The sequence below is a fragment of the Oncorhynchus tshawytscha genome, linkage group LG16 (genome assembly GCF_018296145.1).
Source record: "Oncorhynchus tshawytscha isolate Ot180627B linkage group LG16, Otsh_v2.0, whole genome shotgun sequence".
Taxonomy (NCBI): domain Eukaryota; kingdom Metazoa; phylum Chordata; class Actinopteri; order Salmoniformes; family Salmonidae; genus Oncorhynchus; species Oncorhynchus tshawytscha.
This window is the reverse complement of record NC_056444.1, coordinates 53,768,128-53,827,331: the sequence shown is the minus strand read 5'-3', so window position 1 is coordinate 53,827,331 and position 59,204 is coordinate 53,768,128. Positions and strand designations below refer to the sequence as shown.

Below are 59,204 nucleotides of genomic sequence, written 5' to 3'. Positions count from 1 at the left end.
TTTATGCAAGAATGGGCTGCCATCAGTCAGGATGTGGCCCAGAAGTTAATTGACAGCATGCCAGTGCGGATTGCAGAGGTCTTGAAAAAAGAAGGGTCAACTCTGCAAATATTGACTCGTTGCATCAACTTCATGTAATCGTCAATAAAAGCCTTTGACACTTATGAAATGCTTGTAATCATACTTCAGTATTCCATAGTAACATCTGACAAAAATATCTAAAGACACCGAAGCAGCGAACTTTGTGGAAATTAAAATTTGTTTCATTCTCAAAACTTTTGGCCACGACTGTACTTTAACAACGTCTACTTTGACATTCTGTTCCTTTGGACTTTCTTGTGTGATTTTATTTTGTTTGTCGTCTTTTTTTAACTCTCTCACGAATTCCTTGTTCAGATCTTCAGTGTCCCTTTTTCTTTTGGACATTTAAAATGTTTCATGCATCTCCCTCACCCTTTCCTGAAGGCTCTCTTCTCTCGTTCTCTGCTTCCTCTCCATTTTCCTCTTCTCTCTCCCTCCCCCAAAGGCTCTCCTCTTGCATCCTCTGCTCATTTTCAATTGTTTCTCTATTTTTCTCCTGTCTCCACCTCTCTTCCTCTCCCGAAGGCTCTTTCATTTAGTAATTTTCAATGGTGTTGCCTTTGTTCTCCATTTTCCTCCTCTCCTCTCCGTCTTAGTTTTTATTTTCCTTCTGAACTTCCTATTTTCTCAAGATTATTTCCTCTTCATTTCTCTCACCCATCACTTCCTTCTCTTTTTTTTTCATAACTTCACAGTCACTTGACAAGTCTGTCTCCTCCATTTTATTGCTCTCGCTTTTCTATCCCATCTCTTCCTTGTGCCTTTCCAGATCTTCCATGACACTTTTCATGTCTTTTCCGGCCATGTGGTTTTTGGTCTTCCCTTTTCGTTTAGACATTTAGATCTCCCACTCCTGCAAGCTCTCCTTAGTCATCCTCTATGCATTCTTCATTTTCCTACTTTTTATCTTATTTTCCTTCTGAACATCCTTTTCTTTTTCCAAAATTATCTCCCGAATCTCAGAAAATGTCTCTTTCTCCCATTATCACTGATTATTATCCCTTCTGTTTGAGTTTTTTTGCTTTTCTGCACCGTTTCTCACAATCAGTTCTCTTCCTCCCCCCCATTCCTTTTGTAATCTATTGATTATTTTATCCAGTTCACTCATTACAAGAACCTGGAGGTTATCAATTCGCTTGTCAACCCAAATCCTCTCCTGGAAAAACATGACCTCCATTGCCTCCCTATCCAAATGCCTTCTCATTATGAATGTATTCCATGACTGAAAGATAAATATTAATCGACGTCAATGATTTTTAAAGTCACTTGTCACTCATACTAGCATACTAGGCCTTTATTATCGATGATAGAGGGAAGCTCTAGTGATGTGCGGGTTAACTCATGACCCCGCAGGTCAAGTGGGTTAAGGTCAGAAAATATCATATTTAAGATCGGGTAGATGGCCAGTAAAATCTTAGGTTAAAGGAAAGCAAATATATAGCCTATTCAATAAATCAAATGTTATTTGTCACATGCGTCGAATACAACAGGTGTGACCTTAACTAACTAACAACAAGCCCTTTAACTAGCAATGCAGAGTTGTTTTAAAGTAATGAAAATATTTACTGAAAGAAGTTACAAATAATACACAAGTTTTTTTTTTAAGTAACACAATAAAATAATGAGGCTAAAAACAGGGGGTACCGAGTCAATATGGGTAAGTAATGTCGAGATAATTGAGGTACAGAAACATGAAGTGTAGTAGGTAGGGGTAACGTGACTATTCATTGATAATAAACAGCGAGTAGCAGCAGCGTAAAAAAGGGGGTCAATGCAAATAGTCCAGGTAGCCATCTGATTAACTGTTTAGCAGTCTTACGGCTTGGGGGTAGAAGCTGTTAAGGAGCCTTTCGGACCTAAACTTCGTGTTCCGGTACCGCTTGCCGTGCGGTAGCAGAGAGAATAGTATGACTTGGGTGGCTGGAGTCTTTGATCATTTTTAGAGCCTTCCTCTGACCCCGCCTGGTATAGAGCTAATGGGTGGCAGGAAGCTTGGCCACAGTGATGTACTGGGCCGTAGGCACTACCCTCTGTAGCTCCTTTCGATCGGATGCCCAGCAGTTGCCATACCAAGCGGTGATGCAACCAGTCAGGATGCTCTCGATGGCGCAGCTGTAGGACATTTTGAGGATCTAAGGACCCATGCCAAATCTTTTCAGTCTCTTGAGGGGGAATAGGCATTGTCGAGCCCTCTTCACGACTATCTTGGTGTGTTTGGACCATGATAGTTTGTTAGTGATGTGGACACCAAGGCACTTGAAGCTCTCGACCCACTCCACTACAGCCGTGTCGATGTGAATGGGGGCATGCTCGGCCCTCCTTTTCCTGTAGTCCACGATCAGCTCCTTTGTCTTGCTCATATTGAGGGAGAGGTTATTTTCCTGGCCCCACACTGCCAGGTCTCTGACTTCATCGCTATAGGCTGTCTCATCGTTGTTGGTGATCAGGCCTACCACCGTTGTGTCGTCGGCAAACTTAATGATGGTGTTGGAGACTTGTGTGGCCACACAGTTGTGGGTGAACAGGGAGTACAGGAGGGGATCATGGAGCAAAGAAGCTCTGGTGTGGCAGATGTCTTGTTTCCTACCCTTACCACCTGGGGGCGGCCTATCAGGTAGTCCAGGATCCAGTTGCAGAGGGAGGTGTAAGCTTAGCTTAGTGATGCGCTTTGAGGGCATTATGGTGTTGAACACTGAGCTGTAGTCAACAAACAGCATTCTTGCGTAGATGTTCCTTTTGTCCAGATGGGAAAGGGCTGTCAATTACCCATTGGATATTTTGACAGTATGAAGATCGCAACATTAAGTTGATTGTCTTTAGAAGTCTATCAAAGAGGGAAAAAAGTCAAACATGAACAGCTATGAGAACTTACCAGTTTGTGAGTGTCCTCTGCCAGGTCTAATGGTCTGAATCAGCATCTGGTATCCAAACCACCCGTGGAATGTTTGATGTCATAGATCAACAAAGCTCTACAATGCACCCATATTTGTAATGTCATAGACAAAGATCCCCAATTAAATGTCATCCTTTTATGACATAATGCCACCTCCATCTGTCCCTCTGTCATTATTTTCCACCCCTTTCCTCTGTTTATTTCAAAAATGTTTTTTTACTGTTCTTTCATTTCCTCTGTATATACAGTGCCTTCAGAAATGATTCACACCCCTTGACTTTTTCCATATTATTTTGTGTTACAGCCTGATTTTAAAATGGATTCAATTGAGATTTTGTGCCAATGATCTACACACAATACCCGACCATGTCAAAGTAGGATTACATTTTTAGAAATGTTTACAAATAATTTAAAAAAAATGTACCTGGAAATGTATTGAGTCAATTCAAACCCTAAACACGTTCAGGAGTAAACATGTGCTTAACAAGTCACAAGTTGCAATAATAGTGGTTAACGTGGGTTTTGAATGATTACCCTATCTCTGTACCCCACACATACAATGACCTTACACAGCCTGAAGGTGTGTTTTGGGTCATTGTCCTGTTGAAAAACAAAGGATAGTCCCACTAAGCGCAAACCAGATGGTATGGTGTACCACTGCAGAATGCTGTGGTAGCCATGCTGGTTAAGTGTGCTTTGAATTCTAAATAAATTACAGACAGTGTCACCAGCAAAGCACCCCAACACCATCACACCACCTCCTTCATGCTTCACGGTGGGAACCACATATGCGGAGATCATCCGTTCACCTACACTGCATCTCACAAAGACACTGCGGTTGGAACGAAAAATCTCACATTTGGATTCATCAGACCAAAGGACAAATTTCCCGAAGCAAGTCTCTTCTTCTTATTGGTGTCCTTTAGTAGTGGTTTCTTTGCAGCAATTTGACAATCTGTACTGTTGATGTTGTAGGTTATTTGAACACTGTGAAGCCTTTATTTGGGCTGCAAGCTGAGGTACAGTTAACTCTAATGAACTTATCCTCTGCAGCAGAGGTACCTCTAATGAACTTATCCTCTGTAGCAGATGTAACTCTGGGTCTTCCTTTCCTGTGACGGTCCTCATGAGAGCCAGTTTCATCATTGCGTTTGATGGTTTTTGTGACTACACTTGTAGAAACTTTCAAAGTTCTTAATTTTCCCGATTGACTGACCTTCATATCTTAAACTAATGATGGACTGTCATTTCTCCTTGCTTATTTGAGCTGTTCTTGCCATAATATGGACTTGGTTTTTACCAAATAGGGCTATCTTCTGTATACCACCCCTACCTTCCACATTCCACAAATTAACAAGACACACCTGTCAATCGAAATGGATTCCAGGTGACTACCTCATGAAGCTGGTTGTGGGAATGCCAAGAGTGTGCAAAGCTGTCATCAAGGCAAAGGGTGGCTACTTTGAAGTATCTCAAATATGAAAGATATTTTGATTTGTTTAACACTTTTTTGGCTACGACATGATTCTTGATTCTTTCTGGTAAGAAGAAGGCCTTATGATTAACGAGACGTGGTGTGATCATAACAACACAGGAACTCAAGTCCTTCTGTTCACCTGACTTAGAATTCTCACAATCAAATGCCGACCGCATTATCTACCTAGAGAATTATCTTCGATTAGAATCACAGCCGCATATATCCCCCCCTCCCAAGCAGACACATCGATGGCCCTGAACAAACTTAATTTGACTCTATGTAAACTGGAAAGCACATATCCTGAGGATGCATTTATTGTAGCTGGGGATTTTAACAAGGCTAATCTGAAAACAAGGCTCCCTAAATTCTATCAGCACATCGATTGTGCAACCAGTGCTGGCAAAACCCTAGATCATTGTTATTCTAACTTCCGCAACGTATATAAGGCCTTCCCCCGCCCTCCTTTCAGAAAAGCTGACCACGACCCCATTTTGTTGCTCCCAGCCTATAGACAGAAACTAAAGCAGGAAGCTCCCGCACTCAGGTCTGTTCACCGCTGGTCCGACCAATCGGGTTCCACCCTTCAAGATTGCTTCGATCACGTAGACTGGGATATGGTCTTCATTGCGGCGAACAACAACATTGATGTATACGCTGATTCGGTGAGCGGGTTTATTAGCAAGTGCATCGGCGACGTCGTACCCACAGCGTCTATTAAAACATTCCCAAACCAGAAACCGTGGATTGATGGCAGCATTCGTGCAAAACTGAGAGCGCAAACCACTGCTTTTAATCAGGGCAAGGTGACTGGAAACATGACTGAATACAAACAGTGTAGCTATTCCCTCCGCAAGGCAATCAAACAAGCTAAGCATTAGTATAGACATAGAGTCGCAATTCAACGGCTCAGACACGAGAGGTAGGTGGCAGGGTCTACAGTCAATCACGGACTATAAAAGGAAAACCAGCCCCGTCGCGGACCAGTATGTCTTGCTCCCAGACAAACGAAACAACTTCTTTGCTCGCTTTGAGGACACTACAGTGCCACTGACATGGCCCGCTACCAAAACCTGCGGGCTCTCCTTCACTGCAGCCGACGTGAGCAAAACATTTAAAGGTGTCAACCCTCGCAAGGCTGCAGGCCCAGACGGGATCCCCAGCCGCGTCCTCAGAGCATGCGCAGACCAGCTGGCTGGTGTGTTTACGGATATATTCAATCAATCCTTATCCCAGTCTGCTGTCCCTACATGCTTCAAGAGGGCCACCATTGTTCCTGTTCCCAAGAAAGCTAAGGTAACTGAGCTAAATATCTACCACCCCGTAGCCCTCACTTCCGTCATCATGAAGTGCTTTGAGAGACTAATCAAGGACCATATCACCTCCACCCTACCTTACACCCTATACCCATTCCAATTTGCTTACCGTCCCAACAGGTCCACAGACGACGCTATCGCAATGACACTGCACACTGCCCTAACCCACAAGAAGAATACCTATGTGAGAATGCTGTTCATCGACTATAGCTCAGCATTTAACACCATAGTACCCTCCAAGCTCGTCATCAAGCTCGAGCTCGACCCCGCCCTGTGCAACTGGGTCCTGGACTTCCTGACGGGGCGCCCCCAGGTGGTGAGGGTAGGTAACAACATCTCCACCCCGCTGATGCTCAACACTGGGGCCCCACAAGGGTGCGTTCGCAGACCTCTCCTGTACTCCCTGTTCACCCACGACTGCGTGGCCAAGCACGCCTCAAACTCAATCCTCAAGTTTGCAGACAACACTACAGACGACACTACAGTAGTAGTAGTAGCATACTAGGCTTGATTACCAACAACGACGAGACTGCCTACAGGGAGGAGGTGAGGGCCCTCGGAGTGTGGTGTCAGGAAAATAACCTCACACTCAATGTCAACAAAACAAAGGAGATGATTGTGGACTTCAGGAAACAGCAGAGGGAGCACCCCCCTATCCACATCGACGAGACAGTAGTGGAGAGGGTAGAAAGTTTTAAGTTCCTTGGCGTACACATCACGGACAAACTGAAATGGTCCACCCACACAGACCGTGTGGTGAAGAAGGCACAGCTGCGTCTCTTCAACCTCAGGAGGCTGAAGAAATTTGGCTTGTCACCAACAACACTCACAAACTTTCACAGATGCACAATCGAGAGCATCCTGTCGGGCTCTATCACCGCCTGGTACGGCAACTGCTCCGCCCAGAACCGCAAGGCTCTCCAGAAGGTAGTGAGGTCTGCACAACGCATCACCAGGGGCAAACTACCTGCCCTCCAGGACACCTACACCACCCGATGTCACAGGAAGGCCAAAAAGATCATCAAGGACAACAACCACCCGAGCCACTGCCTGTTCACCCCACTATCATCCAGAAGGCGAGGTCAGTACAGGTGCATCATCGAGAGACTGAAAAACAGCTTCTGTCTCAAGGCCATCAGACTGTTAAACAGCCAGCAATAACATTGGGTGGCTGCTGCCAACATACTGACTCAACTCCAGCCACTTTAATAATGGAAAAATTGATGTAATAAATGTAACACTAGCCACTTTAAACAATGCCACTTCATATAATGTTTACATACCCTACATTACTCATCTCATATGTATATACTGTACTCTATACCATCTACTGCATCTTGCCATCTTGATATAATTTATCACTAGCCCCTTTAAACAATGCCACTTTTATATGTTTACATACCCTACATTACTCATCTCATATGTACAGTGCCTTGCGAAAGTATTCGGCCCCCTTGAACTTTGCGACCTTTTGCCACATTTCAGGCTTCAAACATAAAGATATAAAACTGTATTTTTTTGTGAAGAATCAACAACAAGTGGAACACAATCATGAAGTGGAACGACATTTATTGGATATTTCAAACTTTTTTAACAAATCAAAAACTGAAAAATTGGGCGTGCAAAATTATTCAGCCCTTTTACTTTCAGTGCAGCAAACTCTCTCCAGAAGTTCAGTGAGGATCTCTGAGTGATCCAATGTTGACCTAAATGACTAATGATGATAAATACAATCCACCTGTGTGTAATCAAGTCTCCGTATAAATGCACCTGCACTGTGATAGTCTCAGAGGTCCGTTAAAAGCGCAGAGAGCATCAGGAAGAACAAGGAACACACCAGGCAGGTCCGAGATACTGTTGTGAAGAAGTTTAAAGCCGGATTTGGATACAAAAAGATTTCCCAAGCTTTAAACATCCCAAGGAGCACTGTGCAAGCGATAATATTGAAATGGAAGGAGTATCAGACCACTGCAAATCTACCAAGACCTGGCCGTCCCTCTAAACTTTCAGCTCATACAAGGAGAAGACTGATCAGAGATGCAGCCAAGAGGCCCATGATCACTCTGGATGAACTGCAGAGATCTACAGCTGAGGTGGGAGACTCTGTCCATAGGACAACAATCAGTCATATATTGCACAAATCTGGCCTTTATGGAAGAGTGGCAAGAAAAAAGCCATTTCTTAAAGATATCCATAAAAAGTGTCTTTTAAAGTTTGCTACAAGCCACCTGGGAGACACACCAAACATGTGGAAGAAGGTGCTCTGGTCAGTTGAAACCAAAATTGAACTTTTTGGCAACAATGCAAAACGTTATGTTTGGCGTAAAAGCAACACAGCTCATCACCCTGAACACACCATCCCCACTGTCAAACATGTTGGTGGCAGCATCATGGTTTGGGCCTGCTTTTCTTCAGCAGGGACAGGGAAGATCGTTAAAATTGATGGGACAATGGATGGAGCCAAATACAGGACCATTCTGGAAGAAAACCTGATGGAGTCTGCAAAAGACCTGAGACTGGGACGGAGATTTTTCTTCCAACAAGACAATGATCCAAAACATAAAGCAAAATCTACAATGGAATGGTTCAAAAATAAACATATCCAGGTGTTAGAATGGCCAAGTCAAAGTCCAGACCTGAATCCAATCGAGAATCTGTGGAAAGAACTGAAAACTGCTGTTCACAAATGCTCTCCATCCAACCTCACTGAGCTCGAGCTGTTTTGCAAGGAGGAATGGGAAAAGATTTCAGTCTCTCGATGTGCAAAACTGATAGAGACATACCCCAAGCGACTTACAGCTGTAATCGCAGCAAAAGGTGGCGCTACAAAGTATTAACTTAAGGGGGCTGAATAATTTTGCACGCCCAATTTTTCAGTTTTTGATTTGTTAAAAAAGTTTGAAATATCCAAGAAATGTCGTTCCACTTCATGATTGTGTCCAACTTGTTGTTGATTCTTCACAAAAAAATACAGTTTTATATCTTTATGTTTGAAGCCTGAAATGTGGCAAAAGGTCGCAAAGTTCAAGGGGGCCGAATACTTTCGCAAGGCACTGTATATACTGTACTCTATACCATCCACTGCATCTTGCCTATGCCGTTCTATACCATCACTCATTCATATATTTTTTTTATGTACATATTCTTATTCATTCCTTTACACTTGTGTGTATAAGGTAGTTGTTGTGAAATTGTTAGGTTAAATTACTCGTTGGATATTACTGCATTGTCGGAACTAGAAGCACAAGCATTTCGCTACACTCGCATTAACATCTGCTAGCTATGTGTATGTGACAAATAAAATTTGATTTGAAAATATCAAAACAAACTCTGAACCAATGACATTAATTTGGGGACAGGTCGAAAAGCATAAAACATGTATGGCAATTTAGCTAGTTAGCTTTCACTTGCTAGCTAATTTGTCCTATTTAGCTAGCTTGCTGTTGCTAGCTAATTTGTCCTGGGATATCAACATTGAGTTGTTGTTTTATCTGAAATGCACAAGGTCCTCTACTTCGACAATTAATCCACACATAAAACGGCCAACCGAATCGTTTCTAGTCATCTCTCCTCCTTCCAGGCTTTTTCATCTTTGCAGCCACCACCTGCTTGAAAATATGACATGGTAACCTTACTTACATGCTGACCAGACTGGACACGTGGAGTGCGCGAGCTTCGCAAAATAAATTATATGGTGATCGGTATCTAAACTTTCATAGTATTACCAAGACTTCCGGCAAAACAGTTTGTCTTTCAATCACCCACGTGGGGTATAACCAATGAGGAGATGGCACGTGGGTACCTGCTTCTATAAACCAATGAGGAGATGGGAGAGGCAGGACTTTCAGCACGATCTGCGTCAGAAATAGAAAGGTAGTTCTGTCTCGGTGGCGCGTGAGAGCAGTGTGTGTGCAATATTGAATAACATGGATTTCTAAATTTATTTTGCGAAGCTCGCGCACTCCACGTGTCCAGTCTGGTCAGCATGTAAGTAAGGTTACCAGTCATATTTTCAAGCAGGTGGTGGCTGCATCATGTTATGGACTGCTCGTCATGTCATCAGCAAGAGAGTATTTTGGGGGGAATAAAAATTTACGGAATAAGCCTAAACACTGGCAAAATCCTAGAGCAAATCCTGTTTCAGTCTGCTTTCCAACATATATTGGGAGGAAAATGTACATTTCAGCAGGACAATAAGCTAAAACTCAAGGCCAAATATACACTGGAGTTGCATCTCAAGATGACATTGTATGTTCCTGAGTGGCCTGGTTAGTTTCGACTTAAATCGGCTTTAAAATCTATGGCAAGACATGAAAATGGTTGTCTAGCAATGTTCTACAACCAACTTGACAGAGCTTGAAAAATACAAAAAAGTGCCAATATTGTACAATCCAGGTGTCCAAAGCTCTTAGTGACTTGCCCCTACAGGCTCGCCGCTGTAAGGGCTGCCAAAGATGATTCTTAACATGTATTATTGACTCGGGGTTGAATACTTATCTCATCAAGATAGTGTTTTATTTTTACAGAATATTTTGAGTAGATATTTTTGCTTAGCCTATTTCTTTTATTTTCATATTTGCCTGTGCCTGGTCGGCGGAGGTCTCACTTTAAAGACTAATGGTGCAGTAAAAATCGTGCACTTGATGCAGCTGTTCTGGCCTACCGGGTCAACAAAAAACCTAATCAAGCTTCTCCAAAGTGGGCTTATTTTACTGGGTTGGGCGGGTTTTTGTGTCTGATTGGTCTACTAAGTGTCAATCAAATCTGGAAACACTTTAAGTACACAACTGTTTGACTAAAATCATATGGTATCGCCAAGGAAGTGTTAGGCTGAGGATTGGTGAAGATTTAACCCGAAAATGAGAGCTTTTTCCTTATTAATATTGGCCTGGATGTCCTTGCTTGTGGTTTTACCAGTGATACGTTGTAAAGAACAGCGAGAACTATCCGAAGGTAGGACAGCTCAAATAGCAACTCAACTTGCATTCCAACGTTTTAAATGTTGCTGAGTATTTTGCAATCTCGCTAGATATAAAGATGGAGTCATGGAAGTCGCTATTCAAACGTTATTACATTGTAATTTGCATGTAACTCTCTCGGACTGATAAAAAGCAATTGCATTGCAGATACAAAGTTCCACCGGGTGTTCTCGAGAGTTCCATGCCGCTGACGTGGACTGGATCGTGTCTGATTTAATTCAGACTTGTGCCTAATGTTCTATTGAAAACAAATACATGTCAAGAAAGATGCAATATAGGCCTACAATGCTTGATAGCATATTATGGATTTCATCAGGGGTTGAAGTATGTTATGCGCAAGTGGCAGAGATCAGTTAACATTAGGTTACTTACTTTAGCCTAGTTTAATATATTTTTTTATTGTAGGAATTTTCTAGCTACTGTACACATACTAATGTTTTTTTCTACTTCAGTTTAGCATAATGTTTACTGAGCTATAAATCAACATTGCATTGTGTGCTGGAAATATTTTCTTTATTGATAGATTGATGGAAAGTATCACTTCACAGTTTTAAGAAAACACTCATTAAACATACACTAATGACATACAGTATGCTATCATAAGAGAGAAGGGGAACATTTCAATGGTCAAGTAGACACATCTATACATTCTCAGAGACCACCTCTGGATATATTATCCAATTGAGCATGGTTGGTACAGACTGTTTACTTAAAGTTTTATGTGATTTTACATTGCACACACACTACACGGGCCAATTCTCACATCAATAACATACTTCCATTGTTTTAAATTTCTTTCAGGCAACCTTTTAGTTGTGACTGTTGCGACCAAAGAAACAGATGGCTTCAGGCGTTTCATGAGGTCTGCCCGACACTTTAACTACACTATCAAGGTATGGAAAGTTCTGACAAGATAAAACTGATCCAACATTTGTGTCCAGACAATGACTGGCAACCATTCACTCTCTCCCTCTGGAAAATATCAATACCTTTGTGAGGAAACAAGCCTTTTTGAAGAAGGTATATATATTTTTGTTGTGGAGAATGTGTTTTGCAGTTGTTCTCTTTGGGTTTGAAGGTGCTTGGCAGAGGGGAGCCATGGAAAGGTGGGGACTATATGACCGAGCCAGGAGGGGGTCAGAAAGTGCGCCTTCTTAAAGCTGGTTTGCAGGAGATGGAGGAAGACAAGGTTGTCCTCTTCATTGACAGGTAGCCTTCAATCTGCCTTCACTCTTACCAGCATTATTGAATATATTATTGAATATATTCACACACAAAATTCAGTGTACATCAAAATTCAGCTTGCCCAACGACTGGTTCAGCACCGGTCTTACCCCACCAGACATGCCACCAGGAGTCTTTTCGCAGTCCCAAGGTCCAAAACAAATTCAAGAAAATGTACAGTATTATACAGAGCCATGATTGCATGGAACTTCCTTCCATCTCATATAGGGGAAGTGAACAGCAAACTTGGTTTCAAAAAACAAATAAAGCAACACCACATAGCCTCTTCCCCATGTGACCTACTTGTGTGTATGTACTGACATGTATGTGGAACTGATAGATGCACACACACACACACACTAAATGTTAATGTTTTTAAATGTATGTCAATTGTAAAGTATTTAGTCTGTAATGTCTTTTTCGTTATGTGTCAGACCCCAGGAAGACTAGCTGTCGCCATTGGCGTCGGCTAATGGGGATCCTAATAAATCCCCCCCTGAACAATGAGGCTCATAAAGGTTCTCTTTTCTCTCACTCTGACCAGCTATGATGTTGTCTTCGCCTCCGGTCCCAAAGAGCTGCTGAAGAAGTTCCAGCAGACAAGACACAAGGTGGTCTTCTCTGCAGAGACCCTCATCTGGCCCGACAGACACTTGGAGGACAAGCACCCCCACTTCCGAGAGGGGAAGAGGTTTTTGGGCTCAGGGGGTATGTAAACACACTCCTCTTGATCACCAGGCAATGGAAGGCAGCCATTTTGTTAACTGTCAACAGCAAGTTGTTGTCAGTTAAACACTAATACTAACAAACACAGCTTTGCTTTTTAAACGTTGACATGTAACAGTCCAGTTAGAAGTTGTCTCAGTCATTTTTATAGAAAGGAGGACATTGGGCCTAAGACATATGAACTGGGCATGAATTCACCTGGCAGTTTATCCACTAAGGTTTGAGATTGTGAATGGCAGTTTTATAATCTTAATGTTTAAGTCAGCTGCTGAAAACCAGAGCGACCGAAGTCCAAACACGAATATGAAATCACATGAATTGGACCTCTATTACATTGACCATTTGTTTTTGAAATTCCGGTTCTACTGTTCAAACTGCTTTGTCTTTGTCATATCAAATCAACTTTTATTTGTCACATGTGCCGAATACAACAGGTGTAGAACGCACAAGCCCTTAACTAACAATGCAGTTTTAAGAAAATTAAGTGTTGAGTAAAAAATGTAAATAACAAATAATTAAAAAGCAGCAGTAAAATAACATTAGCGAGGCTATATATAGGGGGAACCGGTACAGAGTCAATGTGCGGGGGCACCGGTTAGTTGAGGTAATATGTACATGTAGGCAGAGTTAAAGTGACTATGCATTGATAATAAACAGAGAGTAGCAACAGTGTAAAAGAGAGGGGGGAGGACAATGCAAATAGTCTGGGTAGCCATTTGATTAGCTGTTCAGGAGTCTTATGGCTTGGGGTTAGAACCCGTATCGTTCACACTTTCTATCTTTGTCCCTAGGATTCATTGGCTATGTTCCTAACCTCAAAGAGATGGTTGCTGACTGGACAGGGGAGGACAGTGACAGTGATCAACTTTTCTTCACCAAGATTTATATCAACCCAGAGAAAAGAGTAGGAATCTACCTCTATACTGATCTTGTTATGGTTCTTTAAGTGGTCTCTCTCAGAACTACCTTAGCACTTTACCATCTATGCATTTCTTCTTGGTATGAGTACTGTATGTGTATTATACTGTAACATTATATCTATGCAGTATGTTTCCTCATGCTGTTTTTCTTTTCATAATAAGTGATATGTTTTTTCTCTCCAGAAATCCATCAATATAACACTGGACAACAGATGCCGAATGTTTCATAATCTTCATGGATCCCTTGGTGAGTTTTTAACAAATTACACATCACTTTATCTCTTAGAGCATGTCTCGCCATTGTCTCCCACTTCACCTCTAACCAACAAGTATACACATGTACTTCAACATTTTCGAATGAAAAGGCCACTGCACCACTGAAACCTACTGACATCAGCTTTTAAATGGTTGATCCTCCCCCCTCCTGGGACATCAAAACGGCTGTTTCAGTTTACACTTTTTCCCGTTCTGTAAAGAAATGCTTGGAGAAGAAAAGAGGAAAGTGCGACCTCCCTCTGGTTTCACTTCCTGACTGTGTTAGTCGTGATTGGCTGATTGAGACTTTGATGAAGGTGTATGAGTGTGATGCAGGTTGTCATATCCTTAGGCTTTCTGGTTCAGCCGACAGACTGCTTTGAGCCTTTCTTCCCTCTCTTTTACTCTCTTTCTCTCCTCCTCTTCCCCGCCCTCTCTTTTTCCTGTATGCCGCTGGCTGAGGCTGAGCCTGCGTTAGGAATTTATGAGTTTGCTGTGAGAGAGGGATGTGTCTGAGCTCACGTAGACCAGAGAGGGAAGGGGGAGGGTTCGGGCACAGCTCCTCCATGCTTTTTCCAGATGCTCCCAAAGCACAGGGCTGGATGTGTATAAACTTTTTAAGCAGCTGCAGTTAGGTGGGCGTGCGGAGTAAACGCTACATCCTACCAACTCAACAGCAATGGCTTCCTGTTAATAGCTATAGACTTCCCTATAATAGTCAGCTTCTTGAGAGGGACAGCAAGATCATGCTTGTTTGTGTTCATGTCTTGAAACCTACTTGAGGTGAAAAGGAGAGAGCTGAAATTGTCACAGCATCGTTGTAGAATCCAACCTCCCAGAGAGAGACATGCAATCATTCGCAAAATGTAGTTAGTGGTGACGTCTCTGGTGGTTTGCCGGTTTCAACTGCAACGCCCCACAGTTGCTACATGTTTTTTTGGTGCAGGTCAGCTTTGGAAAATTGTTTTATTTCTAACCTTAATTTACACAGGTAAATTACATTGAGACCTAGGCATTGTTTATAAGTGAGCCCTGAACACATTAAATACAGAGTTTGTTAGTTTTGTAACAAAATCTGTTGAATTACTGTGTAATGAAATCCATCTCCAATACATGATGTCCTGAGTGTATTGTATGTTTCAGTACTGTGGATTGATTAGCCACTGAGTGGCATGCTTCAAGTCTCTCTTGGAAGACACGTTGCCGGCCAACAATTGGCAGGCTTTACTGACTTTATTGTCCCCATGGGGAAAATTTGTTGCAGTGGTATGTACACGTTTATTTTTTAAAATTTCACCTTTATTTAACCAGGTAGGCCAGTTGAACAAGTGAGAACAACTGCGACCTGGCCAAGATACAGCAAAGCAGTGCGACAAAAACAACAACACAGAGTTACACATGGGATGAACAAACGTACAGTCAATAACATAATAGAAAAATCTATGTACAGTGTGTGCAAATGTAGTAAGATTAGGGAGGGAAGGTAATAAATAGGCCATAGTGGCAAAGTAATTACAATTTAGCATTAACACTGGAGTGATAGATGTGCAGATGATGATGTGCAAGTAGAGTTACTGGGGTGCAAAAGAGCAAAATAAAAAATAACAATATGGGGATGAGGTAGTTGGGTGGGCTATTTACAGATGGGCTATGTACAGGTACAGTGATCGGTAAGCTGCTCTGACAGCTGATGCATAAAGTTAGAGAGGGAGATATAAGTCTCCAGCGTCAGTGATTTTTGCAATTCGTTCCAGTCATTTTGTCGCAGGACTGGTACTGATGTTACGGTTTGTGTGTTTGCGCCTAGATGAGGTGGTGTTGAAGTTTGAGGACGGGCAAGTGCGGGCCAGAAATGTGTTGTATGATACATTACCTGTCGTTATTCATGGCAACGGGCCCACCAAGGTAACCTTCCAACTTTTGACCCTTTGACCCCTGTTGACCGTTGTAATTCTATTGAAATTCAGACACAATAAATAGAATGTAAATGTAAGACCAAAATAATCATCCAAATATTTGGAAAAAGGTAGATAAACAGTATCAGGAAGTGGTAAAAATAAAATAAATGTTTCTTGTTTAAGCTCCAGATCAACTACTTAAGCAACTACATCCCCACAGTGTGGACGTTTGAGACGGGATGCAGTGTGTGTCTTGAGGACCTGCGGCCACTCTCAGGACTCAAGGTGGGTTGCCTATCTGTTTATGTGAAGTATTCTGGTAATATACTCTTAGGGCGTATTCTCATTGAAGAGAGTTGTAGTAGAGGTATCGTGATGAAATTTCAATTGACCTAATATGTACATAAACTTTTCAATTGACATGAGCAACGGAATTTCACATGCCTAGAGAAGGTTCGGGGGATTGGCAATGGACATTCTTGCTTCGCGGCTTAAATTTACCGTAAATATCCCAGTATAGCCACCAGCCAGTAAGCATCCTTTTAACAAACTATTCAACTATGCAAGCAACTTCATCTTAACCAACTTTTCATCTTAAGCATATTACACTATCTTGTATAATGCAACAATTCACAACCGTGTGCAGAGTATTAAAGGGTTTATTTTCTTATCCGTACACTCATTATATTTCAGGTTAAAAAAAAGTCTTAAATATAAGGAACACATTTCAGCTGTTTCAAAAGCATTGCTCTGCCATTTAGATTTTTACTGTAGGAGCATTTCGCTTGAGACCATTCTGTTTACTGTTGACTGCTCAGATAGGGGTGACTTTCGAGCAAGGCTCGCCTGCGACCTCCGTAGGGGAAGTGACAAGTTTACATTACACTAAAAGGTCTAGCCGAGGTTATTTTCTCTAAACCTCTAATGTAGCTCTCGTAGTGAGAATACACTCTTAAGATGAATTGTAATACACCTGCGTCGGAAACGACACGCACGGCCGACACGCAATGTATACCGGTGCGATTAATGGTCACCTGTGGTGTGTGCCAATGTAGCTTGATTGCAGGTTGGGTGACAAGATTCTCTGGGGGGGACTGAATGAAAAGGCATTTGATTTTTATATGCAAGGTTTTCAAGTCGACTGCAATGTACATGACAATGTCATTACATGATTCTTTTTAATACTGTACAGGAGAGCGAATACCCACTGGTGGTTATTGGAATCTTCATCCAGCAGCCCACCCCCTTTGTCAGTGTGTTCTTTGAGACCTTGCTCAAACTGGAATACCCAAAGAACCGACTCAAACTCTTCATCTACAACCAGGTGAGAGAAACATATTTTATTACATAGTACCATCGATCTAACATTTAAAGGGATACTTTGGGGTTTTGTCAATGAGGCCTTTTATCTACTTCCCCAGAGTCAGGTGAACCCATGAATACCATTTTGATGTCTTTGCATCTAGTATACAGGTAGTTTATTGATTGTTAGCGCAGCTAGCTGTTACCATAGACTGCTAGTCATGGCGCTATCGCTAGTTACTAACTTCCTTCAAACTGCACGCAGAGAAATACAAATTGTATCCACGAGTTCATCAGGCTCTGGGGAAGTAGATCATTGTAAGTAGATGCAAGTATCCCTTTAATAAATGTGTATAATTAAATATTTTCTCTTTTGATTTGAGTAACCGTTTGGTCTTGTATGAATGGAACACGGTGTTAGTTACACCCAGTAACCTCTTGTGCATTTCTCCCTCCGAATTGTTGCCAATCCACACATGTGCTCACATGCCTCTGTGGATAGTATAACAATGACGAGGAATGTGTCGGATCTGTGCAAGTACCAGTCAAGGGTCAACCGACTTAACTTCAGGGTCCGTGCATGAGATATGTTGACATGAATCAAAGTTGTATTACAACACTTGAAATTTGTTGTTAAAAGTTGATGCTTTCATAAGTTCTAGTCTTCCAGAATTGAAGTAGAGAGGAGATTCAGCAACTCTTAGTGGACAATAGAAGTTTGGGAAAACCCTGAAGAAGGCCGAAAGCTGGAACGCGCTGGTTTTCCTTTCATTAAAAAAAATAAGCGTTTCTATTCACTTCTAATTTCCATCAAGAGTTGCTGAATCTCTACTTCAGTTTTGCTCCTCAATTCATACACCTTGGTTGGAGAGCGAGGTAGCCATATTTATCAAGAATTGAAATGCCAGATTTCATTGAACAGATTACCATATCCCACATTGTAGCTCAATGGCTTTGTTTAATATCAACCTCAAACATCTGGTGGGCTGTAATGCTCTCATTGTAACTCTTTATTTTTCCTATGTGTGAATGTGACTAAGACTGTTACAGAAGCACAACAACTCTTGTCTTTGCTACTGTCCCACAATGTCCTCTTACAGGAGCAGCACCACGAGGTAGCGGTCAGCTCTTTCCTGAAGGACCATAGGAAAGAGTACCAGGATGTTAAGGTCATCGGGCCTGAGGAGAACATGGACAGGGTGGCTTCCCGCAACCTCGGCCTGTGAGTTCACCTTGGCTTTCTCTCTCACACTAGCTTTGGATGCGCACATACAACCTAGCTTGACATTATTCCCAAGTTTTTCAAAGATGTTCAGCATGTGACATGGGGTAGTTTACTGATTAGGGCCGCTGCCTTCAGCGCATACATGCACTGTATCAATCTGGGTTCGAATCCCCAATGAAGAAAAAAAAATGTTAGGTTTGGGACTGCCCCATAAATGTGTGTTTACTATGTTTCCTATTTTTTGGTTCCCAGTGATATGTGCCGACAGGACAAGGACTGTGAGTATTTCTTCAGCGTGGATATCGAAGTGGTTCTGAAGAACAAGGACACCCTAAAGATTCTCATCGAGCAAAATGAGTAAGCGGCAATAAAAATGAGCCTGTCGATTATGCCTGACCAGATTCCCGATCTCTGATGATGCATGCAATAACTGCTCTCCTAAAAATACTGGACACACACACACACACGTGTATTTGGGTGGATACACTCAAAGCTCAGCTGGTTTTCAGTGGGACGTGATTAATCATCCCCTGTCACCCTTCAGGCCTATAATTGCACCCATGATAACCCGAGAAGGCCGCCTGTGGACCAACTTCTGGGGAGCACTCAGTGCTGATGGTTACTACGCTAGGTCGGAGGACTATGTGGACATTGTGCAAGGACGCAGAGTGTACGTCACACACACATTATTTCCCATAACTGATTATACCAATATGGTCATTATGGAACAATGTTATTTTATAGAGAGCTGAGGTCTGATGGGTTTTTGTTATGACTCTCCCCGGGGGGCAGAAATGCTTGTTTCCTGCTGTAGGATCATATTTTGCTAAACTCGGCAACACTACTACAGCTTCCATGCCAGTATCATAGTCTTGTTTTAGAGAGCGCTTCCAGCCCAATGTATGGGAAGCCTATTCTAAATATAGTTTGTCACTACAGTGGTGTGTGGAATGTCCCCTACCTGACCAAGGTGTACCTGGTGAAGGCCAGCCTCCTTCACGAGGAGCTCTCCAACAACGACCTCTTCAGCTCGGGCACTCTGGACCTCGACATGGCCTTCTGTCACAACGCCAGAAACAAAGTCAGTGTTGGAAAGCTATGATAGATTGATTGGTCAAATTCTCCATTTCATTTTGGGCATAAAATAATGCATGACAGGCCTCCAAGTGGCGCAGTGGTCTAAGGCACTGCATCGCAGTGCTAGCTGTGCCGCTAGAGATTCTGGGTTCGAATCCAGGTTCTGTGGCAGCCAGCCGCGACTGGGAGACCCATGGGGCGGCGCACAATTGGCCCAGCGTCGTCCAGGTTAGGGGAGGGTTTGGCCAGCAGGGATGTCCTTGTCCCATCGCGCACTAGCGACTCCTGTGGTGGGCCGGGCGCAGTGCACGCTGACACAGTGTTTCCTCCTACACATTGGTGCGGCTGGCTTCCAGGTTAAGTGGGAATTGTGTCAAGAAGCAGTGCGGCTTGGTTGGGTTTCAGAGGGCGCACGGCTCTCGACCTTTGCCTCACCCGAGTCCATACGGGAGTTGCAGCGATGAGACAAGACTGTAACTACCAATTGGATACCACGAAATTGGGCAGAAAAAGGGGTAAAATATAAAATAAAACAAAAAATGTAAGAATACTTTACTGTCCATTACCTTGCAGAGAACTTAAATGTGTCTTTATGCTCACAACATAAAGCAATGGGTCAGCAGCACCCCTTGGAAAAATTTGAGGAATTAAGTGCCTTGCTCAAGGGGGCACCGGCAGGCAATGGCATGTAGGATTCCATCGTAATTTATTCTGAAGTCTCGTCTGGCTCTCAGTCCTTCAGTGTCCAGTATTAGTCACGGGTGCTTAGGTTTGAAAAGATAGCAAAACTCTGGTTAGAAGTGAGACACCCAAACAGCGTCGAACCTGTAGAAGTCCCAAAACTTAGGCCAGGTAGCAAATATTTAAAAATTATAGCTTCAAACTAAATGATTTAAAAAAAAAAAAGTTTTAACGCCCTTTGCTTCAATTTCTCAGGGAGTCTTCATGTATGTTACGAATATGCACACCTTTGGACGGATGCTGTCGACAGAAAACTACCAGATGAGCCATCTCCACAACGATTTGTGGCAGATCTTTGAAAACCCTAAGGTGAGAATTGGGTTGTCAAGTAGTCATTGGGGGGAAAAAACAAAGGCTCCCCTTGACTCAATTCAGGCCTAAACAGCATCATGTACCTCACAACTTTGAATTAGTTTGAAGACTAATTGTAGCACTCAGCTGAAGAAGAGCTTATTGCATGTCATTACATGCAAGTGTATTTTCTGCAGTGCTTTGCAACAGTAAGAATGCCATTGTCTTATATAAATCTGCTTATGTAGACACTTTGTATCTGTTCATGGGTTAACTTGTCTAATCACAATAAATATAGTAATGCATCTCTACACTGAGTATACCAAACATTAGGAGCACCTTCCTAATATTTAGTTGCACCCCCTTTTGCCCTCAGAACAGCTCCAATTCGTTGAGGCATGGGCTCTACAAGGTGTCGAAATCGTTCCACAGGGATGCTGGCCCATGCTGACTCGTCTGATCGCCTTGAGATAGAAGCTGTTTTTCAGTCTCGGTCCCAGCTTTGATGCACCTGTACTGACCTCGCCTTCTGGATGATAGTGGGGTGAACAGGCCGTGGCTCGGGTGGTAGATGTCCTTAATTATCTTTTTGGCCTTCCTGTAACATCGGGTGCTGTAGGTGTCCTGGAGGGCAGGTAGTTTGCCCCCAGTGATGCATTTGGCAGACCTCACTACCTTCTGGAGAGCACTGCGGTTGCGGGCAGTGTAGTTGCCGTACATGGCAGTGATACAGCCCGACAGGATGCTCTCAATTGTGCATCTGTAAAAGTTTGAGGGTGTTAGGGGCCAAGCCAACCTTCTTCACCACACTGTCTGTGTGGGTGGACCATTTCAGATCATCAGTGATGTGTACGCCGAGGAACTCGACACTTTCCACCTTCTCCACTGCGGTCCCATCAATGTGGATAGGGGGTACTTCCTCTGCTGTTTCCTGAAGTCCACGATCAGCTCCTTTGTTTTGTTGACATTGAGTAAGATGTTAATTTCCTGACACCACACTTCGAGGGCCCTCACCTCCTCCCTGTAGGCTGTCTCGTCATTGTTGGTAATGAAGCCTACCACTGTAGTGTCGTCTGCAAACTTGATGATTGCGTAGGAGACGTGTGTGGCCTGCAGTTGTGGGTGAACAGGGAGTACAGGAGGGGGCTGAGCACGCCCCAGTGTTGAGGACCAGTGTAGTGGAGATGTTTCCTACCTTCACCACTTGGGGGTGACCCGTCAGGAAGTCCAGGAGCCAGTTGCACAGGGCGGGGTTCAGACCCATGGACCTGAGCTTAATGATGAGCTTGGAGGGTACGATGGTGTTGAATGCTGGGATAGGGTGAGATTGAATATGTCTGTAAACATTACAACCAGCTGGTCTGCACATGCTCTGATGACGTGGCTAGGGATGCCGTATGGGCCGGCAGCCTTGCGAGGATTAACACGCTTAAATGTCTTACTCACGTCGGCCACGGAGGAGAGCCCACAGTCCTTGGTAGCGAGCTGCGTTGGCACTGTGTTATCCTCAAAGAGGGCGAAGAAGATGTTTAGCTTGTCCAGAAGCAAGACGTCGGTGTCCGCTACGTGGCTGGTTTTCCCTTTGTAGTCTGTGATTGTAGACCCTGCCACATACGTCTCATGTCTGAGTTGTTGAATTGCGACTCCACTTTGTCTCTGTACTGATGTTTTGCCTGTTGGATTGCCTTACGGAGGGAATAACTACACTATTGGTATTCTGCTATATTCCCAGTCACCTTGCCATGGTTAAATGTGGTGGTTCGCGCTTTCAGTTTAGCTTTCACCTGGTTTCAGCTGGTGAGTCCGTGTCATGGAAAGAGCAGGTGTTCTTCATGTTTTGTACACTCACTGTATATTCTTCATTTTCCTCAGGATTGGGAGGAGCGTTACATCCATGAGAACTACACAAAGATAATGAGAGACAAACTGATTGAAACAGTGAGTACTTGTTTTTCTATCAAAGTATAATATTTCAATGCTCACTCAAGATCACTGACATTGCCTATTGCTCTATATAAAATGATGATAATGGCTAATAAAGGTAATAACCGAAGTGTCTTAATATATAATAATATATACCATGTAGCAGACCCTTTTATCCTAAGCGACTTACAAATCATGTGTGCATACATTTTACGTACGGGTGGCCTCGGAAATCGAACGCACTATTTCAAGCATCATGCTCTACCAACTTAGCTACAGAAGACTATTTCCGGGTGGTCAAAGTCCAGTTGGCTACAAATGAAGACCACAAACTGCATGCTCAAAATATTTATAGAATTTACTGTTTATGGAGAGAGTAGAAATTCCATACCTATCTACTACTCTTTGAAAATGCAAGGTCACTCAATTGTACATTTTTTTTGCCCCCTTCCAGCCTTGCCCTGATGTATACTGGTTCCCGCTATTCTCTGATATTGGATGTGACCACATTGTTCAAGAAATGGAAAACTTTGGACAGTGGTCAGGTGGCCGAAATACGGTATGTATTTATACTCCTAAACCAATGTAGCCTACAATTATTATCTTACCTAACAAACCTGTAAATGTAGTAACTTGAGCATTGTATCATGTTTTTATATGTTCTTATTTACTGAAGGACACAAGGATCCAGGGTGGCTATGAGAATGTCCCCACCATTGATATCCACATGACTCAAATCAATTATGAGAAAGAGTGGCAGAAGCTTCTGTTGGATTACATAGCCCCAATCACAGAGACAATGTATCCTGGATACTACACCAAGGTATGTTAAAAAAACAACAACAACACACATTTGTACTCATTTTAGATGGATTTATGCACAGCTCAACAGAAATTCATATTTTCATTACTCTACACATTTGTCATGGATTTTAACTCCTGAATTATATCATTACAACGTGAAGAACAATAGAGAATGCATAAATGATCAGGATAGTTTCATTTTACATTCCACTTTCAGCTGGGGGGTAGTTTGTGTGGTTATAATGGTACATCGTGGTTCTTGCTTTAGTAAGTCCCACAAAATGTAAATATTTCTCAAATTTCTGCACCGTTCTGTTACCTATCGCTTGTGGCCTGATATCCGTTGATTTAGCCAAGTAGAGTTATGTTTGTTTATCTAAATATGTTTAAATGCACACCTCTCCTGTTATTTTGATTAACTTTTGAATATTACTTTGTTCACAGGTTAACAATATTAATATTCTTATTTATGTTTTCAAAATGTAGAATTATACTGTATGCTGCAGGATTTACAGTACAATGGTCTACATTTATACAATGCATCATTCATTTAATTCAAATGCAACAGACGTGTTTAATTATATTGCAAATATATATTTTGAATAGAATCTTATGTATAGAACAGGGTCCCTCTGTTCTACCATGTTGACCCTGACATGCGTCTCTTCTCTTATCAGTGTATCTCTTACCTCAACTTCGTAGTGAGGTACAAACCTGACGAGCAGCCCCTGCTCACCCCTCACCACGATGCATCTACTTTCACTATTAATGTAGCTCTCAACAGCAAAGAAATTGACTATGAGGTAAATGAGTATTAGGGGTCCAGTCCAGTAAGACACACTAAACTGGCAGGTAACCTAGACAAATACCCCTTAAGCCCTTGTTTGAGGACAGGGTGCAGGTGTTTTGTCCTCTTTCCTGTCTCTTCTCTGGGAATGTATGCTGGAATCGGGGAGCTATTTCTTTTTCTTAGCTGAGGTTTCAACCAGGAGGTCAAGGGGCATGCGGCCTGTCCCGGCAGCCCTCCCGGCTCGTTTGTGAATGCGGCATGACTCTTTGCATCACTCTGGTATTTTCTGTCTGTCTCTCTCTTTGCAGGCTCAGTTTGACTTGGCGTTTGTAGTTAGATATAAGCCAGACGAGCAGCCCTTTTTAAGGCCACACCATGACGCGTCCACATTTACTATAAATATTGCACTCAATCAAAAAGTGCTTGATTACCAGGTGAGTGTGTTTGTGTGATGATTTACACATTGACTTGGGGAGTTGGCCTCTAAAGACTGGGTTGGACCAACTTTGATATGTGAACACTTGTAGGGCTACCCCCATGGTAATATTTGTAACACTTATGGATGTGCCCTGATTTGTTATACCCTCAGGCACCTCTGTAATTAAAACCCTGCGCCCCACTATTATTAACATCTATTACAATTGGTTAGGATAACCCGACTACTGTATATGGTCATTTAGTGTGAAATTGGAAAGAAAGAAAGAAAGATCAGTGAAGTTGTGTGTTTTCCTGAAATGTTGCAATCAAGTTTGCCAATCAACTTATGTCAAGTAGGAATGCAAGTGTATGAATGTACAGTATGTCTTCTGAAATGTTCTAAGCATGCAGACCACTAGTTGCTTTGTATGTTTTCATCACTGTTTGTTTCTATGAATACAATTATTCCAGGGTGAGTTTCCCAGAAACATCAAGACCGTCTTTAGCATTAAGATACTCGTTCCTCCATTGCCCACCAATGGATTTAAGATGATCTTATTGCTAAAGATGGTCTTTATGTTTCTGGGAAACTCACCCCAGATTGCTTTCATCAGAATCATTTTGGTGACTCTCATTCTTTCTCCTTTGCACGTAAAAAAAACAACAACCATCATTTGAAAGGCTTTTGAAGATGTGTTGTATTGCATCCGTGTCATTACCCTGCATCTTTCGAACTTGGACAAGAATAGGTGCATAATCTGGTTTGTTTTGAGAAGAAAGTGCTTTCCGCACAGTTACTGTTTCTCCACTGTTCACAATGTGTTATTTGCACATAGTTATGTACCTATGATGAAAGCCTTCAGTGTTCTCCTGTGCAGTATGACCTTGAGTCTTAGACAAGTTGACGTTTCTATATGTATAGAATGTGAATCTCCTGGCTGGATATACCTTTCCTGACTTCATGTCTGTTTGCTTTCCCATTGAAGGGTGGGGGATGCAGGTTCATACGGTATAACTGCTCCGTCGAGGCACCCCGCAAAGGCTGGGCCCTCATGCACCCTGGACGGCTCACCCACTATCACGAGGGCCTGCGAACCACTGCAGGCACTCGATACATCGCAGTGTCATTTGTGGACCCCTGAGTGCCAATGGCAATGTGCTGCCACTTCCAGGTGTCAGCTGTTGTTTCTATGGTGCCTTTACTGAACGTTTGTTAATTCAGGAAAACTCCATTAGCCAAATCCAAGTGGGCGTTGCGGGAGACCTTTTCTCTTGAAACCCCTTTCCACTGAAAGTCATTTGAAACTTTTGTGAGACAAATGTACTGTTTTAGTATTATTATTTTAACTGTCAAAATAACTTGATTCAAGACACTCCTACATACAGTATGAGGCAATAAGAATAACTTTATTTGTAAAGTGCCCTTCATTTCTAAATACACTCCTAATACAGTATGCAATGCACCATGGTCTTGGAGATTATTAAAACATCTGTCCTATTTATTATTTTGATATTTGTATAAAAGGAGTTTATTCCAAAGATTCCGTGTGGCTTTTCGAATGTGTAATATCTAAAGAACACAGCTCGTAACACATTCTCAGGCCCCTTGTCATTTTCATGTTGAAAACAAGTCCATGTTCAGCACCCAAACATTGTCGATGCAATGAATAGAGCCGACATGAGTCCTTATTCTACATGTCAGACAGGCATGTTTGTTCTACATTGCCTACTTCTATCAGAATGTTCCAAAACGTTGCATCCTGCTGAAAGCGCACCAGAACATATACTGTATGTTTCTCTTAAATAACTATACATTTTTTTAACATTCCATGACAAATAATCATTGAGGACAAAGTTTGACTGAATTGATCTGATGCTGCCTGGGCATACTCTGAAGAATGTTGTAAACACTAGTAGAGATAGTTGTGAGAATTTATATTTTGGTCATTTGTCAATAAAACACTGAACCAAACTATGATTCCATTGTGCAACCAATCCTTTGAGTAGTTGGTACTGTATCAAAAGCCAAAACACCGTTTTTATTGTGGCCCTAACAAAGATAACGGAATGAATGAATTACAGAATGGACTGTTCAGTCAGAGGTTATGCCAATGACATGTCCTAAATAAATGTATATTCATTGATTGGTCCCAACATAGTGTATACAATACCTGCTTCTCCACAAATCTCATGGCCAAATGCCTTTACTTTGATGAATATTTAGACAGTAGCTGCTGTTTAGGCTGGGGTAGGGTGAAGTTGCCCCTAGGCTTAAATTCTGATCTTGGGTCAGTTTAGCATTTTCCCCACTAATGGTTAAGGTTTGAATTGGGGGAGGGGAAAATAATCCTATATCTGTATCTTGGGGAAACAGCTTTTAGGCTGTGACTTTTCAACTGATGTGTTGTCGTTATAGTGATTACAGTTTGTTTTTTGATTACTCTATTTCCATACATATTTTTTGAAATATTTATTGATAGATCTTACTAGTTAATTATTTATTTATTTACTCTCAAGCCACAAAGTATTGTCTCTCGAGATACAAGGCGTATATGGTTTCTTTATCTGGAATTATTTTAAAATGTGTTGATTTATCGATATTTTGTATTTATTTGCGTACTTTCTGTATACCCACATTTACGTTAAATGATTGATTCATCTATTTACAGTGATTGTAGGTAGTTCCACTCCACTCCAGTAGGTGGCGATAACGTGCCTTTGCTGTAGTTGTCAACCACCACAAAACTGACAAGGACGTGAAAATTACAAAATTTACTCCTTTTCCATTCATTGACTAGGTCATTTAATTGGATAGGTCGGATAAAACAGCTAACTAACTAGATTTTGTAACATTTAAGTATATATTCATTGCTATAATCGAAGGACCAAGATGCAAGAAGACTGGTTATAAATCAGTCCACCCTTTCGTGGTAAGACTTCTCCAGTGATGCTAACGTTCGTTGGCTAATGTTATCTAGCTGCTAACGTTGTTACATTCACGTGAGACAACGTGAAGCATCGGAGCCTTCTAGCTATCTACCTTTGTAGCTAACTCTTTAGCTAGCTATGTCATGTCCAAAGTCAGAGAGAAACTTGTAAAACCAGGGCAAATGTCACTTGTGGTTAGTTAACGGCAGCAAGCTACCCGCCATTATCCAGTCTTTGACAAATGACAGGAGTGGGATGTTCGCTTAAAGACCGGTAACCCAGACTACACAAACTAGCTACCCCACAATAATACCAAAGTCAATATCAGCATGTGAAATATTTAGCTAGCTATAAAATTTCACAATTGTCAACGTGATTCCAGTTTTCGCAAGGCCAACGGCCCTTTCACACAGAAACAAACAGGGCGAGTAGGACAAGACGAGAAGCGAAAATCACGGAAAAACTGAGCTGATTAATTTGGTTCACCGTTTCGTTTTAGCACATGTCGGTGAAATATATACTCCGTCATGACGATATACAAGGTCTATGTCTAGGCAAATGATCCCCTATCTCCAGTCATGAGAACGTTATCATGACGTCGCACGTTTCATTTTTAGGGTGGATTATCCCTTAGGTCACTGCGGTAACGTTAATGTAGTCTGTTTGACCACTGCAGCCTAAACTGAGTCTCTTGCGAAATGTAGGTGAATGGTAACGATCAAGTTCTATTTTCCCTGAAGGTTGATCTAACAAGTAGGTAAGGTAAGTGGCACCTACCCTCAGTTTTACTCAATGCTGAATCGCTTTTGATGGGAATTTTTCTACTCTTTACACAAAAGGTCAAATAGGATCCGCTTATAGTTGTCCTTTTTCACATATGTACAAGTGTGAAATGTAAATGTTTTTTTTGTTGCATATCCAGCTCTCCCTGGGGCACCCTCGGACAGTTGGGTCAAGGGCCAGGGATCACAGGCAGTCATCCAGGGGGAGTGGTGCCTATGCACATAGGCAGTTAGCTACAGATTGTACATAAACCAGATAATGTGATTAGTGCTTTTAAGACAACTAGGTATCCATTAGTTAACATTTGCATACTCTTTTTGCCTATAGCTTCCTATTAGTTGATTCTGATATTTTTCAAGTGGGAAACTGAGCAATTTTTTTTTTTTGTCTCAAAGCGGCATTAAAGGGAAAATCTACCCAAACTCTCTTTTTTATTTTTTCATTAGTCAACTGTTGATACAGTCCCAAATTGTGTTGCATGTCAGCAGTCACATTTTCAAGATATTACACATTTGAGATTGCAATTGAGAATTGACTGCAAAGAGTAGGCTGTGGCTGAAAAAGACATCTGAATTTTACATGGGCTACAATATGCTTGTGGCTTGAACTTTGTCATTACTGACAGGGCAGTAGTCCATGTGAACCATGGCTGTCTGACACTGGGAATGGGGACAACTGCCAAAAGCAAATCATGCTTGTCCTTACAGTGTAGGCCTTACTGAAGGTGACTCACAGAGCTGCTCTCTCTCTCTCTCTCTCTCTGTTGAACACTTATTGGCTGAGTCACTAGGGTTGGGTAGGTTTAGGATCATATTGAACAATAATAAATTAAGATTCTGTACTTTGAGCTTTTTACTATCATTATTAAGAGTGCACTCTAAGATCCTTTTCGATATTATGAGTTGATGCATTGCTTGCTGATGTCAACTCTACAATATGACAAAAATAAGGTTTCAGGAGTTGTAGTTAACTCACTCAGGCACTTTAATCACAGATTACCATGGCGTTTTGGTAGATTATCAGATGGCAATGTCTAAGGCTTCTGTTAGGTTGACACCTGACACTAGTAACCTGGTGCCAAGAGCTCCTGGTGACAGTCAATTGGCTGTGAAGTCTGGCACTCCTGCAGAGCACGTGCCAGTGCATGTGCTTTTTGGCTTAGACCTGTAGGCCCATACTATACTGTCTGTCTCCAGGACTACAAAAATGCTTTGATAGAAGACACTATCAGGAAGTCAAATGAACCCGGTTGAGATGTGTTTATGATGGTTGTGTGATTGACTAGGCTACTGCATGAGTAATATAGGCTATATGACGATGTCATTAGTTTAGATTAAAACTAGGGCCTGGAATTGAACCTTTATTTAACTAGGCAAGTCGGTTAAGAACAAATTCTTATTTAAAATGACGGCCGAGGAACAGTGGGTTAACTGCCTTGTTCTGTGGCAGAACAACAGATTTTTTTCCTTTATCAGCTCGGGGATTCGATCTAGTAACCTTTCGGTTACTGGCCCAATGCGCTAACCACTAGGCTACCTTCCGATACGACATTATCACCTAGGTGCCGATACTATATGTAGACCTATTGCGATTCTCAAGATTTATTGTGATTTTATGTTCCAAAAATATTGCTCACCATATGTTTGCTGCAGTGGGCCAATTCCACGGTAACAAAGTGATGCTGAGACTCGCGTTATTCACTTTAAAATGTATGCCAAACAAAAAGCAATGATTTCAAAGTGAAAACAACAACTCGATGCACAAGGACTAATTTAAAAAGAAACTTCTCGGACTTTGACAAACACATTTTACTTGAAGAACAGTGCAGATGCGAAGTTTGTTAAAATAATCACAGATTGTGCTTTTGGTGCGGTCATTCTGTTACCAAACTATGCATATGCACTGAAACATTTTAAAGTGGAAAATCTGAGTCGCGGCATCACTCTATTAATGTGGAATTGCCTAGAGGGACAAGAGAGACATGAGAGAACAAGCTTTGATCCGTCATGGAAATAAAAGTGCTGAAAACAAATTCGCTCACTACTGAAAAAAGATGGAGAACAAAATATGTAGGGAAAATACTGGTGTTTTTTACGCAGTTTCAGCCAACTAACACAAGTAATATTGCGTTATAGCGTTAAATAATATCCCGATATGTGACTATTGACCCCCCCCTTAGCTGATTGACCATTAGCCTATTGTTAATGTTATTTATGGAAACTAAACTGATTCTATTCTAGCTGGTTTTCATTCTGAAGTTGATTTTTCTCCTGTGTAATTGTCATCTGATAATGAGGTGTCGTTCAGCTCCAAAAATATTCACAATCTATCTTGCTTGTATATGGTACCCAAATCTAAAGCAATCTCCTGAAAAAGTCAACTGTAAAACAAGTTTAGAGTGGATATTAGCCTATAGCCTAGGCTTACTAGCTGAAAAGGGATCTGGAAACATCCCGGTTTCCTTTCTGTGGGATCCTAATAGGAGAGTGAATGTATTGTTTACATCCTCACCATTTTGAACAGGGCAGCATTTTTCCTATTAGCAGCTGGCATTCAAAGGACCGTTCTACTCTACATTTGACTCCCCAATGAACAATGTAGCCTATGTTTTAAATAGGGGTCAGTTAATGAAGTTTAGTTTTTCATTGAACATAAGCCATTGTTCTGCTATTATTTGACTACTAAGGTGTCTTGTCATTCCTTCTGTTTTCACTGTTAACACTTCGAATGCCTTCTACAATTTGTATTTTACAGCAGGTAGGCTAAGAAATGTAGCCTAATCGCATAACATGGTATTATCTTTTTTTTTAAAGACCTTGTCAACTGGAATATGATTTGGCTTTGTTTTATTTTCTCCCTTGGTTTTGAACTTTCAGTTCGGATTAGTCGCTCACTAAGCCTATCCTTCCAATGCCATCACCGTTTCAGAGGAAGCTATTAGTGACAGCCTACATTTGTAAATGAGTTCATCCTTTTCCCTCTTTTTTTTTTCTCTTTCTTTACCTAGGATGGATGATCTGTTTTCAGTATTACACATTTTGTCTCTGCTCTCTTTTTCAGTGCAATGTCTCTAGTTTTCACACGACCTAACCCCAACGCTATTGGCAAGAAAGACAAAAGACTCATGGCGGAGGTGAACGCCAGCCCGCTCAAGCACTTTGTCACGGCCAAGAAGAAAATCAACGGCATCTTCGAGCAGCTGGCCGCGTACATCAAAGAAAGCTCCTACTTTCTGGAAGGTAGCTACCAGCCTTCCACCTTACCACAAGTTGTGGTCGATAAAGCTGGCTTTCGTTTACACCAATGAACAGCACAATGTTTTGTGGTGTAGAATTGATTGACACTTGCCTGTTCTATTGGCAGCTAGGTTTCAGTCCAAACAGTACTGTGTGTGGAGTACAACGGAAATATTATTCCGTCTGTCTTTGGCACTCAACACCCACACATGTCATTCACTAAGTGAATTTTCCGGCTCAAGTTTGCTTTGTAGTGCTGATTACAATGTATTTATGCCACATTCTCTCAGTGTTGGTCCAGTTTAGAGGTGTGTGTACAGTGGGGCAAAAAAGTATTTAGTCAGCCACCAATTGTGCAAGTTCTCCCACTTAAAAAGATGAGAGGCCTGTAATTTATCATAGGTACACTTCAACTATGACAGACAAAATGAGAAGAAAAAAAATCCAGAAAATCACATTGTAGGATTTTTAATGAATTTATTTGCAAATTATGGTGGAGAATAAGTATTTGGTCAATAACAAAAGTTTCTCAATACTTTGTTATATACCCTTTGTTGGCACTGACAGAGGTCAAACGTTTTCTGTAAGTCTTCACAAGGTTTTCACACACTGTTGCTGGTATTTTGGCCCATTCCTCCATGCAGATAGTTGAAGTGTACCTATGATAAATTACAGGCCTCATCTTTTTAAGTGGAAGGACTTGCACAATTGGTGGCTGACTATGTTAATATAAGTTTAATGCTAGCTAGCAACTTACCTTGGCTCCCTGCTGCACTCGCGTAACAGGTAGTCAGCCTGCCACGCAGTCTCCTCATGGAGTGCAATGTAATCGGCCACAATCGATGTCCAAAAATGCCGATTACCGATTGTTATAACTTCAAATCGGCCCTAATTAATCGGCCATTTCGATTAAACGGTCGACCTCTTGTCTAGTTCCTAGGGGTTTGCAATGGTTGTGTGATTAATTTTTTTCTACCGCCTACAGACACCTATAGGAATGAGGAGCTGGATCCAGTCACGACAGAGGAGCAGGTTCAGGAGGTGCACGGTTACCTGTCAAAGGTGGCAGGGATCGGAGAGGTGCTGGCACGCAGACACATGAAGTGTGTTTTCTTCGGAAGGTACATTCCCACCACCGCGTAATGACCACTGGCGATGCCGCCACCAGTCATTGGAGTTCGGAAGCTGCACGTTTTCCCCGCTATTAATTTTTCAATTAATCACACAATCAAATTTGTCTCTCTAAAAATGGGTTGGACTACTGCACATTTCTGGAAAATGCTCTAGACCTGTGTTAAATGTTCCTCACTCATCAGTGTGTTCTACTTTATAGGACAAGTAATGGGAAGAGCTCAGTGATCAACGCCATGCTGTGTGATAAGGTGCTCCCCTCTGGGATAGGACATACCACCAACTGTTTCCTGCAGGTGGAGGGGACAGACGGCAACGAGTCCTTCCTGCTCACAGAGGGGTCAGAGGAGAAGAAGAGCATCAAAGTCAGTACCTCCACACGAGGTTAAAGAGAAACTTTTTTTTAAATAGCAACAGGAACAAGTTTCCTTTTTGAATACAATTAATTGTAAGTAAAAAAACAAACAAGACGTTACTTAAAGCTCTTTGAAGTTTGATACTGCACCCTGGAAGACTTCTCTGAACTCTTAGCACGCTAGCTAAGTGCAAACACACACAATATTTTTGTGAGGTGCTGGGGGGGCGGTGGGACAGGGACATACTTTATGAAAAATAAAGTCGCACATGTGTCCTCCCAAAAATGTATTGAAGATAACAAACGTTTCGGCACTGCGCCTTCCTCGGGGTTTGCTCAGCACAACACACACATCTTTTTAGAGGAAGTTTAAGATTTAAATTGAATGTAGTTTGTTGAGACAAGAACATGCTCTCAACCTTTTGTGTTCAAATCTCCCAAGCTCATCTTAGTTTAGGCATTATAATTACTGTGATGCAATGCCCATCTAAGTTTAACAGCAGTAAAACAGGTGGCTTGTAATTGTCTGTACTGTATGAATACATTTCTGCTTGTCCTACAGCAGATGAAGTCAGATCTGTCACGGTGGCTTTCTGTTGAGCAGTTGTCTTATTTAGTAAACGGTGGGTGGCCCGGTAGACTAATGGTCCTCCCTCACAACCATGACTCACTGGTTATCCAGCACCTAATTTTTTAAAAATTGTACGCAAGCAAACCTCTCTTAGCCAGTTGCACCACAGTTTAACGAGTACCACACCTTTGTCACTTGGAAAGTAGACATCTCTTAATGGAATATATATATATTTTTCCCTTCTTGAATTTAAGCTACTTCTTATCAATGTTATTTTATTATTTAAAATACCAGCATCCTGAAATGTTGGTGCAATGTATCACATAATCACCTAAAGGAGCCCAGAAATATCTACTTCCCTGTTGACTGTAGTTTATGACCCAGAAATGGCCGTGTGCCTATGATATGCATCCTGATCAAACCTGTTACTGACCCGCGTGTCCAAACATAGCAACAGAATCAACAAAATACCAGCAACCCTGAATGCTCTCAGCCGCTCTTATCATGTGTTCACATTCCAGCTGTGTAAGTCCTAACCAGATGGGATGGTGTAGCGCTGTGGTAGCCATGCTGGTTAAGTGTGCCTTGAATTCTAAATAAATCAGTGTCACCAGCAAAGTACCCCCCAAACCATAACACCACCTCCATGCTTCACAGTGGGAACCACACATGCAGAGATCATCAGACCAAAGGACAGATTTCCCCTGGTCTAATGTCCATTGCTCATATTTCTTTGTTCAAGCAAGTCTCTTCTTATTCGTGTCCTTTAGTAGTGGTTTCTTTGCAGCAATTCCACCATGAAGTCCTGATTTCACGCAGTCTCTGAACAGTTCATGTTGAGATCTGTTGTCTGTTACTTGAACTCTGAAGCATTTATTTGGGCTGCAATTTCTGAGGCTGTTAAACTAATGAACTTATCCTCTGCAGCAGAGGTAATCTCAAATATAAAATAAACAAATCAAAATAACACTTTTTTTTGTTATTTCATAGTTTTAATGTCTTCACTGTTATTCTTCAATGTAAAAATAAAAATCTTGAATGAGCGGGTGTATCCAAACTTTTAACTGTACTGTAGGTCTGTGTGAAGCATGTTGGCTGCTAACAGCTTCCCCAGGCCTCTCCTCTCTCCCCATGGGGACTAAACCCCAGAAAGCCGGTCATTTCCGCTGGCTAATGATCAACACAGACCTCCACTCTGCTCATAGGAAAAATCTCTGCCTGGCTACTTTATTTGTTGACTCAGATGAGTAACCTTTTTGATGCAACCTTTTCCCTCGAATCCTTATCTCTATGGAAATATGTTATGTCATCGTGGTATTGTTGCTATGGGTTTAAATAGGGACACATGCCAATAGATTATGAATATATTTCCTTCCTAGTAATCTGTCCTTTTATTACAATAACTCATACAATCAAATGTAGTCAAAGTTCAAATGTGAACACGTTATTGCATGTTTTGTCTCTCTCTTGCACAATAATTTTCTGTCTCGCTCACTGTTTCTCAGACGGTGAACCAGCTAGCCCATGCTCTACATCAGGATGAGGACCTGGATGCAGGAAGCCTGGTGTGTGTCATGTGGCCTAAAGTCAAGTGTGCCCTGCTTAGGGACGACCTGGTGCTGGTGGACAGGTGAGGGCAACACACACCACACATCTAAAAGGATCAGGTAGACCATTCCCTTCTGGCATTCAGTTATTTTAGCACAACCAGGGGTCCTCTGGAAGTGCTCGGAGGTTGATGTTGGAATGGGTACCACTCTTCACTTCGCCCTTAAATGTTGTATGCCTACTCCTCCTCTACAGACAAACGCAACATGTATAGTGTTGGTCCCACGAGCTGAAATAAAATATTCCAGAATTGTTTCATACGCAGAAAGTGTATCAAGTTTTGTGCACATTTGTTTACATCCCTGTTAGTGAGCATTTCTACTTTGCGAAGATAATCCATCCACCTGATGGGTGTGGCATATCAAGAAGCTGATTAAACAGCATGATCATTACACAGGTGCACCTTGTGCTGGGGGACACTAAAAGGCCACTCCAAAATGTGCAGTTGTGTCACACAACACAATGCCACAGATGTCTCAAGTTTTGAGGGAGCGTGCAATTGGCATGCTGACTGCAGGAATGTCCACCAGAGCTGTTACCAGAATTGAATGTTAATTTCTCTACCGTAAGCCGCCTCCAAAATCGTTTTAGAGAATTTGGCAGTACGTCCAACCGGCCTCACAACCGCAGCCCACGTCTATGGCGTCGTGTGTGCGAGCGCTTTGATGATGTCAACATTGTGAACAGTGCCCCCTGGAGGCAGTGGGGTTATGGTATGGGCAAACATTAGCTACGGACCACAAACAGAATTGCATTTTGTTGATGGCAATTTGAATGCACAGAGATACCGTGATGAGATCCTGAGGCCCATTGTGCCATTCATCCACAGCCATCACCCCATGTTTCAGCATGATAATGCATGTTGAAAGGATCTGAACACAATTCCTGGAAGCTGAAAATGTCCCAGTTCCTCCATGGCCTAAGTCATTTACTTCATTTGACTGATATGACCTGTAACTCAGTAAAATCATTGAAATCGTTTCATGTTGCGTTTTATTTTTGTTCAGTATAGTTTCTACTGTGGCCTTGTGACCTGAAGTCATCCCATATTTCTGCTCCTACAGCCCCGGTATTGACGTCACGACAGAGCTGGACAGCTGGATCGACAAGTTCTGCCTGGACGCCGACGTCTTTGTCCTGGTGGCAAACTCTGAGTCCACTTTGATGCAGACGGTAAGAAACATGTTTCAACTCTAGAAAGAAATCCACTCGGCCCGAACTTGCATGTTGACCAAATGCCATGTCTGAGTGTATACTGTATATTGGATTTTGAATAGACAAATGCTACTCTTTGCAGGAGAAGTCATTCTTCCACAAGGTCAACGAGCGTCTCTCCAGTCCAAACATCTTCATCTTAAACAACCGCTGGGATGCCTCTGCCTCGGAGCCGGAGTACATGGAGGAGGTGAGTTAGCGTTGGCAGTCATTGCCACGCTGAGATTAGTTTTAGCGTTGACAGTCATTGCCACGCTGAGGTTAGTTATAGCGTTGGCAGTCATTGCCACGCTGAGGTTAGTTATAGCGTTGGCAGTCATTGCCACGCTGAGGTTAGTTATAGCGTTGGCAGTCATTGCCACGCTGAGGTTAGTTTTAGCGTTGGCAGTCATTGCCACGCTGAGGTTAGTTTTAGCGTTGGCAGTCATTGCCACGCTGAGGTTAGTTATAGCGTTGGCAGTCATTGCCACGCTGAGGTTAGTTATAGCGTTGGCAGTCATTGCCACGCTGAGGTTAGTTTTAGCGTTGGCAGTCATTGCCACGCTGAGGTTAGTTTTAGCGTTGGCAGTCATTGCCACGCTGAGGTTAGTTATAGCGTTGGCAGTCATTGCCACGCTGAGGTTAGTTATAGCGTTGGCAGTCATTGCCACGCTGAGGTTAGTTATAGCGTTGGCAGTCATTGCCACGCTGAGGTTAGTTATAGCGTTGGCAGTCATTGCCACGCTGAGGTTAGTTATAGCGTTGGCAGTCATTGCCACGCTGAGGTTAGTTATAGCGTTGGCAGTCATTGCCACGCTGAGGTTAGTTATAGCGTTGGCTTTCAGGGCCTAAACGTATTTTTATTTTAGGACTAGTCTTTCAAATTGACAAAACAACTTTATAATATGTTCACATTTTCACAACACACTGTTCCAATCAACAGAAAGAATACACTGACATATTGACACGTAAGGAAAACACTGGTTCATTACAAACCGCGGGCCCTGACTACAAAAAAAAAATATGTATGTATGTATGTATGTATATATCTGTGTGTGTAGGAACTCGGCCGTCTTCATTTTTTTTTTTTTACAGAATTAGGATCACAAAGCTGCCACTAACAGGTCCTGATCATCATCATCATAAAGGGAAAGTGTTTGATTTAAATACTTACAGCATTGTTACATTAGTAGGAGATATGCATCTTTCAAATGATTTGCCACGGATATAAAGCGCTCCGCACGTCATCGTTGTTAACAGTTCAGAAAATTGTCAGTGAGACGGAAGCGACAGCAGCTAAGTCCTGTATGGCAATACTTTGATACGTTTTTAAAGGAGAAGGTGGTGAAATGCAAACTTTGCGATGTGAAATTGAGCTACTGTGGCAGTACAGGTGCAATGCTGAAAGGGAGGCACCGTGAGAATCACAACACTGATTACAGAAATGATTGCATTTGATATGCAGCCATTGTCAAAGGTAGAGGATGTCAGCTTCAATGTTGCCCTAATGGAATGTCTAGAAACATACAACAAGATGCCATGTCGAAAAATTGTGATGGTCCGGATGGAGAAATTGTACAATGCGCACCATACGTGGCTTTCACAGATTGTTGGACGTCTATGAACACGCTGTTACATATAGCACTGCAACAATCCATCAGAATGATTAGAATTGAGAACATGGAGAGGCACACAGCAGAGAATTGTTGCTGAATGGGTGGGGAACACTGGTAAGGGTTTGGACTAGATGGCACAACCACAGTCAATTGGCTATATTGTAAAGATTCATGAATGTTTTTGTTGCTTTTCGGTTTTAATCAAATAAAAATAGTTGTCACATACACATGGTTAGCAGATGTTAATGCGAGTGTAGAGAAATGCTTGTGCTTCTAGTTCCGACAATGCAGTAATATCCAACGAGTAATCTAGCCTAACAATTTCACAACAACTACCTTATACACACACACACACACAAGTAAAGGAATGAATAAGAATACGGACATAAAAAATGCAGTGGATGGTATAGAGTACAGTATATACATATGAGATGAGTAATGTAGGGTAAGTAAACATTATATGAAGTGGCATTGTTTAAAGTGGCTAGTGATGTATGTAATAAATATATTTTTCCATTATGAAAGTGGCTGGATTTGAGTCAGTATGTTGGCAGCTGTTGGCTGTTTAAGTCTGATGGCTTTGAGATAGAAGCTGTTTTTCAGTCTCTCGGTCCCTGCTTTGATGCACCTGTACTTCTGGATGATAGCGGGGTGAACAGGCAGTTGCTCGGGTGGTTGTTGTCCTTGATGATCTTTTTGGCCTTCCTGAGACATCGGGTGGTGTAGGTGTCCTGGGGGGCAGGTAGTTAGCCCCCGGTAATGCGTTGTTCAGACCTTACTACCCTCTGGAGAGCCTTACGGTTGTGGGCGGAGAAGTTGCTGTACCAGGCGGTGATAGAGCCAGACAGGATGCTCTCGATTGTGCATCTGTAAAAGTTTGAGTGTTTTTGGTGACAAGCCAAATTTCTTCAGCCTCCTGAGGTTGAAGAGACGCTGCTGCTCCTTCACCACGCTGTCTGTGTGGGTGGACCATTTCAGTTTGTCCGTGATGTGTACGCTGAGGAACTTAACTTTCTACCCTCCCTGTGGATAGGGGGGTGCTCCCTCTCCTGTTTCCTGAAGTCATTGTTGGTAATCAAGCCTACCACTGTAGTGTTGTCTGCAAACTTGATGATCGAGTTGGAGGCGTGCATGGCCACGCAGTCGTGGGTGAACAGGTAGTACAGGAGAGGACTGAGAACGCACCCTTGTGGGGCCCCAGTGTTTGGGATCAGCGGGGTGGAGATGTTGTTACCTACCCTCACCACCTGGAGGCGGCCTGTCAGGCAGTCCAGGACCCAGTTGCACAGGGTGAGGTCGAGACCCAGGGTCTCGAGCTTGATGATGAGTTTGGAGGGTACCATTATGTTAAATGCTGAGCTGTCGTCGATGAACAGCATTCTCACACAGGTATTCCTCTTGTCCAGATGTGTTAGGGTAGTGTGATTGCGTCGTCTGTGGACTTGTTGGGGCGGTAAGAAAATTGGAGTGTGTCTAGGGTGTCAGGTAGGGTGAAGGTGATATGGTCCTTGACTAGTCTCTCAAAGCACTTCATGTTGACGGAAGTGACTGCTACGTGGCGGTAGTCATTTAGCTCAGTTACCTTAGCTTTCTTGGGAACAGGAACAATGGTGGCCCTCTTGAAGCATGTGGGGACAGAAGACTGGGATAAGGATTGATTGAATATGTCCGTAAACACACCATCCAGGTTAGGCATCAGTGTGGTTGGGTTTAAAATCTAATTTTTAAGAGGAACAATTGTAGAAATAGACAGGGTTTATGACTTTGTGGCTGTGGTAACTAGTGACAACCCTATGGTAGGTTGCCAGAACTGCGGTAGATTGATTTGCGTGATTTGCAGTCATACACAGGACCATATCTGAATTGTGAATTCACGTCATTTTTTTATTTTTATTGTTTGAACGAGAGAAGTTTGAAACATGAACATTTGTCACATACCCAGACCGGACCTTCTCAAATAGTATTTAAAATAGATGGTGAACAATCTATTCCTATTATTGACTGAATCTCTCTTACCAAATGAATCTGGTTGCGAATGGAGTTTGGATGGTTTTAAAATGGTGTACATTGTGAACTGTGAACTCTCAGGTGAGTTAGAATTAGCCGTCAGGGTTACAATGAGAATTCTGAGCTGAATTAGCATTAGCTTTGACCCTTAGATCACGGTTACACCAGATACCAGTGTTTTGGTGAGAATTGGAGATATTTTTTTGGGCTAATAATTGCACTAGTAAATGGAAGAGGTGAAAGGTGTTCTGGGTAACATTATACAAGGAGAGGCTAGATGGGTTTGTGCCAGATTCTGGGTCGTGGTTGAGCCGAGTACATGGGGTAACTACTCCCTGCAAGAGTACAGTATTAGATTCAGCAATTAAGTTAATGTTGAGGTAGGGTTGGCACTAGGGTCTGCCAAAGTGTTGATTTCAAGTATAGGGTTGCACCTCACATGGCCGTATCATGCCGGTGGTTGAGCGAGACCTTGTGGGACTACCTGCCTTTCGGGCTTGTGATACTCAACCCACCTCTCTATGTGCCGTCTACTTCACCCAAAGAAGTTGGATGTTATCTTGAACGTCTTCTATGGGCCAGGAGAGGTTGTAATCCACCACAGTCTTGTTAATAACTTATACATTTACATTTGAGTCATTTTAGCAGGTGCTCTTATCCAGAGAGACTGACAGAAGCAATTTAGGTTAAAGTGCCTTTCTCAAGGGTTATGTAAATTTTAGGTAACTTGGGTAAATGATCCATTTTAAACGGTTATCTGAGTCGTCCAACAAGGGAAACACTTGAGATGTTTGATATAATACAACCCAACACAACACGGACACGACACCTGGAGATTGGCCAGGAGACTGAACTGAGACTGACTGGCCTCAGTCTGGCTTTATGTCCTTGAAATAAATGTCAGGTTGAACATGAGGGCTGTAACGATGCCAGTATCACAAGACTTTTTCCACGGGGAAAAATAAAAACATAACTGACTCTCTGGTACTAAAAACCTGCTGTACGTAAATTATTGTGTGCTATAGACTTGAAAATAAATAATTGTGACTCTGGATGACAACATAATGTTTGTTTTCAACATTAGGTCCGTTTTCCTAAAGAAGTTAATACCGCTTGGCGTTTTTGTTTCCTTGGCACGACACTAACAAGTATCGCGATACTGGTAACGTCCCGGCCCTTTAGTGAACATCCCATATGTTGTGATCATTTCAGGTCTGCCAATACAACTTGTTGAAGGAAGAGCATGTACCTGTAGGCTTGTGTTTACACGTGTGTATGTATGTATATACCATTTTTCCTGCTGTGTGTGTTTGAAAAGTTGCGTGCGCATCAGAAAGCGGTTTGTTTACATGGAAGTTGATACGACCACTTGCAACTTCAAATGGCGCTCGTGTGAGTTAACATGTAATCAGACTGTCTACATATGTTAGGTTTGATAACCTAGAAACCTGCTACATACCAGTGAGGCAAGGTACAATATCCCAGATAAAGCCAGATGAATACTATTGTTGAACATAGCCATCAGTCTTACATGTCCTCATGGTCCTTACTCACGCAGTGCAAATTTGTCAAGGTACAGAGCGTTCTGACGTCGGGATGCGCACATCACTCGAACGTGACGTTTGATGGTAAACACAAAATGGCTCTATTGAACCCGGTCTCCCTGTCACTCTGTGCCCCCCCAGGTGAGGAGGCAGCACATGGACCGCTGCAGCAGTTTCCTGGTGGACGAGCTGGGCGTGGTGGACCGGGCCCAGGCCAGCGACCGCATCTTCTTTGTGTCTGCAAAGGAGGTCCTACAGGCCCGTGTTCAGAAGGCCCAGGGGATGCCAGAAGCAGGTACATACACACACACTTGGGTATGACACGACAAGCTTGGCATACCTGTATTTGTGGAGTTTCTCCCATTCTTCTCTGCAGATCCTCTCAAGCTCTGTCAGGTTGGATGGGGAGCCTTGCTTCACAGCTATTTTCAGGTCTCTCCAGAGATGTTCGATCGGGTTCAAGTCCGGGCTCTGGCTGGAAGGTGAACCTTTTCCCCGGTCTGAGGTCCTGGAGCAGGTTTTCATCAAGGATCTCTACTTTGCTCCGTTCATCTTTGCCTCGATCCCGACTATTCTGCCAGTCCCTGCCACTGAAAACATCCACACAGCATGATGCTGCCACCACCATGTTTCACCGTAGGGATGGTGCCAGGTGTCCTCCAGATGTGACGCTTGGCATTCTGGCAAAATAGTTCAATGTTGTTTCTCAAGGTCTGAGAGTACTTCAGGTGCCTTTTTGCAAACTCCAAATGGGCTGTCATGTGCTTTTTTATTGAGGAATGGCTTCTGTCTGGCCACTCTACCATAAGGGCCTGATTGGCGGAGTGCTGCAGAGATGGTTATCCTTCTGGAAGGTCTCCCATCTCCACAGAGGAACTCTGGAGCTCTGTCAGTGACCATCGGGTTCTTGGTCACCTCCCTGAACAAGGCTCTTCTCCGCCGATTGCTCAGTTTGACTGTCCGGCCAGCTCTAGGAAGAGTCTTGGTGGTTCCAAGCTTCTTCCATTTAAGAATGATGGAGGCCACTGTTCTTAGGGACCTTCAATGTTGCAGAAATGTGTTGGTACCCTTCCCCAGATCTGTGCCTCGACACAATCTCTATGGATAATTCCTTCAACCTCATGTTTTTTTTCTCTGACATGCACTGTCAACTGTGGGACCTTATATAGACAGGTGTGAGCCTTTCCAAATCATGTCCAATCAATTGAATTTACCACAGGTGGATTTCAATAAAGATGTAGAAACATCTCAAGGATGATCAATGGAAATTGAGTCTCAATATTAAAGGGTCTGAATACTTATGTGAATAAGCCATTTCTGTTTATTTTTTTAATACATTTTCAAAAATGTTTAAACCTGTTTTAGCTTTGTCATTGTGGGGTATTCTGTGTAGATTAAGATTTTAATCAATTTTAGAATAAGGCTGTAACATAATAAAATGTGGAAAAGGTCCAGGGGTCTGAATACTTCCCTAATGCACTGTAAGCCACACAGGTAAACATTCACAGAAAAACAATGATCTAATATCCAAGAAAATTAGGGGGAAAAAATCCCCCCCCAAAAAATAAACACACTCCTTGTTCAGGTGGTGCTCTGGCCGAGGGATTCCAGGCCAGGATGTTTGAGTTCCAGAACTTTGAGAGGCGCTTCGAGGTAAGGCTTTCTAATGAAAGAACCTCTGAGTGAATGGGGTTTTCAGTTTACAATACTTCGTCTCGTTTCCCATTAGAGATATACCGAACTCTGCTCAAGTGCCGGTGCAGTTCACTTCCAATCCAACACCATTCTTTCATCACTCGTTTCACATCATGTCTGCATGCTCTAGTTAGGAGAGAGTGAGCTCTACAGTTGAAAGCCAGTGAATGTGTCGGGATATTTCTGCCCATTCACTAGGCCCTCTTGTGAAACACTCTGTTTTTCCCTGTTCTTGTAGGAGTGTATCTCTCAGTCTGCGGTGAAGACCAAGTTTGAGCAGCACACTGTGAGGGCCAAGCAGATCTCGGAGACCCTACGGCTCATCATGGACTCGGTGCACGTGGCGGCTCAGGAGCAGAGGTGAGTTCTCGGGTCATCCAAGTACCCAGGCTGCCTCAATTGTTAATGTCTTCCTTGTCTCCTTTCCTTCATTTGAACCGATATGATAGAAGTGATGGGGAACGGCTGCTGTGCGAGGCAACCGGTTGTGCTCCATGTTTTGTGAACCTTGTGTGTTCAGGATTCACTGCCTAGAAACCAGGGAGGAGCGCCAGGACCGCATGGAGTTCATCGACAAACAGCTGGACCTGCTGACGCTGGACTGCAAGAGCAAGATCAAGAAGATCACAGAGGAAGTAGAGCGACAGGTAGGTTTAAAATGGGCTCCCGCGCTACGATTGAATTCTAAGAATGATCTAGTGAACGTTGTTCTTCCTTCCCTGTGTGTGTGTGTGTTTACCTGTGTGTAGGTGTCCAACGCCATGGCAGAGGAGATCAGGCGACTCTTTGTGCTGGTGGATGACTTCCACATGGACTTCCATCCGTCTCAGGTGGTGCTCAAGGTGTACAAGAACGTGAGTGATTCCCTGGCCTCCAACACAAGCTCGCACGAGCACACACACACACACACACACACACACACACACACACACACCTCCTCCTGCTCCTTTTGCTACCGGGTGTTTATGCTTGATTCTACTAATCGGCTGTCATCGGGACTTTGATTAGCTGAATCAGGTGTGTTTGAGCAGGGCTGGAACAAAAGCCTGTATACCCAGTAGGTCTCTAGGAGGGTGATGGGCCACTGTTGCCGTAGGCCTCAATCCTTTTCAACGTGTTAGTGGAATTCTCCCTAGGGCCTGTTTTGTCCTGGTGTCTATCTTCTCTAAGAGAACAACCCTTTGCAGGGAATTACTTGAACACACCCTTTGACATTTTAAGGGTGTGTTCAGATTGGCAAACTTCCATGAACTTGGATTGTTTTATATTTTAGTGTGTGTTCAGAATGTCATACTGTGCAGTTTTCTCTCTGACCAAATGTGTTTCACTATGTACAGAATAGGGTGCACATTTTGGAAGTGGCTGTAGTGTAAGGGTCAGGCCAAAAGCAGTGCATTACATAGGTAATAGGGTGTCCATTTTGGACTGAACCATTGAGATTGCGGTGGTGATGTTGTACTGTGTGCGTGTTCTTTCCAGGAGCTCCACAGGCACATTGAGGAGGGCCTGGGCAGGAACATGTCTGAGAGGTGTTCCACAGCCATCACCGCCGCCCTGCAGTCCACCCAGACAGAGATGATCGGTCAGTCCCGCAGCAGCGGCACTCACACAATTCCAAACCCCATCCCATTCTTAAAGGAACTGTTTGGTCCACCAGCCACACTGGCTGAAATATTCCCAGTAAATTAAATTGTTGTTCAATTGTGAAACCACGTGGAGATGTTCTCAACTAGCATCCCCCTTAGATGGTCTGAAGCCCCTGCTGCCAGGGCCGGTCCAGGAGCAGGTGGACAAGCTGGTGCCGAGGCAGCAGATCTTCACCCTCAGCTACGACCTGGCCTGCGACAAGTTGTGCAGTGACTTCCAGGAGGACATTGGCTTCCACTTCTCCCTGGGCTGGACCATGCTGGTCAACCGCTTTCTGGGACCCAAGAACACACGACGTGCCCTCATGGGCTACAACGACCAGGTGTGTGTGTGCATGTTATTTCCCTAAGAAAAGGGTTAGGTAGAGGTAGCCCTTCACCACACATCTAAGGATCAGGTTTACACCAGCCCCCAATCCTGACCCTAAAGGCGTCATTGTGATCGCTTCCTCAATTTTTTTGACTTTTTAAATGTATTTATTCTTCAAGAATAGCATTTACAATGCCTCTAGTTCTTACCCCATCAGAACCCCAAAAATAAATATAAGTTTGTTTTATGATGTAATTGTATAGGCTCAAAACATGGTTAAAACTATCATTTTGATTTCATGGATGGTCATCCATAGCTCTTGTCTATTCATTTTGAGTGGTTCCATTTCTCTAGCACCATCCCTCAGCTATTTACCAAGTCATTGGCTGGGTGACTGCTTTGTTATTGTTTGAAAAGCATCTTGTCCCTGTAAAGCGAGAAGATAAAATAATACCTTTCTCAGTGGAACAAGGGGCGAATCCTCTTTGGGAGCAGACAAGCATACTCCATTCTGGGTTGTTATTCCTGTGCTTCCTCAGTGCTCTGAGATCACTCTGATGTCAAGTTAATCCCCCATGAAGGCAGTAAAAAGAGCCATGAATTACTATCAGTACAATAAACGTAGGAACTGGTTCACTCATGGATGGGTTGGTTGTTTAGCTACAAAACCGACGTGTGCGCAACTACGGGTCAGAACGGACTGTGTTGGCTGAGATTGTTGACATGTAAGCTATATTTCATCTATGTTTATTGAAAGCAAATACATTTGCACAATGAGCACTTGTCTCTCAAATACATTTGTTCGTTGTTGGTTAGCGAGTGAATTTTTGCCCAAATGACGTTGACATAAAATCCAGTCAAAACGCCTCAAAACAAGACATGGTGTCAAGAACAAAGTGAAATGAGCTGAAACGAGCCACTTCCGATTCCCCACATGGCAGTTTCTCATTCTTGCAAGCGATCTGGCCCTCCAGAATCACAACAGCACTCTGACTTCTGCCCCATTTGAAGCGTGCACGTGGTTTTGTGACGTTGTCAGCTAACCCACCTATAGACTGTAAACACGGAGTTCACTGGTGGCCTCTTTCCATACAGCATGTCACAGAGCAGCACCAGGCTGGCTGCTGACGTGAACAACATTCATTGTCAATGCACAATATTTGTTCAACCGCTGTGAAAGGACAATTAGAAAATCCTTAAGAACAGCAGTTTAATTCCACACACGTATCGCCACGTCATCCATGCTTAGTATCGCTTTTTAAGCTAGCTAGCATTAATACATTGGCTTACGTGCGTTGCTATAGTTACACCGTACCACAAGCTGTCAGGAGCAGTCTCTTAAAATGGACCATAAAGTACTACATTCGATATTTGCATATGAAATGCCTTCCCGCATCACTTGAATTGGTGCTGGCTGCATCCATATTCCGCACATTGTGGCATTGCTGACAAGTTGGTTATTTTAATGTGGGGATATCATCCCCCCCTGATTCACTTCCGGTTATCAAATCTCTGAAAGGAGGAGTATGATGATGGCGTAACGGTGGCTTTTGAAGGCTCTTATTGGTCAAGACGTAGCATCAGCTACGCATGGTTTATTTACTTCATTGGTGTCTGTCCTGTAGGTTCCTCGGCCCATGGCCCTCACCCCGGTCAGCACCAGCATGCCCCCGTTCCCCCAGAACTCCATGACCCAGGAGGAGCTGATGGTCTCCATGGTGACCGGCCTGGCCTCCCTCACCTCCCGTACATCCATGGGCATCATAGTCGTCGGTGGCGTGGTAAGGATAGAGGAGACACACTCCATGAAGGCTTTAAAGAATGTGTAAATGGTTGTTGAAAATGCCCTAAACCAAAAGTATCGTCTCCGAAAACAAGTAGGAAAGGAGTTTACACTTTCAATGTTTTTCCCTGTTTAACCCAGGCATGAACTGTGTGTTCTTCCTTTGCACTCAACAACGGTTCATTTGAAAATGTTAAGTATTGAAAATGTGTGTGTCAGATCTGGAAGGCAGTGGGCTGGCGTCTGATTGCCCTTTCGGTAGGGTTGTACGGCCTGCTGTACGTGTACGAGCGCCTCACTTGGACCACCAAGGCCAAGGAGAGGGCCTTCAAGCGCCAGTTTGTGGACTACGCCAGCGAGAAGCTGCAGCTCATCGTCAGCTACACCGGCTCCAACTGCAGCCACCAGGTTCAGCAGTGAGTAATGGACACCCCATCTACAGCGGTCTGTTTTGTCTGACTCCCTCACTCCTCTTCTCACTACATCCCCTCTCTTTTTTTAAAACATTTATTTTACCTTTATTGAACCCGGTAGGCAAGTTGAGAACAAGTTCTCATTTACAATTGCGACCTGGCCAAGATAAAGCATAGCAGTGTGAACAGGCAACAACAGAGTTACACATGGAGTAAAACAAACATACAGTAGAAAAATAAGTCTATATACAATGTGAGCAAATGAGGTGAGATAAGGGAGGTAAAGTAAAAAAAACATCCCTTCCTATCTATCTCTCTTTCTCCCTCTATCCATTTGCTCTCTCCATCTATTTCTCTATCTGCCCGCTGCCCTCCTACTCCACCACAACCGAGTCTTACAAGGCCAATATAATCCTCTCAACAAAGAGATGGGATGTTTGGCAGGGCTCCACACTGCCACTCTCCGTAGTTAAGTTCTGCATGTTTGACAGCTAGTATAGAATTTGCTAAAGCCTCTTCGTAGAACCACTGGCCAGTCAATCTGTCACACAACATTATGTAAGCCTGCTTTATATAAATAGATTGTCTCCTGCCGTGTGGGAGTTGTTCTCTGGACATGCCTCATAGAGGCCCTCTGGTGGTGAGAGGGGACTGGCAGTGGGATCTGGTTTGCCTATAAGCTACCGAGTGAGCCTATTGCTCTTTGCAGTTGTAGGTCATTCTGAAAACAAAGCTGACTTAACAGTCGTAAGTAGGACCCAAGGACTCCTGATTTACGATCAGTTTTTGTTTTTTATATCACAAGGCCTAAAATGACACGGATAGGGGCAAACCGATCCTAGATGAGCACCTCTACTCAGAGATGCTTGGTACACATATGGCCCCTGAATCTCAGAGCGCTATTCCTCAAAATGCCTAAACGCTTGAGGACATGCTGAAGTTGACATGGCTCTACAGGAATTTTGTTCAGCGAGTTCACTAAGTGGAGTTGAGACTGCGTGGCCCTGAGCTGCTGGTGTGTGTCTGTCTGTGCAGGGAGCTGGCCGGCACCTTTGCTCAGCTGTGTCAGCAGGTGGACGTGACGCGGCAGAACTTGGAGGATGAGATCACCGACATGAACACGAAGATAGAGCTGCTGGATGCGCTGCAGAGCAAGGCCAAACTGCTCCGGTAAGACGCTCGGTAACACACTGGGTGCGTCTGAAATGGCACCCTATTCCCTATAAAACCAAGTGCCCAAAAGACTCTGGTCAGAAGTAGAGCACTGCATAGGGGATAGGGTACTATTTCAGACACTGCTCAGTCAACATTGCTCAGTGATCAAGGCTCCTTGGCATTCTCAATAACTACAACGGGCTCATAGTAAAGGGGAAAAAATAATTGGGGTTAACTGCACTGAACAAAAATAGAAACGCAACATTTAAAGTGCTGGTCCCATGTTTGATGACCTGAAATAAGAAATGTTCCGTACGCACAAAAAGCTTATTTCTCTCAAATTGTGCTCAAATTTGTTTACTTCCCTGTTAGTGAGCAATTTATCCTTTTGTCAAGATAATCCATCCACCTGACAGGCATATCAAGAAGCTGATTAAACAGCATGATCATTAAACGGGTGCACCTTGTGCTGGGGTATATAAAAGGCCACTCTAAAATGTGCATTTTTGTCACACGACACAATGCCACAGATGTCTCAAGTTTTGACGGAGCGTGCAATTGGCATGCTGACTGCATGAATGTCCACCAGAGCTGTTACCACAAAGAAATTATCTACCATAAACCTCCAATGTTTTAGAGAATATGGCAATAGGTCGAACCGGCTTCATAACCGCAGACCACATGTAACTACACCAGCCAAGGACCTCTACATCCAGCTTCTTCACCTGTGGGATTGAGAGGGGTGCTGAGGAGTATTTCTGTCTGTAATAAAGGCCTTTTGTGGGGGAAAACTGATAAGAGAATTATGTTCTCCAGGTACATCACCCAATTTAATTATAATACTCTTGTCTGCAAACCAGAATTTGTAAGATCTGAATGAAACAGACGGAGGCCCAGCTAAATAGTCAAAAAGGTTTATTCACGGAATGTTCTAAAGTCAAGAATACAATTCATTTTATACTGACTTCTCACGCCCACACATTCACACAGCCATGCGCGCACACACACACACACACACACACACATACATGCACACACGTCCTGCTACGCACACACTGTCTGTCTCACTACCCAGCCGACAGAGATAGTGACCTTGTCCTTGAGACGTACTCCCCGTTCTCTCCCAAATCTCTAGTCAGGTCGGCACCAAGCTCAGACGGTCTGTTTAAAATACCATAAAGACATTGTTTTACCCTAATTCTGACTAGGACTAAACATTTATTGATTATGATTTTATACATTCTAATCAATTCCATACAATTACATGTTTCAGGGCGGAATATTCTAATCATTCAATTAACAGACAATTCTCACCTATGGAAAAACTCATTCTGATTGGCTGGGCCTGGCTCCCACCCATTGCTGTGCCCCTGCCCAGTCATGTAAAATCCATAGATTAGGGCTTAATGAATTAATTTCAATTGACTGATTTTACTTAAATGAACTGTAACGCAATCTTTGAAATTGTTGCATGTTGCGATTTATTTTTGTGCAGTGTGATATTAAAGTACCATCTGTTTTCATTGAAGACAAGGCACTACTACTGTCTTGATGGTGTGTACCTATCTGAGTATGGTGTTGCCTTGTCCCCTGGCAGGAATAAGGCTGGCTGGCTGGACAGTGAGTTGAACATGTTCACCCAGCAGTACTTGCAGCAGGGCCGGTAGAAGTGACCACTGACCGGCCGTCAGATGAACCGTGGAGAGAACCTTGACCGCAAAAAGACCACGACTGTTCTGTGTTAACCCGAGGGAGTCCTCGCTACCTGGACAATGGGGTCGGGGTCAATTTGGTTTTCAATGTGGTCAAATCAGGAAGTGAACTGAAATTCAATGGATGAATTTGAAAATGCCGTATCGTACCAAAATACAACAACAAAAAGTGGAATGGCTTGAAAATGAATTGACACCCAACCCTGCTAGACATGGATGACCCCCTTCAAATCATTCACTCTCTCCTTTAGGACATTTTAGATTTTTTTTTTTTGCACTCACATTAATTTAAAGATAACATCTTTTATCAGTACATTTTATGGAAGAGGAATTTATTTGATACCAAATACAGCCATATGATATGTTGTCATGTGTTGCAAAAGAGGTTGCATATCGTTTGTGTACTTGATTTGACGTTACATGCCTTTGAACACAGAAGATGATTTAAGTGCCACCCTGAAATGATGGCAATCTGAAGGTGGTCACACACAAAACAACTAAACCTTTTTGTTGTAAATACCAGGGAACATCCAAAAGTGCAGCAGAAATGCAAAGTGATTTATTCCTATAAGCTTACTGCACCACGGTGTGGTGGTAACTCTATATTCAGACTATGAAATGACACTGGCTATATGAAAGAGCGTAGACTAGCATACTAGGTGATGGAGGCGTTAGTCCGTTCTGAATGCACTCGCATGCCTTGGTCGTGCACTGTATTATGTCCTGCTTGCTTTCTTTGATTTGTCTGCTGCTCCGTGTAAATCAGTGTTGGACAGAGTGGATCACGCTCTGTCTGAGCTGTTGCCTGTAGCAATTCAGCGATCATTGTTGAGAAGTTGTACCTGTTTAGCGCTAAGACACTAAACAACCCTTTTGGGCTTTATAATAATTTACAAACCGGCTTCTATTTAAAAGGACAAATGCAAATAAACTACAAGTAAGGATCTTTTTAAAAAAGAACTTTCAGTGTGTGGTCATTGAGCCTGTGCTTTTTCATCATAGTGACTCTAAAGGATCGTTATAGTGGAAACATCACCATTTATCATGATCAAACCTCTGCACCCCTAAGCCTTGCTTCTTAGCAGGTGATATTTTAGATGGCGACAGGTACATGTCATTGCTATGTTGGCATATTTCTTTTCTCTCTTTTAAATATGATATTCAGGCATTAGCACCATCATTGAAAGACCTATTTATGACTTGTAAATGTCTCAACCTTAATGTCTCTGAATAGTGTCACTAATGGCAGTTGTCCTTCAGGTATATGTCTGGCTGTGTGCGCGTTGGGTCGTGGTTGTGCCAAGGCAGTTGGAAAGTGGTCTGGAAAGTTCTGAATGAAAATGTGCACTTTATACTTTGCTGCTTCTGTTTATTTTTTTTGTACATGACAATTTGGCTTTTAGTTTATTTCCCCCCCCTAGTTACAAAGCAAATACAATGTTGGATAGATATTTGAGAGATTGTAATATGTAAACTTGCATGCAGTGACTACTGTAATTTTGTTGTCATGTTAACCATTCATGTAAAAAAGATAGTGCATTAAAGAAGTGTTGATGAAGAAGAATGAAATGTGTATGGAGAAGGTGTTCATTGTATTTGGCTTAACCCTTCGAGTTGCAGGGATCTGCGTTATGGTGGAATCGGTGACTTGTATTGATTAACATTAGTTTCAGCTCAGGGGAGCATAATTGAATACACAGGATAATGACATTTACAGTCCAATTAGCTCCTTTACTTTAAGATACATTTGTATTGGCTGTAAATCACAGTAATGAGTCCCCTTGCACCTGTCAGGAGCTGGATATGGAAATATAGTGCTTAATTAAAGAACTATAGGATTTAAAGTGATTAAAGATAACTTATTTAAATTGCTGTTGAATGTAATATAGAGAGAAAAAAGTTTAACCAAATGTATAATATTACTATACCAGAGAGAATATTCTATGGTGCGAATACTTCATATGTATACTGAACAAAAATATAAATGCAACATGTAAAGTGTTGGTCCCTAATTTTCATGAGCTGAAATAAGATCCCAGAAATGTTCCATATGCACAAAGATTTTCTCATTTTGTGCACAAATTTGTTTTCATCCCTGTTAGTGAGCATTTCTACAATAATCCATCCACCTGACAGGTGTGGCATATCAAAAAGCTTATTAAACAACATGATCATTACACAGGTGCACCTTGTGCTGGGGAGGGTAAAAGGCCACTCTAAAATGTGTTATGTCACACAACACAATGCCACAGATGTTTTGAGGGAGCGTGCAATTGGTATGCTCACTACAATAATGTCCCCCATAGCTGTTACCAGTGAATTGAATCTTCAATTCTCTACCATAAACCGCCTCTAACATTGTTTTAGAGAATTTGGCAGTACATCCAACCTGCCTCGCAACCGTAGACCACATGTAACCATGCCAGCCCAGGACCTCCACATCCGGCTTCTTCACCTGCGGGATCGTCCGAGAGCAGCCACCCAGACAGCTGATGAAACTGAGTAGTATTTCTGTCTGTAATGATGCCCTTTTGTGGAAAAAAAATCATTTTGATTGGCTGGGCCTGGCTCCCCTGCTCAGCCATGTGAAATCCATAGATTCAGGCCTAATTAATTTATTACAATTGACTGATTTCCTTATGAACTGTAACTCAGTAAAATCATTGCATGTTGCATTTATATTTTTGTTCAGTATAAATTCTAGGACTGACTGGCCATTCACTTGAGCACCTAATAAATTAACATTAACTTTGTCTCATCAGTCCAGCTGTCACTTTGCAGAATCTCTTAGTTGGTCTAATGATCAGTTCAAACAGAGTGTATTAACACTGTCCACTTTACAGTATATCAAGCCAAGTAAGTAATGTGCTCAATGGCTGTGGCATCAGTTTGCTGGGGCACCAACAACGGAGGATTTCTCTAGGTGTCATAACCCTAATTATTGTCCTGCCCATTACCTGAAACGCTCCCATTTATAACCATGATATTCCACTGTTCAAACAGTAATTAAGTCAGTAATGAACAGAGAACCACTGTGCCTCCTTTACGATCCCCAGACTCATTTGCATGTTAATTATCATTAGTGGTGGGGGAAACAAGCCCTATCAGCCAAATTAGCAATTTAATAATTCTCTCCACCAACATTTCTCTCAGATTTGAAGTGTTCGCTGTAAACCCCGGGAATGTATTAAGTGAGATTAGGGTTTTGCTACCTTTGTTGCCATTGTTTTGGATGGCTCTGAGGTCAACATTATTACATGTCATTTCCCCATAATTCATTCTCTATAAGCTATATCTCTCTTAATTGTGCTTTGATGCAAATCACATTTAATGTATTTCAATGAAAAGATTCACAAATTTGCATTTAAGTAGTGGTAGTGTGAGAATAAAGAATACAGCATATACTGTCTCTTATGTCTAAGCCAACAAAGTCTGTGTGTGGAAAGTCATAGAACATAGAACTCTTTTTATTTTTTATGTCTGTATATGTAAAAGTGTACAAAATAGTATGCATATTACTGTACAACCGTTCAGTTTCTGTCTTGATTTTTTACAATTTATTTGCTATGCTCTGTGGTGATGCGTGGCCCACACTTACCAGAGGAGGGCGACAAAATCTAGTTTTTGGCCACCACACTTCCTCCGTCTGAGAGAGGAGTAATATGTGTCCAACTGAAACAAACCTATATTTAAGAAGATGAGCGACTTACATTTTAATGTCATATACTAATGCTTTTTATTATGGTAAACATCAATATAACATTTGCGTAGAGCAGGTTACTCTTTTTAGGATTAAAACCTAACTTTCAAAGTACAGATATAACATGAGGGGCAAAATTGTTTATAAGATTAAATGTAATCTGTCAAATATGTTTATTTATTGAATATTATATTAATAGGCTATTAGTATTTTTATTTTATTTAAGGACGCATACCTGAATAAATGGTGCGTAATGACGTTAAACAGGTAATAATATTTTAGTTAAACAGGCGAGCATTGAGGAGGAACCACCACAATAGCAACATTTATCAACGGGCTATTTGAACGATCCAAAACCATTAAATTACAAATGTCTGTTTACAACTCAGTGACCGTAGTAGTAGGTAATTTATTCAATCTCGGTGGATTTGTGGGGACTGGGGATAATTGAAGTTTCCAATTAATGAAAAGACGCTTAAATGACAACGAAAACCCTTTGCGCGAGACCGAATCGACAAGCACCAGACAGAGTGAGTAATGATTTTTATTTTATCATTAGATTGAATTTTGGTGTAATTTCGAAACCTAAATTGAAATAGTTTTTTTTTGTTGTTAATTCCATTTTCTTAACTCTGCTTATATTGGATAGTTCAGTCAGGTCGTTATCCCTTCAATTGTATTAGGTCTAGTCTGGTTTTATGGGACCTTTTTAGGCCTATCCACCAAATGTTCACCCTCCTGGATTATTTATTAGAACAATTATGCTAGCAATATGACAATTCACACAGATTGTAGAGGATGAGTCTCTCCCATTCACTTTTGTTGAGTGGGCCAGGTACAACCCCATAACACCTGGGGTCTAGACCTATTCATTAGTCAGATTCCGTTGCAAAACGTTTTATGTTTACCGTTTTCTCTATGAATCATATTGAAGCAAACCGAGTAAGCGAAACGGGGCAGGACCTACCTGAATTTGTCCAATATAAACTCGCGTTTTTGTGGCAAAGCGTTTTCTAAATGTACCTATTGTCCCTCATCGTTTCGTCCGTTTGCTACGTTTTGCAACAGAATTGGTGTAATGAATACACCCTTGGTAGGTCTGGTTCAGTTTGATTCCGTTTGGTTCCAAGAGTAATGGTAAACAGTTTTTGCAACGGAAACCGTTTACTCCAAAGACCAGAGTTTCTATTGGACAATGTAAGTAGGTCCCTCCCTGTTTGGCTAAGTTTGTGTCCGCTTGGTTCCTAAAGTAAACGGTAAAGGATTTCCGTTGCAAAACCTTTTTGCATCGGAATCCAATGAATGAATACACCCATATAAAAACTTGTTAATTTACTGTAGACCTACGCCCTACTTTAAAGGGACAATCTGTGGGTGCGACATTATTTTTTGGATTTATAAATTAATTATTTGTAGCAATTGATTCTTGAAGAATATAACTTATAAAAATGCCACAAACTTAGTTCAACTGTTGTACCCCATCAGAACTCAAAATATAAGCTTTGTCTTACTCTGTTTGTGAACAAAGCAAATGTAAACGAACACTGCATGATTAAAACTATCATTTTGATATACTACATGACCAAATGTATGTGGACACCCTTTCAAATTAGTGGATATGGCTATTTCAGCCATACCTGTTGCTGACAGGCATATAAAATTGAACATACAACCAAGCAATCTCCATAGACAAACATTGGGGCAGCGGGTAGCCTAGTGGTTAGTGTTGGATCAGTAACTGAAATATGGAATCCCCGAGCCGACAAGCTAACAATCTGTCGTTCTGCCCCTGAACAAGGCAGTTAACGCACTGTTCCTTGGCCGCCATTGAAAATAAGAATTTGTTCTTAACTGACTTGCCTAGTTAAATAAAAAGATTGGCAGCAGAATGGTCCGTACTGAAGTGCTCAGTGACTTTCAATGTGGCACCGTCATAGGATGCCACCTTTCCAACAAGTCAGTTTATGAAGTGTCTACTCTGCTGGAGCTGCCCCGGTCAACTGTAAGTATTGTTATTGTGAAGTGGAAATGTGTGCATGACAATGCCCCTGTGCACAAAGCGAGGTCCATACAGAAATGGTTTGTTGAGATCGGTGTGGAAGAACTTTCCTGGCCTGCACAGAGCCCTGACCTCAACCCCATCGAACACCTTGATGCATTGGAACGCCGACTGCAAGCCTGGCTTAATCGCCCAACATCAGTGCCCGACCTCACTAATGGTGTTGTGGCTGAATGGAAGCAAGTCCCTGCAGCAATGTTCCAACATCTAGTGGAAAGCCTTCCCAGAAGAGATGATTTTGGAATGAGACGTTCAACGAACCGGTGTCCACATACTTTTGACCATGTAGTGTGTCTCGGATGCTCTCTCCTTGTATCCATTGAACTGTTTAGGAATGAAAGTGGTTCCATTTCCCCAGCCCCATCTCTCAACTTTTATACCGAAGCAGTGGCGGGGGAACACTATTGTTTCAGCTGCAGATTATCCCTGTGAATCTGACTTTATAGTAGATTGCATGTTACGGCATGAAAGTGAAACCAATGTAATGACGCATGTGAACTTTACACATGCACACTTATCACATCACAGACATTTCAGCTGCCTGTGTTCACATGTCAGCAGATAAGAAGCTTTGAGGGCGATGAAACAGAAACATTTCCATTTTTATTCACGTTCATGTTTGATTTGTGAGATCTGTCAAAGCTAAAGCAACTGCACAGATGTCAAGCTGAATACATGAAAATCTAATGCGTTTACAGAAGCATTGAGGTCTGTGTTGATATTATGCGCTTTCCCTCCGAGGCGAAGTCTTAAGTGACAACAATGGCAGAGCTTTGGGCACCGGCAGAATTCCTGTGGCTCTGCTGCTCTACTCTGACCTGGCTCCATCTGTTGGCGTGTTCAGGTGTTGGGAGGGCAGAGTGTGTGTCACATGTTTTTGGTCTGGTTAGATGATGACCTCCCATCACATGGAGAAAGTGATATGGACATGGTGAAGGAGTAGGTAGACATGTATGTCTGCCCATCAACCAAGTTCAAGTGGTTTAACCTATACTCTGTGGGGTATCAAAGTACCAGCGTCAGAAACTCTGCAAGGTTTATTTAATTGGTGTAAAATATTCCCTATCAATTGATTCAATATCTGGATCATGGTGTGGTATCATGACCATGGACAGCAACTTTCAGTAAGAGGTGAAATCCCCGTCCCATTATGAGTATTCGCTACAACTCGATGCAATAGCAGTAGCCTTACAGGTGTCACAGGGTGCTCTCGATTTGGACTGAACCCGAGTATCAGCCATCATGTGAGCAGCAGGGATGCGGCTGAGAAATGGAGTTTGAATGTGATGCCGTTAGTAGTGGTGTGCGGGTCAGTTGTTTGTTCAACCGTACCTGCCTACAATGGCTAACAACCAACCCATCCGCAACCGCCCGAACTATATGTGAAAATCTGAAGCTACAGTCAGACAGCGGAACAATTTTTCGACAAGGGATGCAGATTTTTGGGGAGTGATTTTAGATAAGAAATAGCAAAAATTCTATCTATTTTTTACTTCAATTTATTTGAGTAAATACTTTCTTATCACTTTTTTTTCTTAACTGCATTGTTGGTTAATTAAGGGCTTGTAAGTGAAGCATTTCACAGTTAGGTCTAAACCTGTTGTATTCGGCGCATGTGACAAATCAAATTTGATTTGATGTTGCCCTAAAAGACTAAATAAACCCTTACTCACCAGAATATTATAAATCAGTAGAAGGAATGCTTCAATGAATGCTGGTTGAAATACTATCAGCTTTTATGATGTTGATGAAGATGGACACCATCTGTAGAGGTGCTAAAAAAAACTCAATTACATTATAGATATAAATTGCACTAGAATGATAACTTTACCTTTTAAAAATAAATAAATCCATAAATGTTTCTGTGTATTCAACCCGCCCACCACCCACCCGCCCTTCATCCACACAATATTTCATGGCCCTAAACCTGCCCTCCCCGCGTATATAACCGGGTGGACTGTGGATTACGAGTCAACCCGTGCATCACTAGCCGTTACATACAGCAGCTGTGTCAATGCATGTGAATGATTCTTTTTGAGCCATGGAGAGGTACTGAGAAACAGGAGTGACGTCATGCCAGGCCTGGCCCCCTTTCACCCTGCACCCCTGGGTGTACTAGTCACCTGCGCTCTCATCATCATCATCTCATTCACTTTACACCTTTTTGGATGAATGGAGCCACATTGGTCATGTTTTTGCTGGTCACATTGAATACTTGTCTCTTGAAGTTGTGCCGTTTTTCTCGCAGTATATTGGCTGTTGCGATCCCATTGTTATAATTTGGTAATTTGTCATTCCCTTTGTAGTTTTATTTGGCTTTTACATGCGCCTATGTAATTCAATTTTTTTGTAGTTCTTGTTTCATTATTTTTTTTATATGACCCTACCGCTCAGTACGTCTGATCTTTATTCGTTTCAGTCCGGAGCACTTGGCTCTCTGCAGCATTCTGCTGTTCTCACTTTGATCCAATGATCCATCTGTCATAGAGCAGGGGTTTGGTAGCTTGTGCTCGGTCCTTTTTTACAACCAGGACCTGGTGCAGCAGAGGCAGCAGCAGACACACTTCCCTTTACATCACCTCACTGCAAATGGACACATCAGCACACAGACGTCAGTCAGACAAAGGAAAAAGGGGAGGAGTTATGGGAATACGAGGGGCACGGCACTAACACACTCGCTCTGATAGGCGGGTGAAAAAGGCTTTATCGTCGCGGGCCTCGCCAGCACAGGCTGCTGATGTCATCGTGGCCCAGTGTGTGTGTGTGTGATGGGGTGGACTTCTTCCCGTGTGGGCACCAGGGACAAAGTGCCCTTTATGCGGTGTGCCGAGCTCCAAGGCAGACACATTGTTCAGCAGTAAAACATTCTGTAACCAAAAGCACATGTTCCAGAGTGGAGGACAGACGGACAGACGCAGGCAGGCCCCTGCAGTATGCTCCACAGAGCAGGGGGGAGCTGTTGTCCTGTCTGGAACGGTGGGGCTCTCTGACTCCAGTTCCACACTCTTGTTAGACGTTGCTCATTTCATGTGGATCAGGAAACCAAAATGAAGACCCGGTTGTCTCACCATCAATGATGTGCAGACAAAAAGCACATTTGGCTCAACGCATTTGAACCACAGTTGAACATGTCGTTTACCGCTGAATGTTTTGACGTTGTAAAATATATATGATTTTTAACAGGAGCCTGGCATTTTTACCGCGATGAGTTTGGATTATTACCAGAATGGAACACTTCCTAGACTGTCATATCTTCTGAGGCTTTAAGCGTCATTGCAAGTGTTGCTGGTGCTGCAGATGCTTGTACATGAACATGTAATGTTATTTCCAGTGAAACCAATGTAATGATGCATGTAAACTTGGCAAGGCCATGCCCTTTGGTCTGGACAAATGTTGCAAATCAAATCGTGTCGATTTACAAG

General features: G+C 42.5%; 2 protein-coding genes across 5 annotated transcripts; both read left to right on the top strand.

Moving 5' to 3' along the window:
* Positions 1-10,517: 10,517 nt before the first annotated feature.
* On the top strand, positions 10,518-26,314 carry plod1a (procollagen-lysine, 2-oxoglutarate 5-dioxygenase 1a). Of its 2 annotated transcripts, none has more exons than XM_024375413.2 (19): positions 10,518-10,717; positions 11,545-11,636; positions 11,822-11,952; positions 12,512-12,675; positions 13,485-13,597; positions 13,797-13,860; positions 15,676-15,773; positions 15,950-16,051; positions 16,959-17,090; positions 18,169-18,290; positions 18,546-18,650; positions 18,838-18,963; positions 19,233-19,374; positions 20,307-20,420; positions 22,275-22,340; positions 22,780-22,884; positions 23,002-23,148; positions 24,228-24,353; positions 25,323-26,314. In XM_024375413.2, the coding sequence occupies exons 1-19, from the start codon at positions 10,624-10,626 to the stop codon at positions 25,476-25,478; spliced, it is 2,199 nt and encodes a 732-aa protein (XP_024231181.1). In that variant the 5' UTR covers positions 10,518-10,623; the 3' UTR covers positions 25,479-26,314. The 2 variants fall into 2 exon arrangements, with proteins under 2 accessions (XP_024231181.1, XP_024231182.1); XM_024375414.2 differs by lacking the exon at positions 24,228-24,353 and adding an exon at positions 23,807-23,932.
* Positions 26,315-27,055: 741 nt separating this feature from the next.
* On the top strand, positions 27,056-51,587 carry mfn2 (mitofusin 2). 3 transcript variants are annotated; one of them, XM_024400388.2, is made up of 18 exons: positions 27,056-27,266; positions 31,108-31,286; positions 32,269-32,404; positions 32,617-32,779; positions 34,846-34,970; positions 36,013-36,121; positions 36,246-36,353; positions 41,451-41,604; positions 42,895-42,962; positions 43,243-43,364; positions 43,525-43,651; positions 43,754-43,858; positions 44,484-44,586; positions 44,750-44,973; positions 46,586-46,741; positions 46,963-47,159; positions 48,192-48,326; positions 49,909-51,587. In XM_024400388.2, exons 2-18 carry the CDS (start codon positions 31,112-31,114, stop codon positions 49,976-49,978), a joined length of 2,277 nt encoding a protein of 758 aa, XP_024256156.1. In that variant the 5' UTR covers positions 27,056-27,266; positions 31,108-31,111; the 3' UTR covers positions 49,979-51,587. The 3 variants fall into 3 exon arrangements, with proteins under 3 accessions (XP_024256156.1, XP_024256159.1, XP_024256157.1); XM_024400391.2 differs by lacking the exon at positions 27,056-27,266 and adding an exon at positions 27,851-28,021; XM_024400389.2 differs by lacking the exon at positions 27,056-27,266 and adding an exon at positions 27,852-28,026.
* Positions 51,588-59,204: the final 7,617 nt, after the last annotated feature.

Bases quoted from the DNA above. Each gene is read 5' to 3' on its own strand.
- plod1a (XM_024375413.2), top strand. From the start codon at position 10,624: ATGAGAGCTTTTTCCTTATTAATATTGGCCTGGATGTCCTTGCTTGTG. The intron at 11,637-11,821 runs GTATGGAAAGTT...TTGGGTTTGAAG, and splicing joins ACTTTAACTACACTATCAAG to GTGCTTGGCAGAGGGGAGCC. The intron at 13,861-15,675 runs GTGAGTTTTTAA...GTTTGCGCCTAG, and splicing joins TAATCTTCATGGATCCCTTG to ATGAGGTGGTGTTGAAGTTT.
- mfn2 (XM_024400388.2), top strand. From the start codon at position 31,112: ATGTCTCTAGTTTTCACACGACCTAACCCCAACGCTATTGGCAAGAAA. The intron at 41,605-42,894 runs GTACATACACAC...CTCCTTGTTCAG, and splicing joins CCAGGGGATGCCAGAAGCAG to GTGGTGCTCTGGCCGAGGGA. The intron at 43,859-44,483 runs GTGAGTGATTCC...TGTTCTTTCCAG, and splicing joins TGCTCAAGGTGTACAAGAAC to GAGCTCCACAGGCACATTGA.